The sequence below is a fragment of the Mytilus californianus genome, unplaced genomic scaffold (assembly GCF_021869535.1).
Source record: "Mytilus californianus isolate M0D057914Y unplaced genomic scaffold, xbMytCali1.0.p SCAF_2, whole genome shotgun sequence".
Taxonomy (NCBI): domain Eukaryota; kingdom Metazoa; phylum Mollusca; class Bivalvia; order Mytilida; family Mytilidae; genus Mytilus; species Mytilus californianus.
This window is the reverse complement of record NW_026262668.1, coordinates 24,488,831-24,560,919: the sequence shown is the minus strand read 5'-3', so window position 1 is coordinate 24,560,919 and position 72,089 is coordinate 24,488,831. Positions and strand designations below refer to the sequence as shown.

At 31.7% G+C, this 72,089-nt stretch overlaps 1 protein-coding gene across 1 annotated transcript; it reads right to left on the bottom strand.

The window, feature by feature from the left end:
* Positions 1-14,765: 14,765 nt before the first annotated feature.
* On the bottom strand, positions 14,766-64,512 carry LOC127729515 (homeobox protein Hox-D3-like). The gene is made up of 4 exons (XM_052237349.1): positions 64,390-64,512; positions 43,260-43,290; positions 20,770-21,346; positions 14,766-18,617 (listed from the first exon to the last, which is right to left on the bottom strand). Exons 3-4 carry the CDS (start codon positions 21,287-21,289, stop codon positions 17,869-17,871), a joined length of 1,269 nt encoding a protein of 422 aa, XP_052093309.1. The 5' UTR covers positions 21,290-21,346; positions 43,260-43,290; positions 64,390-64,512; the 3' UTR covers positions 14,766-17,868.
* Positions 64,513-72,089: the final 7,577 nt, after the last annotated feature.

Sequence of the window (72,089 nt, the reverse complement as noted above, 5' to 3'; positions counted from 1 at the left end):
TGAAAGTTTGACGTAAACATTTGAATCGACTATCTTGTTACTTTTTGTATGCTCACTTGTAGAGAACTAATAGAATCGTTCGAAGGAGTGACCTAACCAATGCAAGCCATGACCAACTGGACCCAATCATGACAAAAACGCTGTACTAAACACGTCTCTGTATGAAGACTTTACTACCTGTGATGATAATTTATATCCAATGTCAACTCATCAAATACGAAAACATAACCAATATTCCTCTAATTTTGTAAAATATAATTAGAGAATTTGAGAAATTAAAAAGTGGTAGTATAAATTGATAAGGTTTCAGATGACACAGGATAAAAAGTAATTGTAGAACAAAATTGTTCGAAAAAGTTATTGTTATGTTTAGTAATCATTACCTGTCGTGTACGTGTTGCGTGGCTATTACCTTCACAATATAAGAATTAACCAAAAGGTGCAATAAGAATTATACGTATACGAAGAATAAAACAATGCCCAACAACAAAAGAAACCAAAACGAAACCGAAAAGACAAAGAGGGGTCAAGAAAACTTGCACCGACGACAAAAGCATGAGCAAGACATATATACATCAATGAAATCCCGAGGTGAAAGCGGATATTCAGGCTTGGAAGCAATTTCTGTCCTATCTATAGATAGTATTGCTGTTCTATCTGATAAAAAACCATAACGATATCCTGGAGAATGTAGTGGTATTGCTAACATGTACTGCAAATAATGAAGTTATTTATATATATACATATATCAGATGGTCAACAACATGCCAAATGGAGAAAACAATCTTGAAAAGTTGAAACTTTTAGATATAAAAGAAGAACCTATACCGCATAATCAGCTATAAAAGGCCCCATAATGATGTATATTTTCTGGAGTGAAATTGCAAATAATACTTCTTAAGTTCATAAAACTGAACAGCCCATCAATTCTTAAGGTATGCATTTGTGTTAAAGCCATGTTTTATAAGCTACAAACGATATATGGGTGAACATTCATTTTCCAGTAAGCACACGCAGTAAATATTGAGATACGCTAAGTCTACCATTTAGTGACACACATTTAAAAACATTGCGGACAATTACAAGTCTGAAATAGAAACTATGCAATGAGATATGTTTTGTTTACATTTTCTTAAGAAATTGCATAACATTCTTCGCATTTCACATGTATTTTCATTCAATTATTAGATTACGTTTTGTCGTCTCGTGTTAATTGAACATAGTATTTTAATTTTTATAATATTCCCCGCAGATAATTATAAAGAGGACTATGCATTTTGAATAAAGATTTATCTTTATAGTAATACATTAAAAAAAAAGCGACTTAATGTATTTTCTTTACACAGTATACTAATAAAGATATCATGCTGTCAAAAAAGCACATAAAAACAATAAAAAATGAAATATGATCACGTGTCTAGTGTGTATGAATACTGAAAAAGACATGGACCAACGGAAATGTTTAGTTGTTGTCCATTTACACTGAATTGATTAAAATGCGAGATTATAAGCATTAACGGAACGTTAACTAAAAATGTAACCTCAAAGGAGGTCATTCCTTATTTAAGAAATCTGATATGTAGTAAGCGTTTTGACAATGGTCACAATTTGTAACAAAAAAAAATCCAACACAATACCGTAAGAAATGCGTGCGTACAACACGTTTTTTTTAATAATCTTTATCAGTAAAATTAAAAAGACGTGGCTTATATCATTTGAACTCTGGTGTATAACTACCTCATTGGCAATCATACCACATCTCCTGTTTTATGTAAAAGGCCCCAACATGACAAAATGGGAAACAATTCAAACAAAAACAAACAAACAAAGTGAGTTTTTTTTGACAAAACAATTAACAAAAAACAAACAAACAAATACTAGTGTAACAGACAACCACTGAATTACAGGCTCTTAACATGGGACAGACACATATAGAATGTGGCGGGGTAAAACATGTCTGTGGGCGCCCAACCTTCCCTCTAACCCGGAGCACAACATAAGAACAAACTGTAAACATCAGTAGGAAATCGCTTTACTTATTAGATTGACTCGAAGGTATGCTCGTGACCAAAAGATTAGCAAGCCAAAACGTTTTTCGGGAATGAGAACAATAGGAGTTTAAACAGAATAGCCAAATCCTTCTTAGGACACCTTTGGTTGTGGAGGATGCAACCTTTGTTTAAATTGAATACATGTTTCAAATTTTCTATGACTTATTTTATAAAACAGTGTTTTAACCAGTCGAAACTCCAACTGCCAAAGTTCACCGTGGATTGCTTTGATAAAACATCTCTCCGTAACACTTCTTTGGTATTCCAAATATCTGGCTCTGACTGGTTCACGTCTGTTTCGGTAAAGGCAAATCGATTAAAGCGTTCCGATTGCTGCAGATTTATTCGTCATGTAGATATGTACTTTATTTGATAATGTCTCGTGAACACTCCTTGTCCCATTGTTTACCGTGTACCATGCATCAAAGGACTGTATGAAAACATAACCTATACCAAATGGAAAGTCTACTTGTATGTCAAATATAACTCAAAACAACCGAACAATGGAGACAAACAATCAAGCATTAGAATATGCAATCATTTTTTTGGCAAAGGTAAACTGTTTCGTCAATATTATGTAACAAATAACAGAATTTAAAACATTTTTGTTACCAGATTGGAGAGTAAGTAAACAATAATGTCGAGTGTGCAAGTCAGAAACAATTTATATATATATCTTACTCTAGTTGGTGTAAATTTTCTATTTCTTTTATAAAAACAAACATGACGTACGTATATTTTTTTAACTTTAGACTATGATTTCAGTATGAATTTATTAAGTGAAATTGGAGTGCATATTCATATTTAATTTTACATCCATACCTTTAAAATCACAATCTTGTCTGTTCAAATAGTACTGGACTGCAGACCATGTTTATTCTAACTTTCTGATATTAACATAGGGAAGTATTACAAATGTAATAAAAAGCACAAATCTGGTTAATGGATGTCTTTTTGCTCAAATAGCAAATCTTATTTTGCCCTTCACAAATTTCCATTTTCTAAGTAGCCATATAAGTAATTTGTCGCCTAATTTATATATTGCATTTATATTTCAAATTGTTAAAATTGGTTTGAATCAAACATTATATATCTTGTCTAAAAGAAATCACTGTCTGTATTATTCAGAATAATGAGTAAAAATATGTTAAGGCTGGCATCAAAATATGTTCCATTGTTACATAGATTGAAGACTGAAGAAGTTGCTGAATGTTTTTGTTACCATTAATAGGGACAAAATGTCCGCGATTATCAAAGGAACCTTCATTTTCCAGTGACAGATAAAATGTTCAGCCCTTCTTCCCGGTCGATACACTTTGCATAACCTACCTATTGGATTAATCAATCTTTTTTTCATGCTACAAATGCATGAAATATTTGGCACTGGACATTATTCAGTAAAGACAAAGTATTTAATCCAGTGTGTTGTATTGATTTCCTTATGAACTGAATTGTCTTTCAGTAGTATTGGTACATCCGCCTTCTTTTGGTGCGTCACTGAGTTTTTTTTTCTTGGGATGAATACCGCATCCTGTCAATTGAATATCTGTATGCACTTGTATTTTTCTTCCCTTCAAATGAATTCTCTATTCATATTTACACATCTAAAGATTTCTGTTCGATCGCATTAATGTATCATGTGAAATCAACAAGTTATTTCCTTTAATGTTGTGAATATGCTAGCAAAGATTGTTTCTGTTTATAGGGAAAACAGTAGTATCTATTTTTCCATAGGCGACAATACTAACATTTTCTAAATTTACAACTTTTTATAATAAAAACCTGGACATAACAGTTATGTGTGATATTAGTACTTTATTAATCTGTTTTAGAAATTGAAGTCAAATGGTAGCATGACCATCTTCCATCTGAACTTGTTTGTGGTATAAAAGCCCACCGTCATTTTACATTAAATTTATGAAAATTTGGAAGCCTTTTGGAATAATTCTCAAGAAAATATTTCAATGTGTTTCAAAATTTATATTGTAAATATACACACTGCAGTTATTCATAAATAAATTAAAAAATATATTATACCCTTACACCCAATCACATAGCTCCTAAGTTGACTTCCTTCACCTGCCTTCGGTACACAAAAGGCCAACCTAAAGCCGGGAAAATGTAATACTACTTTTTTCCCTATAACGATTTTTATGTATTGTGTATGTTATTTAGTTTTTATAGTAATATACTATAAGGTTATATCGAAAAGTACGTTATTGAAACATCGTCTTTTGTCTTGCAAAACGAAAGATTATTGGAATCTGATTTTGAATTTTCAAGAATCTTCTGATCTGGAAATGAAATCGTTAGAGCACTTTAACAACAAACTTTCGAGTGGCTATCTAACATAAAGAAATAAACTACTGAGAAAGGGAAAATTCACTATTTGAAAATTGAAATCATTATGTTTGTTATTAAGTCTTATAATATGTTGTCCTTAAGTGTCATTGACATGTACTTGTCCTTATGAAAGTAATTTACAACCAATAGTACAGATTACAATGCGTTTACATATTTACTTTATAACTTGTAGTATACTTTCAGTTGATTAAGCACTTTTATGGTCAATTTGATATACACTACGTGAAATAAAGCTTTTGATATTAATATGTTCATCTACTTGTTTTTGTATATTGGAAAATATGAGTTTGCTTTAAGTAGTATATCAAATACTAATCAACTTTTAATGCATCACATCTATTCGTTCATATGTGAATGTGTTATATTGGTGCATTTATGTCAAAGTTGAACAAAAACAATTGGAGAAAATAAAAGTAAATAAAAAAAAAAACCACAAAGACAATATTAAGTAAAATTAAATTCTATCAAAAGTTCCCTTTGTCTCAAATTGGCAGCTGGCAGTTCAACAACCACCTTCAAAACCTCCTTTGTTTCAAAAAGATAAGCCGTTTTTTAAGACATGCAAACCTAAATAAAAGGCAATACTCAAGACAATACATAAGACTAATCAACGGCACTCCAAGCAGTTGGAATGCCAAACCTACACAAAGTTGAAGACAGGTAAAACCGAACAAAACAGCAATCTATGCCTGGGAGTAGAAAAACCTTAGTGCTTTTTAATAATTCAACATTTTATAAACAGTAAACCTACAGCAAATGCACATATCAACTGGGCTGGTGAGACCCTCGGGACGAAAGGTCTACCAGCAGTAACATCGTAAAAAGTGGTTTTAAAAACTAAACAAAAAACCAGGCTACTAATGTGGTACACTAGACGTGCGTTTCTACTATATTATACTCATCAGTGAATCAAAACAGTTGGAAAGCCAAAGCAAATACGCAGACGAAACACATTTAAAACCGAAAATTCCGAAAAAGTTGTGCCAAATACGGCTTAATAAAATAAAGAGATGGGTACAATTGAAAATGAAACAACTATGACGTAGATGTTAGCAACTATAATTCACATGACGGCAATCAACACTGCAAAAAGACTCATACCGCAAAGAAAGCTATATAAGGCTCGACAACATGTAAAACAATTCAAACGACGAAAGCAACGACCTGATTTGGGTACTAAATAACAAACCTTTGTTAGTCTTGTGTGTTTTTAAAAATTTTGGTTCGTATATATGTTTCGGAGTGTGGCGTTCATTTCGCAGAACTAGTATACAATATTATTTTTGGGCCAGCTGAAGCCACCCTCCGGGTGCGGGATTTTTTCGCTGCGTTGAAGATCCATTGGTGACCTTGGCCTGTTTTCTGCTCTTTGGTCGGGTTGTTCTCTCTTTGACACATTCCACGTTTCCATTCTCAATTCTATGTTGTACAGCAACAAAAAACAACCACTGAAATTACAGGCTTCTGACTTGGGACAGACACATCATACGAAATGTAGCGGGGCTAATCATGTTTACCGGAGCCCAAACCTCCCCAATGACCTGCGAAGTGGTGTTATATCACAACATAAGAACAAAACAGTTGAAAAGGGTTTGACTCATTAAATCGAAACAAAGCACAAACGCAACTAACAAAAACCATAAAGACACAAAGTATCGATCTGAGAGTACTCGCCATTACTGAAAGCAAATTCAAGGCCAATAACAGCTAACAAAAACAAAATCATGTATCCAAAACAAATTATCAAACACATCCTACGAATGTAATTTAAAGACGTCTTAAACAATCTAGGAAAACATGACCTAGTGCAATGTTAAAATAAGTATCGACAAGATGTAGAACCGTAAGTGCGATTAACTGAATATCAATTCCTATTTAGCTATGTTTTAATTTATTTGTAACAAAATCAATGTTAGTACCGATAAAAACTATATTCAAAGATCTTATAACAGTGTTAAGGCAATCTATGTCTGGGAGTATAATACCTTAGTTTTTCGAATAATTCAACATTTTATAAACCAGTAAGTCTACCGAAATTGCATATCAATCATATTTCATGTCAACACAACAGTGCTGATTACTGGGCTGGTATTAACCGCGGAGATGAAATGTCCACCAGTAGTGAAGAGTCTTATGTGAAGACGAAATGCGTGGCTGGCGTACCAAATTATAAGCCTGGTATTTTTGATGAGATTTTACAACCACTGGATCAGACAAGAAGTATGTACAGCCATATGTTGGTAATGGTGAAGTTTGTGATCCTCAACAATAGCTAAAAAACTAAGGAGATATCCAAGGGCAGTAAAACATCTAAGAAAAACAGAAAACACACGTACAATAAAAAACAGTAAAGAAAGTATTACATAATAAACTTATGATAAAGCAAAAAACTTCAAAACTGGTGTAAAATCGTGTGCTGTCGAAGATTAATCGCTCCATCTTTTACTAGCGGTATATCTTCTTTTGTTCATAACAAACAAATACCCGGTTTTATGTCCAATCAAGAATTATTATAAGCAGCAATTTCGTATCCGGTAAAACTAATGGAAGCCCGGAAAATATTATCGACGGAGAAATATATACATGGGATGTTAAAATGTTGCTACATGAAAATAGACTTATTGCCATTTTTTATGTGTTAGTTAAGAAATCTATCTTTATCTCTGGTATTCGTTTTTTCACGTTCCATGTGATAGATGCGAACAACATTGCCACCCAACTTTGAATAACACCAGGAGAGTAGTGAACCGTAAGTTAAAAGAATCATCCTAGCTTCTTACCATTCATTTTGAAAAGTCCAAGCACGTCTGCCTCATACAATTAGTCTGTAACAAATAAAGGACCAAGCCGGGAGAATAAGGGCGCAGTTGGTTCCATTTGGTAAAGCCTCCTCACTGTTGGAGATAAAACAAAACATTTTTAACGTTTACCAAACGCATCTGATGCGTTGTCATCAAATAATCAAGTTTCCTGATTGTTAATGAGACAATGCTCTACAAGATTTATGTTTCAAAGATATTTCTGTTAAAATCAAATAGTTTCTTTTACAAAGTATGAGTCTTCCCTCCCTAAATCAATCTATCTTTATCTACAATTGCTCTTTTTTATGGAATAAAGTTGTGATACTTCTTATAAAAAGGAAAACAACACGTTACAAATTTCATGCGTCCGAAGCGTTTTTCTGGATTATCTACATCAGAAACCCTCAAAGCTGATATTTGAAAGCCAAGGATGTATAAGAACCAAAACAGTTGAATAGCTATATGACCAAAAAAGACCTAAAATATTCAGCCTAACTTTAAATTTAGAACGAATACTTGTGTAATGGGTGGAGATATCAAATGGAGAGAAGATACAAAAGGGGAAGTCAAAAACAAAAATCGAAGAAAACAGACAAAAACAGAAAATACCATGGCCAAAAACGGGAAAAAAGGAACACATACACAACATTTCGTAAAACACAACATAGAAAATTCTATAACAGTCATAAAAGTTATGAAGCAGACCATAAATCCTTTGAAGAGATGGTTTCGACTTTACCATCTAGAATGATTGGTTCTTGAAAGCAGATATGGAATGGTCACACTGATATTTTTGAAATCATCCCTTTCGTCGTAAATTCTTAGCTCGCAACCGACCCTCTGTTGTTTTAATATTTAAATATAATTCCTCAACGTTTGATTTACACAGCTTCTGAGAAGAAAAGTCCATTTTTATAATGATAATACAATAGAAGTAAGTTATGTTGAAATGGGTGTTCTAGGGCATTTGAGAGACCAAACAGCAAAATAACGTTAGTTGTAAGAAACATAATGTAATTTGGTTATCCAGTAGAGTGAAGGAAGATCCAGTCTTCATCTTTGACATATCAAAAGAACATAAAACACACCTATGATTGTCTATGATATGATATAGTTTAGGGCAGTAGAAGTATGTGTTTTTATTCCAAAAGGAATGTGTCAATACTAAAACAGAACAACAAAAAAATACCGAACTCCAAGGTAAATTCAAAAAGGGGAAGTCCATAAAAACTGACAAAATCAAACGTTAGACTTTATCAACTAACGGAACGATTGAAAAATACTGTCATATTCCTGACTTGAAACAGGCATTTTCGGAAGAAAATAGAGGATTAAACCTGGTTTTATAGCTAGTTAAATCTCCCCCTTGAATGGTAGTTGTTTATAGTTCCGTTATATTGACAAAAATGGGTGAGCAACCCAAACGAACATGATATTAGGTCAATGTGTCAGAAATTGGGACACAGCAGCCCCAACTATGTAAACATACATCACAGACATACAACACACTGACTACAAAATTCAAACAAACATACAAATAAATCTAGCAAAGACGATAACAAAAAAATTGTTACAGTTGATAGTAAATTTGACTAAGACGCCAACAAAACACACCTATAATTGTCCAGGATATATTTTTTATTTAGAAATGTGCCAATACTAAATCACTTTATCCAGCATTTACACATAAATATTATGTTGAGCTTTGTCTGAGGGGATATTACCTTTGTTATGGGGTCAAGCGACATTTAGTTTTTGAAAATAGAAGCACGAGTGTTCAGAGACCTGTAACGTTTTCAATTCCATTTTCATAAACGACATCACAAGCGTCTATACCTTATGTCAAGCTGTAAAGCTTAATTCTCGACCCTTAACGAGTTGGGAGAAAAACTAAACAAAGTTTCAAAATCTGTGACCCACATTAAATTCTATAAAATGTTAAAAAAAAAACCAATCGCTACGATATAAAAATTAACAAAGACAGTCAATTAAGAATTCCTGAATTGGGACATACACAATAACATATGGCTGTGTTAAACTTTTTATTTGGACAAATCAACCTTCTCAATATTTATCTCGATCAGCGAATTAACAAAGAGTTAATTAGAGGCAACAGTAACTTATCAATGTTCAAATCTAAATTATCAATTAAGAGGATACAACAGAAGGTGCAAAAAAATAACGAAAGGATATAAAAGCTGTGAGACCGGGTGTGTTGACAGGATAATCGTATTATTTTATGCATGCATCACGTGATTGAAAATGCAGTTAAAATGTCCCAATCGGAAATAGGACACAAGCGGTCAATTAACTGATTAGGAGACTATTCTAGTATCTCAAGATTTAAGACCACGAGCAGTTTTGGTGTCAAGGGCACACCTTGTTAATAAGGTAGGTATACGGTTTATATATACACACACGTGACGTATTAATTGAGATATATAAACGCCATGCGATGGGGCAGAGTGTATGTTATTGCTGAGAAATTAGAAGTTGAAATCGTTATGTTGGTTATAGATTTTAGTTGAAGTCGTTCGTCAGTTTCCAGGAAAGAGCAAGATATGAAGCATATCTTCTAATTTCTGTAGTGTTCTTTCATCTCGCTGTGATAAAGGAGAGTAAAGCACTCAATGAAATATGGGTTATTGAGTGACAAGAAATCATCAATATACCTGACAATTAAAAAAACTTTGCAGGATGCTTTTTCTTTTTCTTTTTTCATTTTCTTTGCAAAGACGCTATGAATTCTGCTTCATTTGAGTAGTACCCATTAGAATACCGACCGACTTTCCCTTGAAATACATATTTACCAAACTCAACAAATATCTTGTAGTAAAAAGTCCCGTTTTTTTTTTATATAATATTCGGTGTCATTGTTTGTAGAATAGTGTGGTTTTTTCACAATGTAAGCTTTTCTTGCCCTAAAACAGGGAACTTTTTATCCACGATTCCCAAATTTTGTAGAAAAAAAAACATTGTTTAATGAGAAGATGTGGGCAATATTTCAATTGAGCATGGGGAATACTTTTAGAGCGTAGAAAATTTAAATGTTTTGGAGAAGATCTTAATGTTTTTTTTATAATCCACATATGATTTACACCGCCAGTTGAATATACCTCAACACAATATTTCTGAAGGTCATCCTTACTATAGAAATAATGGTAGTAATTACTTTAAAAAAATGTTTAGTCGAACGTCTTGGCTATTTATCGTTCTTTATAAGCATTTTGTGAAGTTTAGGTATTCAGTATAAAGAAAGTATAAATAGAGGGGAAAATGGAAAAGTAATACAGTTCAGGTTGAAGCCTATATCACTCTGATCAGTCTCAATGTGAAGCATTTTGAACTCGTTCGCTGCGCTCAATCGTTAAAAAGCTTCATATTGTGACTTGCAGCTGATTTTTTTTATCAATATGCAAAAAACTGATGATCAGCACTTTTTTTTCTATAATATCTGTATTACAGATTTTAAAAAAAGATACAAGTAAAGTAAATGGTAGGTTTAAAAAAACATGTTGGACAACAATGTAAAACTAACTATTATATATCGTATAGTGTTCCTTGTATCATATAACTACGTAATTTATCATTTTTATACAATTGGTAGTTAAAGTATTTCATTAATTGAATCTGAGAACACAGATTTATAGTACATAAATTGGCAGTCTGCAAACGACAGGTTTAGTATTTGTAGTTTCATATCCTTTTTCAAAATTTACAATGCCCATGTGGAGCAGGATCTGCCTACCCTTCCGGAACACCTGAGATCACCCCCGATTTTTTTGGGGGGATTCGTGTTGCTCAGTTATTGGTTTTCTATGTTGTGTTTTGTGTACTGTTGTTTGTCTGTTTGTCTTTTTCTTTTTTTAGCCATGGCGTTGTCCGTTTATTTTCGACTTATGAGATTGAATGCCCCTTTGGTATCGTATTTGAAATGACTTTACAACTGAAATTTGTTGTTTTTCCATGAAGTGCGCGGTATTAATGCGCAAAAAATGATAGCTCACATGTAAATGCGCAAAAAATGATAGCTCACATGTAAATGTATCCGCATAGGATAACATGATCTTGCAGATTGTGTCCGTGTTGGCTTACACATTAGCGTTTGGATGATGTCTATTGACCCAACATCTTGTTATTACAGCATTATCTTCGTGTCATTCGTCATATACACGGGTCCTTCCTTTCTGTATTCTTTAATTTCTATGTCATTTTTCTCTATTCTTTAATTTCTATGTCATTTTTCTCTATTCTTTATATATTTTGCCCATTATGCTCTAGTCTTTATATTCTAGCACCCTGTTATGCTCTATTCTTTATATTCTAGCATCCCATTATGCTCTATTCTTTATATTCTAGCACGCCATTATGCTCTATTCTTTATATTCTAGCACCCCATTATGCTCTATTCTTTATATTCCAGCACCCCATTATGCTCTATTCTTTATATTCTAGCACCCCATTATTTTCAATTCGTTATATTTAAGCACCCCATTATGCTCTATTATTTAAATTCCAGCACCCCATTATGCTCTTTTCTTTATATTCTAGCACCCCATTATGCTCTATTCCTTGTATTCTAGCACCCCATTATTCTCTATTATTTATATTCTAGCACCCCATTATGCTCTATTCTTTATATTCTAGCACCCCATTATGCTCTATTCTTTATATTCTAGCACCCCGTTATGCTCTATTCTTTATATTCTAGCACCCCATTATGCTCTATTCTTTATATTCTAGCATCCATTATGCTCTATTCTTTATATTCTAGCACCCCATTATTCTCTATTCTTTATATTCTAGCACCCCATTATGCTCTATTCTTTATATTCTAGCACCCCATTATGCTCTTTTCTTTATATTCCAGCACCCCATTATGCTCTATTCTTTATATTCTAGCACCCCATTATTTTCTATTCTTTATATTTAAGCACCCCATTATGGTCTATTTTTTATATTCCAGCACCCCATTATGCTCTTTTCTTTATATTCTAGCACCCCATTTTGCTCTATTCTTTATATTGTAGCACCCCATTATGCTCTATTCCTTATATTCTAGCACCCCATTATTCTCTATTCTTTATATTCTAGCACCTCATTATGCTCTATTTTTTATATTCCAGCACCCCATTATTCTCTATTCTTTATATTCTAGCACCCCATTATGCTCTATTCTATATATTCTAGCACCCCATTATGCTCTATTCTTTATATTCCAGCACCCCATTATTCTCTATTCTTTATATTCTAGCACACCATTATGCGCTGTTCTTTATATTCTAGCACCTCATTATGCTCTATTCTTTATATTCTAGCACCCCATTATGCTCTATTCTATATATTCTAGCACCCCATTATGCTCTATTTTTTTTTGTCCTATTTTTCTTTATTTCTTTAAATTTTGTTCCATTTTTCTGTAGATTTGGCCCATCATTTTCTACTGTAAACCCCATCCAGATCTTCATTTACGTTCGAGGCCAAACGATTAAAGCCAAAAACATAAAAGCATTCATGAGTAAGAATCATCCTCGAATTCAACTGTCAACAGTAGCAAAATCACTAGCGCCAAGAAAATAAGATGTCTTGCTATTACAACTAAATTGATATTACTGTTCATCATTATATGCATTTATACACATGTATATAAACCATTTATATTTGGGCGTTCAATGCTCTTCAACTTCATACTTTTTTACTTTTATATTCGAACGTCACTGATGAGCCTTTTGTGGACGAAACGCGCGTCTGCGCGTACAAAACTTTAATCGATGATGAGTTTATTGATGAAACATGTCTTAAATCAAGTCAGCAACATCAGTAAGAATTTACTTAGAAAAGAATTAATGTTTGAACTTGTGCAAAGAATAAACCTTCCACAATTAGTGTCAAGAAATGTTTGAAATTTGGTAGTCAACATAACATTTTTTTTTACATTTTCTGAACATTCATTCGTTCACATTTGTATATTGTCTAAGGAACAACATTAGTTGTGAATTAAACTATCATTTAGACCTAGTCTACCTTAAAATTATCTAATGGTATCAATACAAGGTGATTTATGTTATCCAATAAACTCCTACATCAAAATATTGTTCAGAGGTGGCTTTGCAAAAGACAAATTACAAAGAAAAAACATTACTACAAAAACTAGTCAATCTAGGGTATTCAATTATTCAAAGAGTTTTCAAAAACATTTGTGTAAATTTTTATTTATGGAAGCAGCGATCATGTATATTGATGAATTGTTGAAACTTTCGGCACCATTCTAAAATGAAGCAATCAAAGCACTAATTGGTCACATTTGTATGGTCTTTATATGATACATATCGGATGAATAAAGGTGTGTGTTTTACTTCTGATAACAGCAGTCATGTTAATTATCTCTGAGAACTATAATACTCTAAGGGTTGTTTAAACTTGGCGTAAGGATTTCAAAGGAAACTATTTTTGGAAGGAACAAATGGCGATCGACCAAGGACGCAATAAGGATTGATGGTGAAAACACAATGGCCGACACAAATGGATTTTGATAAAATTTTTAGTATGGTATTTATTAATTGGTCTGAAGTTTGTTTCTGGAATCAAGAGTTGCATTGTGGACGTACTGCAATGAAATATTGTCAATAACAATAGCGTTCACCACATCTAAAATATATCGAAGGTGATTTAGAGTTTGTCGTACTTTATAGATAAATGCATTTTATTGAAGACTATTTTGGTTGGGTTTTTTTTTGTGTTGTTGGTGTTGTTGGGAAACTGTCTCTTTAACGTTTATCTTACATCTCTTTTAATGTTAAGTCCGTCATTATTCGACAATTGTAGGATCTGCTTATCCTTCAGGAGCACCTGATTTCACCCCAGTTTTCGATGGGGTTCGTGTTGCTCAGTCTTTAGTTTTTTATGTTGTGTTTTGTATTCTGTTGTTTGTCTTTTTGGTCGTTTTTTCGTTTTTTCTGCCATGGCATTGTCGGCTCGTTTTCGACTTATAAGATTGATTATCCCATTGATATCTTTCGTCTCTCTTTTTTGTCACGGAAATACAAAACTTCAAGAAGCCAACTTTAATTTAATGCGCTGTATATTAATATTTCCAAAGTTTCTTTCTAGTCGACGTTGGATTTATTTAAACCAAATATAGAAATACGAACAGTTTTAGAAAAAAGGGAAGATACCAAATGTACTATCAGAAATCAAAAGTCGAAGAAAAACCTACAACACCATGACAACAAACAAAAACGACGAAAAGACATACAAAACACTGCATAGAAAACTAAAGAATGAGTTGCACACACACACAGTCATAAACCGGGAGTGATCTCGTGTGCTCTTGGAAGTAATAAATCTAATATAACAACAAAAAGGACACTCACTGTATTTGGAAAACCCGTGTAATTCCGTGAGGATATTCTTGCTTCTATTATTTAACACAGGTTACCTTTTGTGCCAACTAAAAATTTCTCAAGTATCCATTTCAATTCACAAAATATTAAATAGTGATAAAGTGAACTAGAATTTTACAAAGTAAAACAAAGAAGTGAACAATACAAGTATTTTATCATTTAATAAAACCATTGTTACATGCAATGAACTTTGAGCAAGTTCTCTTAAGTTATTAAAGATCTTGGGACAATATATGATACAATGTACACAAATGATGACTCAGCTGTAAATATAATGCATTTAACTGAAATCTTCAATTGAGAAAAAAACCTAAATAAACACAATGAAAAAATAATTTACCCTTTAAATAAGTTATTACCCTGATTAACCAAAATAATATAAGTTCATTCAGTTATACTAAAGCAAACACAATTATGCCATCTACATTAAAAGATAATTCGTCCGCTGGGATCTCTCTAAATCAATTTTCATTTTGCAATTTTCTGGAGAGATAGGTTGGTTTATCATTTTTCACACTCGCATCCATTCATTTAAACATAATATTGAAAAAACATTTATTCAAAAGTGCAAAAACAGTTAAGATTGGAAACTTGCATAAATAGGAAAATAGTCATTTATTTCTTAAAACTCGAAAAATGGAAAGTCGGGACTGCACAAATGTCCCCGCCTGTTGCCAAATAAAATTTTAATTGATTTTTTAAAATGTTTACATGTATACTGTTTTGATGAAAGACATCAGAATCGTGACACAATCTTGGTGTGACAGATCAGACTACAATACCCAAGCTACTGTGAGGCGCAGGCATATAAATATATGTAGCTTCAGGGTGAAGAAATTTCAACAATTTACAAAAATAAATATATTTGAGCAGGAAAAAGCAATGTAGAATAAAATCTTTGAAAGTTCACAATGTATTAAAATGTTCGGGCATCAAGGCGCAGTTTCACAAAACTGCTATCAAGTTAAACTAAAATACAAGCACTAAAATGATATGTAAATCTATTTTGTAGTTCAAAATTTGAACAATTGTTGTAATTGAATACAACTGCATTTCAATCAGACATAGTGCACCAACTACAACTCGAAGACCTTTGACCTCGGATTTGATTGGTAACATGACGTTTCAGGTCATGATCCAAAATCTTGAAGGTACAGTCAAGATATTTTGTAACCTAGATTTGAGATAAACAATGTTCCGTTTTAACATTAAGATAATTTGTACCAATTTAAAATAATTGGCATCCGTAAGATATTTTGTCTGTTTTAAAATAAATCATTGTACACCAAGGTCAATGATATATAGATACAAGTTATATACTTGAAACTATTTAAACATCTCGAAAGAAAAAAGTGAAATACATATCTAGTCTTTTTCAAGTTTTGACATTTATATAAAAAAAAAACATTTCAGATAACTATATTGATCATAATAACGATGAAAATAATTTGTTTAAGTAAAATTACTAAATTGTCAAATTACCGTCTTAAAATATTATTTTTGAATTTCGATAACAGTTTCCTCTTTAATCATACGCTTCGTGAATCAGGATAGAGACAGTTGGCTTGATGGCATAATAATTGGTCAATCCAAACGACATTCGAATCATTTTCTTTGATCTTCAACGCGTTATATAATGGCGTTCTACATTTTAGAAGTTGTCTTTCTTTTACGTCAATTGCATTATAAATACTTCAAAATTGGACAGATGTATATTTTTATTTAATGCTGATTTAAATTGCTCTTGGATATATTAAGCACTAATTACCACTCATGGGTATACAATGGTCATTCCACGCGCCAAGGTAATGGGTCATTAGATTATCAGTTTAAATTTATAAAATAATGGAATTTACAACCATCCTTCGGCAAAAACGCATGCGATACGATCTGAAATGTCTTTATACAAATATGTCCAACCTAACAAAATTATTAATGTTAAATTTTTCACACCTTTGTAATGAAATATTAAGTTTCAACTTAAGGCAATAATCGAATGCACAGCCACTAGAGGAAAAATACATTATGTTATCGATTAACCGTTGTGAATTTTACAGGGAAATATAAATCTATTTATTCTATATTTTACACAAATGTCCAATAAAATATTGAACTTCAAAAGCAGAATATTGTATTTACTATTTGAAAAGTACAATTCACCTGTGACCTAATTTAAAATGTGAATATAATTTGGTTGGCGTTGATGGTTTCAATTAGCTTTTCATGTTTTCTCCTACTGGGTCTTCTGAAAACATTCTCTCAATCAAAAACAATATGGAAATCGATTACCAAGCAATCACAATAATCACCTTGAAATTGACACATCCCGCTATGAAAGTGACATATCCTGCAGAGAACGTCAAGCTTAATTCCCATTCGTTTACAAATGTATATTTTTGAGACTGGCTAAGAACCGATTATTCGATGTATGGTTGTCAACCCATTCCCAAATCATAAAATAACTCTTTAATTGGTTTCAGTCGATAATGGCGATTGGTTATTGAAGCCAATACATTAATCGAACAAAGTCAATTCCAGGTGAAAAAAAAGTTATTATGACTAGTAGTTAAAAATGATCCGAAGCGATAAATTTCAAAGGCATGGTGCATGAAAACCTATGATCACAAAACGGTTTTGCATTTTTGTGTTTACAGACACGGTGAAAAACAAATACATAGACACCACAATGTCGAGATAAGGCACATGCATTGCTTTATGTAAATCTTAAATGTATTTTGAAGTCAGAATTTTGAAAAATAAGCTAACATTACAAGCAACAAATGGTCAGATGGTACTGATTAAAAAATATCACGATGAAAACAATAATTTACAATGCTTTAGGAAGACAGAAAACAATTTACTCTTTTCCAATCTTTGAGATAAGTCTTCATGAAATATTACAAATCTATTCAGTTTCAATTACTGTACCCACTTATCTGATTCCGGGGGCACGCAATTAAGACATTATCATCTCCTAGAACAGATAAATAAATGTCGCTAGTGTTGACTTTTCTTTTCTGACTGACTCATTCAGAAAAAAAACCTATTTGACAAATGTAAATAATATAAATCAGTTTTGTCATCATGTAGAAAATGTAAGTGTTGATTATTATATCATAGAATTTTACAAAAACACATTCAAAGCCATTCTTCACACTTGAGAAAACAATTATTGTCAAAATACACTTTTACCCGTAAATTACACTGTTTCATTTCTCGTTCCAGGGTAATAACAATTACTGTTACTCTTTATAGATGAGTTAATTTAGGTACGTAATCATACTGTCCCTGAGAATATGAGTTTATGCTATTAGAACACGGAATATGGGACGGATACATCTGTCCGTACGGGTCATCCATACTGGGCATTTCATGATATAATTGTCCATTGTTCATATAATGACCGTTGTAGCCACCTCCATGATTAGGTTGTTGTGCGCCCATTGTCATATACATTTGTGACGGATGTGAAGTCGCCATTGATGAGTTTGAATTAATTCCGGGTGACAAAGATGGCTTCATAGTCGGTGAATGAGTGTTGGATTGACCAAACTGCTGAAAATGATGTTCATTATCATTAAAATGACCTCTCATTTGATCCAAGTTCATTTGAGGACTAGGTCCTTGTGGTGACCTTTCGTGAGGTCGCTGTTGAGGGCCGAGATTAGTTAATTGTGCGGAATTGTGTGATAGACTGTCCGGTGTTAGTTTTCCTCCACAGTCGCTCCCCATTCCTTCTGGACCCATAGATCCCTGACTATCACTTTCTGATCCTGATATATTACCATCCTTTTTATCAGAACCTTTATGTCTCTGTTCCTTTTTGAATTTCATTCGTCTATTTTGAAACCAAATCTTAATTTGTCTTTCGGTCAAGTTTAACAAGGCAGCCATTTCTATCCTTCGTGGACGGCATAAGTAACGGTTAAAATGGAACTCCTTTTCCAGTTCAACAAGCTGGGCACTTGTGTAAGCTGTGCGTGCTCGTTTTGTAGGCTCTAAAATACAAATAATATAATTTTTGTATGCAAATTTTTATCATAATTTAAGGAGAACTAGTTGGAATTGTTATAGATAGAAACTTAAAACTAGTGAATACCTACATTTTGTTTTTTTAAGATTGTTTCTGAATTAATAGTTTATTTAGTTAGGTATTAAGAAATATGACTGTTTTGTTGTAAAGAGTTCTGATTGATTTCACAACCTACTTTTGTACATCTAACAAAATATAAAATAAAAGAATTTTCTTTAAGTCGCTAAGTTTATGAATTGAACTGGAAAAATATTTAACATGCATACAGATGCTCTTTTGATAAAAACGATTTTTAAAATGACGAATGAATAAATTTATTGTATTTACATTTACAGTTTTTGCAACAACAAAACATAAATTCCAACACATTTTTATGACTTTAAAACTTGTGAAATCTTTTGAGAGTATATCTGCCATTAATTACAATTAATAGAAGAAAGATTAAATAACAAGTGAATTTTCAAAAATTAAAAACATAAATTAATTGTAAATTTCCTATTTTTCGACAGGCGCGACTTGTATATTTTCATAAAGAAAATATAAATGAAAGGATTTTTAAATTGTATCATACACAGATGGCAAACAGATTAATTTTAGTTAGAAGGCATTAAAAGGGATATTTGTTTCGTTACTTTTTTACTTTTCAAGGCGAAGCAGTTGCACATTCAATAATCATATTGCATCATAATATTAACTTTCAATTATTTTAAACCTTACTGCATAGAGAAAATGAGACAACTATTTTACCCTTATATTTGAAATATTTTAAAACTAAAACTTAAAAACAATTCAGAATCAAGTCTAATAAGTGTTTTTCATTTCTTCGTTTTACATTTTTTCATATATATGTAATTATAAAAAAAAATGATTATTTCGAATAATACCTTATGATTTTAATGCTTGAATGAAACAAGAATTTTCTTATCTAACCTCTTCGAATATTAAAGATAAGAAAAAAAAATCAAGATATCGTAACAATAAGTGTATATCATCTTCACAGAGGAAAACGGCATAAAATTACACATATTTTTGCCAGAAAATAATAATAATTTCATTTAAGATCGTCGATAAACGAAATATACAAGATGGAAACCACAGAAGGAAATTAATAAGTTTAACAGTTTTAAAGTATAATAGTCTAATGAAAATTAAATTTATTAATAAAAAAAAATGTGTTTTTATACAATGTTAAGTACTTCTCCATATTGATTTTGAATCATTTAACTATAATAAATTCCAGGATAAACCCTGTCCTATTTGACATATTTATATACAAAACAAGGGATATAAAAACCTACTTATACCAACATTTCTTATATAAATATGATAACCGATGTTTACTGCGTGATTCGCAACTTAGAGGAAGCTGTTATTAATAAATTATAAAGACATGGACAAAAACGTCAAAAGTTCACAGAACACATTAGAATAAAGAATTCACAATAACAAATTATAACATTTTAACTTTTTCAAGAAGAAATAAAATCAAAAAAAGACTTATAAGTTGTTTAGGCTATTGTTAAAACTATTTGCAAAAATATATCGAATACACTTAATACAAATTATAATTATGAATTATTTTTTTTAATTTTTAAATTTACAAGTGTATCACAAATTTACAAAGCAAAATTTAATAGCATATGAAATCAGATAAAATGAAATAACGTATGTTAACACATTTATTTAGTTGTTTGGAAATGTCGAATTTTGAAAAAATAAGATGTTTCATGTTTACAACTTTTACCTGATTATAAGAAGCAAATTCCTGTACATTTTCCAAAATCTCTAGAAAGACTCGTTTACGGCTAATTGAATTAAATGAATTATAACAGTAATGAAAACGGCTCACCTTTCTTGTTAAAAATCAGACATGATGGAAAATTGAATTATCGCATCATGTAGTTGCAAAAATAAGCAAAAATTATCCCGATTCAATTCCCAAAAGTACAGTAAATTAATGATGAACTCATTGATTAGCTCTGCTTAATGTCTGTCAACAAACAAACGTAAATTGGTGAGTGTTTTATTCGAAACTGCACACATCATTACAAATTTGACGCAGATCTTTTTTTATGTTTGATGGGTCATTTATCACAGTAATCAAATAAAACACTTACCTGACATAGTCTGTTGGTTTGATGCAGTCGTCTGCTGGGTTTGAGCAGGTTGTGAGGGTGTCGGTTGCTGCTGTTGTTGCTGTTGCTGATGGTTCTGGCGTTGCTTAGAATTTTGCCTGCTTTCTGTCATCCAAGGAAATATTTTGCCCGGTTTTGAAGAGGAATGGTTCGCAGGTGAATTTCCTGGTGGAATATTCTGATTTTGATAATATAAGTTTCCATAATCCTCATTGCATGGTGGATTTTTGAATTCAGTTCCACTTGTCGGAATAAAGTCATTTTGGATTCCACACGATCCGGGTGGATAATATTCCCCACCGGTTGGGGATGGGGCAGTATGTCCAAACGATGGTTCGTATGCATATCCATTATCCCCAGGAAAATAATGTGGAAAATTTTGTGGCTGATTATAATAAGCTGTCTTATGCATCTCGGCGTTTGAGAAATTTATTGCATTGCCTCTAACCGACATGTTATGATACCACAAATCATTTCTACAATCATCTGTTTGATGAGTCATGTGACAACTAATCTGACCAATCAATTGTCAGCTTACTTCTCTGTTAAAATTGATGATCTGAAAAATAGAAATAAAAACATACTGGAAACTGAGTGTTATAGTATTGTTGTTTAAATTCAAGGCAATAAAATTTCAATCAATTGTTGACCTTCTCATATTTTTCACATAAATTATCTTTAGTTTGACAAACGATCAGGTTATGTTCATTCATACCTTTCAAGTGGGTATTCTACGCGATGTCCAAGATTATATAACTCACAACGTAAACATAGACTATTGGACCTAAACGGAGCCCAACATTTAAATAAGAACTCTACATCAAATCAACCGCTTTCTATATCAACAGGATATAGTTAGATAACTCTGATTTGTTTCTTTTAAATTAGAAAATTGGATTTCGATTAAACTTTGGTGTTTTGAGTTTTAACTATTTCAACATAGAAATTCATTTAAATTTAGAAAATAAGTCAGAATTTTTAAATGGTGAGTTTGTAAAAATTTAACTATAATACTTGACAGGAAAGGGCTTGATTCAGTGATCAAAGAAATTTTTTAAAAGTTTTCCTTTATACGTAAATAGTCTTTTATAAATGAATTTCGACTTATGCATTAAAATGACAGATTTTACCCTGGCACAATGAAATTAAACTTCGTTTGATGTTTCGTTTCACGAAATTAAAAAAGTTAACATTTGATACGGTAACTTTTATGTTTTCTTTTATTTGTATAAGTTGTATGCATGCATATAAATAATATATTTTCCAAGAATATACGTCGATTCATTTGTAAAAATTGTTAATATATCTTTGTCTCGCTGCTAAACAATCATAATTTAAATATTTAAAAGAATCTTTCGTCATAGTGCATTATAACTGAAAACTATTCAACGAAGTGAATTTGTTCTGTCAATTTAGCAATTACATGAAAAACCCATAAATAATTTTACAATTCCATTAGCTCATTGAAAGCATTTTCTCAGCAAGGCTCCATAGAGTGTGACAAAAGTCTATAGTACCACTGGGACTATACTTAGACTAAAAACATGTATACAAGAACTTTCAATCTATGGAAATGTGTTTTGGCTGCGGAAATGTCTCATATTCAAATTATAATCAACTGACCGATGACTAAGCCAAACAATAGACGTATCCATTTTACAAGCATTTCATAATTTCATCATAACCATAAAAATGTACGCTTTTAATTTTTCTGAGAAACATTTAAGAAAATATAGACGAGACACAATTTCCTCCTCCGAGATAATATTAACAAGTATATTCAAAATACACGAGATCAACGTCTTTCCTATAATTTGTGACATTATACTCAATGAGTTTTATGTGTTAAATTACTATTAAAACCTAATGCTTTTGTTGAAGAATTGTTTGTTACCAATTGAGCATGATCCGTCTCTGTTTCACGTATGTATATACCGAATAATTCAGTCGTAATATTACGCTGCTCTACGATGGCTACGTATAGGGGAGCGCCTAAATTATTCGGGTTACACCTGGTTTTAACGGTATTGTTTGAACATTAGAATGATTGCAATTAAAGTTTTGCCATAATATGATACTCATCATGTAATATGTTCTGTGTTTTATCTGTCAGCCGTTAGGTCCCTGTTTCATATGCTCTAAATGATTGGCTGTCTTTCACAACTACCGTAATACGTATATCCAATGTATACTTTTTTTTGTATACCTAAAAAGGTTTTATTACCTTTGAAATTTCTTTTTAAGTTAAAGATCAGTCCTAAAATTAAAAAAAAAAAATAGTCCTTTTTATATGCTCTAATTGGCTTTCCTTTCACAATCACCGTAACAGTTACAATTCAGTGTATACTTTTTTACATAAAAAGATTTTTTAAGCTTTGAAGTATATTTAAAGTTAAAGTGCCCAGCTAAATAAGCAGTCCTAAAATAAAATTAGAATGCCAGTAATTTGTGTGCTTCATTACATACAAAGATTTCAAAAAGATACACGGATATATACAAATATATTCCTGCAAATAAAACAAGTTCATTTAAATATATATATTTTTGACTTTCTTATTAGGTTAGCTAACAATGACCGACACGACCCAATAAAAACATTAATAAATTTTACATTAGTGTGTACTTTAAGAAGATTGTTGAGTAAGTCAATTTATTCTTATCAGCATTTAAACTAAAGTGACAATTCAACATTTTAAAAATAATGCTTGTTGCAAAAAACCCATAACGCAAAAGATGTATATTCTTTCAATTTAGAAAGAGGTCTCACGAATTTATTGAAGATTTTAAGTTAACAGTAAAACGTATTGCTGTTGTACTAAAATATAAATTGAATTATACCAATTACTTTTTGAAGACGAAGAATGTTATTTTTATTATATTTAATATAAGTACGTTAATTTAAATTCTTTAAACTAGAAAGCATAATTATTCTTCTGGCATAATGCTTAACACATAATGTTTGTATCCCTTAAAGTTGCAGACTGTACATACGTGAATCGCCAGTATAAGAATTCTAAAACATTCTAAATGCACATTTTAAAAACTTATTCCACATAAAACCTAAATTGACATCGACCTAGAAATACTAAAACATATTATTAAAGTTTTGAATTGATATCTAACTAGATTAATGCTCTAGATCAATATGCCAAAGGAGAAGGTCCGGTAAGGGCTAGTTTTGGCCTAAAATTCGAAGTACATCTAATGAAAGATTTTTGACATTTTTTAAACACCTAAGTGTCTACTTCAGTCGATTTAATTAGTTTGTGTAAAATATTTGAACTGATTTGGTCATAAAAGACGCTCAAATTCAAGCTTAAATATAAAAAATCTATCAAATATGCCATAAAACGTCACTTTTCAGATGGTTTTTGTCTAAAATGTAAGTGGCCGCATTCGTGTTCAGTCTCAACCTTTATATATGTTATGTATTATCATCTAATACAACATATATTTGAATATTAAGACTGAACACAAATGCGGCCACTTCCATTTTAGACAAAAACTGTCTTAAAATTAGCACAAATGCTAAAATTTTGAAGATTTCTGTAATATTGCATGAATTTATGATGCTAGTACCTGATGTATGTGCATTGTACAGTCAAAAACAACCCATATTTATGGAACAGAACTATTCTATACTTCCCAATAAATAGCTCAAAGTTTACATTTCAACAAATTTGTAAAAATGCTTTATTTTGGGGCCAAAATGGGGTCTTACCGGGCCTTCTCCTTTAGAAATAAGGAGATGTGGTATCATTGTCAATGAGACAACCCTCCAACATAGACCAAATGACATAGAAGTTGACACCTATGTGTTACCTACGTCCTTCAACTATGAGCAAAACCCATTACGCGTAGTTAGTTATAAAAGGCCCCGAAATTTAACGTGAAACTTTCCCTACTCTTCGATGTCAAACTTTGGTCGATGAATTGGTTTACTTAACGCCCAGTGGCAAATATTGCATTCATATTCAGGACGATAATACATCAACAATAAATCATTATAAAAAGTTTACATAAATTTATATACTAGTATAAAGTATTCTCTATAAAATGTGATATGACCGGGATTAAAGGTTAAACAATTATCACTTGAAAATGAGGGTATGAGGGTATGATGGATAGGGGGAATGTAATTGGAGTACAAAATATGTTCTAGAAACAGCAAATCCAATATTTTGATTGGTTGATTTCTGAATCTCCGTACGATACTTGTGCTCGAAATATTTATGACCGCAAGGCCAGTCTCAGACTTTTGGAAAAATGGATAATCGTAAGATAATTTTTCGTGAAATACTTGAAATAATCAAATATCCAACAAAAGCGCTTTTATTGCAGTTCTTGAGCTTGAGTATTTAAATTTTGGCATGTACAAAGCTGCTTCTGTCTTGTATGTTTTCAAAAACCTAGATTTCTCCAAAAATTCCATTTTGCAACACAAAGCAAGAAGTTTTCTTGATATAAACCACGTGAGCTGTTTACACACTCAAAGTCTAAAATTACTGAGATTACATAACTGTCTAATCAAAATATTTTTGTTTATAAATGTTTAAGATTTATTAAATGTACATGTATCTCAATTCCAGACGTGTATATACATGTATCTTGCTGTTCGCACTGAGCCAAGGCTCCGTGTTGAAGGCCGTACTTTGACCTATAATTGTTTACTTTTTACACATTGTGACTTGGATGGATAGTTGTCTCATTTGCACTCATACCACATCTTCTTATTTATATGTAAAACAAGACAGAAAACCCCATTTCATCCAGTAAACGAATATTCTTATCCTTGCGATATATTATACAGTCGCCTACATAAAAAAACATATTCCATCAGTTTTGAAACTAAGAAACCAGCGGAAGCGAATAATTCTAACTGTCAATGAAAACCTTTAATGGTTACAAATTTGTTCAGACGTTAAGCACAACTTACAATACCAATCTTCAATATATAACTATTACAAGAGATGTGTATATACCTATGCGACAGCAACCAAAGTATACAGAAAAGCAAGTTTTATAATGACGAGTTACGCTAGGACTGCAGAAATCCTAGTAGCTACCTGTATTCTTGCTATTGACATTTTATAAGGCTCCATTTGTGATTATTTACAATTTCTTAATACTTAAATCATTCTCGAATTTGTCGATCTGCGAAATAACACATTTTTAAGTACAAACTTATTTCTTCAGGGATAAGTTTCTGAATGTACATAGAACCAGTATAGTTAAACACACCACCACGTTTTCCAAAAGAAATCGTTCATGCAAAAATTTAATCTGCTAAATTACACCAGTATTTAATCAAATTAAAGATATCGTAAAGCATGTTACAAGACTGTATTTAACACAATATAGATGATTTGTAGCTTTTATCTGTCTGTGTCGATACATGAAGGTTACAAGGCAGTTTTGATCTTTCTTACAAATATACAATTCTACTTAATTGTAAAGATTGGTTAATTGATTGTTGTTTGCTTAATGTCCAGTGGCAACTATTCCGTGCATTTCAGGCCTAGAACAAATTAACAATAAATATAAAAGGTTGGTGCTGTGATAAGGGTCGACCGGGATGAAGGGAGGGAAATTTGGACTGCCACTGGAAAAGGAGTGTATATTGGATAGGGCAGACATTTAGACTTTTAACAGGCCACCTACGGACCCATAAAAGAGTTGTTCAGGCAAGTATTCTTAACGTATAGAGAGCGTGGCACTCACTTTCTACACGGAGACGTCGGATGTATCGTCCCCATTTCTGACCGGATTTGGCTGCGTATTTATACGTCCTGCACAGGCAACCGGCCACCCCACTTTGAAAAGGGTTCTACTGTAGGTCGAAAGAAGACCAACAGTGAACATATTTCTATTCCCCAGTCACCCTTGTGGTCTAATTTTGAAGACAGCTATCAACATAAAACTAGGAAAATAATCATCAGAACGTTTTTTTACCGAGTAAATATTATAAAAGACTCCATACAAAAACTTGCATTGCATATGCATAAAATAATTTCGACTGGACGTCAAGTAAACAGCAATCAATCAATCAATCAACTGATAAAAAATGTGTCATGTCCAAACAACACGTCGTAAAGGAAACGCTGAAAAGACTGGACAGGGCAAACTGTGGAAGGATAAGAGTCCTCTAGAAGGGTAGACATGTCCTCTTTCTAATTCGGAATACGTTGAGCATTCGAAACCAGTAAATTTTGGTATCTGGATTAGAGTTGAATTTGGTCATACTTCGGAACGCATTATGTCTTATGTCATTTTAGGACATAATATGATGGCAACGATTAATGTGTCAGTTGTACTATCTATCTACTCTAATATATGTCCAGTATTCAACTATTTCTAAGCCAGAAATTTCGTTCTGTCAAACTATTCACTCTGATTGAGCCCCTAAATACCGAATAAACTTTGAAACCATTGAGATACAATGAATGATACAACACAAAAAAGGGAAGTTCACTATCTTAAATTGAAATCATCTCTTTGTGTACAGTTTAGGTAGGAGGTTTATGCAAAGCGTGCTTGGTTGTCTTCGTGGAATCTGTGATTTCGATTATTAAGCAGGATATATAGGATGTTGATAATATTTAAATCTATGTTTATTTTAGCTCACGAACAATAATAGGTAAATGATACTTAAATTATTCAGTACACAAAGGTTAACATTCTAAATGCAGTTGATAAAACAAATACATATGTATAAGTTAAAGGTATCAAGTATAATCTATTTCAGCTGATATCTGCAATTCCGATCTTTCCAAAAACAAATAAAATGGTAGTTTGCTTTTTTGATTAACATTTGAAATTTCTCTCTTTATAGGATATAGTACACAAATATTTTCGAATGGCTTCTGAATGCAAACAGATTGTTTGATTGTGTTTTCCATTAAATCCTTTATCAAAATAGCAATAAAGTTTTCTTTTTTTCAAAGTCGAATGCTTGTTTTCATCGAACAAATTAAAAAAATATACGAATAGCAAATCATGTCGCATTTTTGAACCGTAAAACGCATGGCAATTTAGACAAGATTTTTGGTATACGTGTGTGTAGCTTTTGATTCAATGAACTTGAAGTAGGAAATTGCCAATCAAATGGAAATCCAAATTATATCATAGCGTTTGTATACCTTACGATCGATTTCACCTTTTGTTAATTGCTTTAAGGTATTACTGTCAAATTTGCATATTTTCTTTGTAACTTAGTCTTTTGTCCAAAGATAAAAGACAGAATACGTTTTACAGGAAGAACTAAACTCCCAACAATAAAACCGTTTTCTTGTCGGAAAGCATACCAGTGGCATTCAAAGTGATTAAATATAAATTAGCGACAGTAATTACCAAAATTCAAAAAACAATTTGAGGAAATTCTCAAATACGATTGAAGAATTATCAAAGTGGATACCTAACTAAACCAATATTCGTGCATATTCTCATGCACTTTAGTTTTTACATATAGATAGAAGGCGGCTGATTGAGGACACTCCTTAATGTGGGTTTTGTACTTGTGATGTTAAAAACTAATCGGCATACTTTTTCTGAAAAGTACAGACTGTGCTACATACATTTTTCAAACAGACCTTTGTGTTTCTTGTTCAAAAAGGATGGTGTTTACATATTTCGTCCATCTTGAAATCAATCGCCGTCAGGAAAGTGTTTGCAAACATGCACTTGACAACTTCAGAAGTAAGGATATGATTAATTTGAAAACAATTAGTCCTTTTAAATATGCTCACTGCATTAGCTTTTTCTCTAGAGGATGAGCTTCTAAATCTTGCTTTGATTTCATAATAGATTTACTTCTGCCACCATTTCCGCATACAGACTTGAAACATGTCAAAAAGTTCAACCCCGTCTCGTGGTTAGAAGGTGCAAATGAAAAAGCTTCAGTTCCTTTTTTAAAAATTCTATATTCAAAGCCTTCTATAATATATGCAGAAATCAAGTTCCTATAGAATCTATGAAATACTTACAAAATAAAATCTACTTCACAACAACAAAAGGTTCTTTAATACTTTGTTTGGAACTGAAGGGACGCTCGTCAAAGAAGGAATATGTTACAAAGTCGTAAATCATGTTTGACATTTTCTGGAAAATGTGGCTCTTCACGATAATAGACATGAGACAGTTCCGGACAATAGTGTATGACATCATAACAGTAACCGTGTATAATTTCTGAATTTGATCAATTCTCTACGGTTTCTCTAAATATCATCTTGAGAGATTGGCAGATTTGATAGTTTTATGACGTGCTCATGTTGGCATTGTTTCACTATCTGACAGCGAGGCTTCTCAAAGGTACATCTTTAATTTTTTTAGGTTTGCAGAAGTTTCAATAAGGAATCGAAAACATGACAACTACGTATAAGTTCAGAACCCTTAACTTTTTAGTCAGTATCGATAACGTCATAGAATAGAGACACCACGTTTTACTGATGTCAGGTCAATGAATCCACTTGTTCAGACAGATGTGGGATAAGTTCCCCCTAAATTTATTTCACACTATGGCCACTTTCATATTAAAAATGCCCATAGAATGCTCATTACTGCAATTTTAGCACATTAAAGATACATGTATATAAGGACATTTTTTACCAAAGCTAAAATTATAAATTGTCTTTCGGATACATATTAAATCAGCTTGGTTGACGATGTCCGTCGATGTAATTTTACATGTACATGTGTATCTCTTAACGCAAGATAATAATTGTGTCATAAAATGTATGAAACTATACATACAACTTAACCCAGATATTGAGTGAAGTATATACATATACTATAAATATAGCTTATGTTTTTGTATAATAAAATGTTTGTCAACAACAACATAGATTGATGCTCTTTATGGAATACACTATTTTCAAGATTTCTCGTGTCTCTTTATTAACTCCGCAACTTTATTTTACTTTATAAGTAAACGATGTTAAAGTAATTTTATTGCATCCTCTGAACCTTCACAAATAAAAGTGATTGTCTCCTTTGTATGCTTTTCCTCTTTATCCAGTACAAGTCCTAAAAGTGGATTACAAGACATGATAATTCATAATGAAAAGGACCGAGACATATCGAATTAGCGGAAACCCGAGGTCAGCTTTGTGAGAAAGATGTGTTTTCCTCATACGAACGGGTTAAAAGTTTTCAGTTGTGATATTACAAAGATAGTCACAGGGTTTTACCCTAAACAAAATCCAAATTATCAAAGAAAACCAAAGCTTTGCCTCAGATAAGTATAGACTGTTTTTGTAATCATTGGACTCAGATGGTTTAAGTTTGTTTTTGCTTTATGCTTTTTGTTACTATCCAAACTTGAAAAAGTATACAGAAAAAACACTTCAAACTCTTAGCGCTATCTGCTAAGCTGGTATTTCTTTAACTCGTTTCATGGCTACTGCGCGTAACGTCAATTTTGATATCATGCTATTCTTTTGGCTATATCAAAGACGGTAGCATGCTGTTGCAGGCACTCTTTTTCAATCTGGAAATATGTCATTTATGAAGTATAACGTTACATTGTAATCTTTAAAGTATGTTTTTCTGAGTATCTACCGATTCTTAAGCTTACAGAAACATCTGACTATAATGCGAATGCCGTCAGTTTGACAAATTGAATCTTACGAACGTAAAGCGAAATCATAAGATGAAATTTACAGCGTTTTTCATATTAGCAGACATGTAACTATATTTCAAGAGCCTCGATATGACAGGGGGTCATTTCTACACTTTGCTCTCTTCTTTTAACATTGTTACCCACTTCATTAAGGTAATTATGCGATAATCTGAAGTATTTTTGAACTATAAATATAACCAGAAGGTTTATTGACACAGTGTACTTTTACTTGAGAAGATCCTAGATCGTTTTTATTTTGCACAAATTACAAGTTTTCACTTAATATTTGATGGCTTCCACAGAATTAATAGTTACATTAACAGGTCACGTCAAATGATATTTTTCAAACAAATTTTCCTTCAAAATATCATCTTTATTTTTTTATTTTATTTTTCTTTCTTTCTTTCTTTTTTTTTTTGGGGGGGGGGGAGGGGGGTAGTTAATTAAATATATTGATGATTTTTTTGTAATTTTGAACGGAACAATTATATTGATGTTTTAAATGTTGAAAACATTAAAAAAAAGACGGAATAGTTACAGTTTTATAGGTTCATGACTCATTTAAAGTCGACAATGCAAATTATAAAATATAAAAATATTTCATTTTTTCGGCTATATTTGTTCCATATTGAATTCAGATTTTTACATAATTTTCACATTTACACATCCGCGTCTTTTAACCAATCACCCCATCAGTTGGGACATAGTTCCTTTTCAGTCTTCAGTTCGAAAATGAAATGTTTTATTCATGGAAAATTTAAAGTGAACCTCAATCACAAATATATAGAAATAGGCGTTGACCCTGGAGGTTCAGAAATCAAAAATGATTTTCTTTCATTATATTTGCCTGCCTTTTTATTTATTAATATTTGCATGAAGCCACATAATTTTTATATGATAGTCGGTTAAAGATCTCATCAGAGCTCATGTTTCTCTGTTTTTGTGTACATGTATGCCGACTTTAAATAAAATTTACTTATTTTCTATTAAATACCAATGGTATCAGAGTTATTGAGAATATTTACAATCATCTTTTATGCGTTACTCATTTTTAGTGCTATTCAGTACGACTCTGTACAATATTAACATATGTTTAATGTCTCAAAATAAAAATGTTGAAAAACAATCCTATGGCATAAAACTTCCAAAACTTAATAATTCTAGTTCAGCTGAGGACAAAGCTCTGCCAAACACTGACGTTAATAAGACAGCTCTGTAGAGACAATTTGTGTGTCGCATGTCCTAAGACAGCTGAATCCGTTCGGTAACAGCATTTAAAGCATATACAAGTCTCGGTTTTTATAAGATGAAAAACCCATCCATCATTGCCTTGCTTCAATAGTAGGCCTGAGACAATGAAGTTACATTGACAACTGCTACTTTCTACAATAAAGATACTGTCGGCTAATTATGACAAATAGTGAAATGATATAGGGACGTGCTGAAGAAAATCATAGCTCTCTTTGTCCAGTTGTTTTGAGGTCTGTAAATAGTGTTCAGAAATTAAGTTTCTTAATCTGAACTCCATATTGGATTAGGGTATTATATGACAAAAGGAAAGGCTCAAGAATCTGCTTTTTTGATTTGATAAGGTATTGAAAATTTGTGATGTGAAAAATGAAGATAAATGGAGTCTTTTTAAATCAAATATTGATTGGTGATTTAGTTAATGAATTAAATAAAGTCTAACTTTTGTGGAGGTTGTGTCTGACACTTCGAAACTGAAAACAAAAACAAAATCTTGGAGATCGGCATTGTACCGTATTGATGTTGACATTTTGTGCAAGATTGTTTGTCAACTAATTGTGAAAAGTAAGATCTTTTATGCGCTTTGCACATATGAAAATTTCGTTATTGTGAATATCAGGAGGACACTGCCCTCACCCTAGTTCTTGAAATGAATTAATTTTAAAAAAAAATAGGCTAGTTTTCTCAATTTTTGCTTTAAGATTTTGTTATAAATTGTAGTAAAAAAGTTCCTTTTTCATCTTTAAATAAAACTAATAAATATTTTTTAAGTCAGTAAGAAAGTAATAGATATTTTTTTATTGACAAAATCAACAGTTTCCTTTGAATACATTTTCTAATCATCATCTGATTGCTCCAATTTGTTAAAAAAAAAATTGAGAAAAAAAAATTAAACAGAAATTTTTTTTGTGATAAAATCTAATATTAAAAGTACAGGCAACTGTATATTTTGAAAAAGTAATAAGATCATGGACACGGTATCTGCTTCAACACCTTCTAACCAAAATAATCTCACATATTTTAATGAATATCAAGATATCATCTTTAACGGATCAACTCGTTGTCATATTAATGTCATTTTTTTACGCGTCAAAATGTTGTAGTCATCTTCAAGATACATTAATTCAGATTACAACGTATTTTATATTTTTGAAGAAAATACATCTACGTTTCAAATGCATTAGAAAACAAAATTAGGGGCCATTTTATGTGAAAATATCAAAAGTTTAATCGAGATTTTGTTTGTAACGGGTTGGATCATTTGTTATTTACAATTTATGGTTTCTATTTGGGGCGTACACTCGCAACATTTTCCCATAGTGAATTATTCAATGGAATTAAATGGTGAATATTTTGATACTTGAGAATAAAGTGAAGCATTATAAATGTTCCCGTACGGTACAAACTTTTCCTTATCATCCTTTAATCATTTTAAAATTCGATAAATGCACCCAACAGCTCCTTTAACAATACGTTTACATTTGAAAATAGAAACCGTTTTTGTTGTGATTTACGATCTCTTAAATCAAAGTTGCTGGTATCCTACCAACAAAAATTTACTAGTCTACAAAAGAGCAGTTAAATGAATATTTCTACTTAAATCGTAATAAAATAACACTTTACATGAAAGCATGTGAGAACTGAAACGATATAAAGCTCTCCCTGTCTGATTTATTATCCCATGAATTAAAACGCATCTGCAACATTCGGGGTGCATTCCTTATCGATGATTTAAAAGACCCGGATGGAAGAAGCAATAGGCACGTGGGGACTGTGATTTATGATTTTTCGCATGAAAAAGCTTGTTTTATGGGAAAGTTAATTGACAATAAAATCCAATCCGATTTAGTATAGTAAGCAGTGATGATATAAATAATCAGACAACCTGTTTGTACAATATATAAAGTAAAGAGTCTGAACAAAGATGTCATGTTATTAAAGCAAATTACATATTGATTTAAGATTAGTTTCAGAAAGTAGATTATAGCACAATGCTTGCGAGAAAGACACTGATGTGGACTAAAGGTCATAACCACGTGTTACACTGGTCTTTGTAGCAATGTATCAAAAAAGAAAAATGGCAAGTGGGTTGTTTTACTTCTTTATAATGGCTTTATGATGTGCACTGTTTTTTTCTTTTCTTCCTCTCCGACTAAATGAATAGAAATGTTCCACATTGCAACTAATTACCAGTAAAATAATATATACCATTAATATGTATATATGGTATATACGCAGGAAAAAAGCAAGTCTGTACTTTTGAACAGATGCTCAGCTCCTTTCATAAAAATATAAGCATTTTTCAGTGGTTGTCGTTTGTTGGTGTGGTTCATAAGTGTTTCTCGTTTCTCGTTTTTTATATAGATTATACCGTTGTTTTTTCTGTTTGAATTATTTTACACTAGTCCTTTTGGGGCCCTTTATAGCTTGCTGTTCGCTGTGAACAAAGCGCGGCTCCGTGTTGAAGGCTGTACTTTTTACACATTGTGACTTGGATGGATAGTTGTCTCATTGGCACTCATACCACATCTTCTTATTTATATTTTACAATTTTACGTTTAAATCGATTGTAAAATAGTCACAGGTTTTGAATGTTTTGAGGTCACATTCGTTCTATGCGAGACTTAAAGTAGTAAGATCAAATCGGCTCCTTACTGCATAAAAACTGGGATATTAAATTAATAAATGATCTCAGCCTTACGCCTAAACCTTTCTTCATTTATTTCTTAGTGTTTTATGGCACTTTCTCTGACATAGTTTTGGGAGTAAACTTTCAGTTATGCGTAAATTCGTTAATAATTTCAGGGGATAAAAAAATTGTTATTTGTGTCTGCAGATGCAATTTTTTGGAGTGTCAAAAATATTTAAAACTTTTTACATACTTTACTTGCTCAACTTTTGACCAGATGCACATCAACCAATTTTGACAGCCTTTATGCTAACTATATTATAATTAACGACAGCTAAGAAAATCTTGAGAAGTACAGCATGCAAAATATTAAAACTGAGTCTGTTCTTACTCGCTGCCAAAGTTCTTTGACCCGTTCAGTACGTCAACATAAATATTCTTCATCCATCAAGCTGCATACCTGTTTCGTTGCTAAAACTTGATTTTTACCTTGGAAAGATTTCCGAATACTGTAAATTACTCTGTCACTTCTCTTTAAGATCAGTTTCATGTCATTTTAAATGTCAGTTTCACTTCTTCCGGTTTAATTTACAGAAGGTTATTGGTAGACTAATCGTGAATGAAAAGGCATCAGTTTGTATTCCTTGGATTATCTTTGCTATAAAACAGCCACATAAAAAATATATGCTCTTTTTTATCTGAAAGTTTTACACCAAAAGGTTAATTTGGAGATATTTCATCTATCTTGTATGCATCTTTGCGGAAGCAGTGTTTGAAACGATATTTCTCCACGTGTAATTATCATCTGTAAACTCATTTGTTAAAAATCCTTCAATTCTTCGTTGTGGATTTATCATAATTTTTGACAGAGCAAATTGAGCGCCTTTCTCATCTAACGAAACGAAAAACTTCACAGAAATGATAAATATTTCACACTATGAGAATAATGTTTATCTTCAAAAACTCAAACGTTAATACAAATGTTTAGTTATATTAAAAGTACAACATTCCATCAGTGGGAAATCGCATTCAACCATAACGGTTAAAAATTGCACAAAAGAAATCGCTATGTCTGTTTCCTCGCCGAATTTTATCAAGCTGTTATAAGAATAGGAGTGGTATATTCATGATCGTGGTGAAGTTTATACATCCAGAAATTAAATAAAATGAATGAGAAAATATGAAACTTTCATTCTGTTTGATACCTTTTATCTCATTTTTTTGTTGTCAACAAGTGGGTGACAAGGACAAAGGGGAATAACTCAATGTCATATTTTAATTTTCCTTGTCCCAACTAAAATTGAACTATGATTGTAAATTTAAATCAAAGGCCAAAAAATCCCACAAAATAAATGTTCTGTAGTTATAAAACTAAGAAGATGTGGTATGATTGCCAATGAGATATAATATAATATGTAGTCAGACTCACAAGCCAAAAACCTTCACTGTAAGACTGACACATGCTGTATTATTGCCAGTTGAAAATAAACAGAAAACAGATATACCCGACAGCAACCAACTACAGGCTCCCCCTTCCCCTGAAAAATACTTTGAGAGACTTTAAAGTTGAGATTTAGATTGAAGTTTCAATATTAAAGTTAGAGAATCGTGGCACCAAACAACACCCCTCAGAGACAGATGTGTGATAGTCAGGATCGTTCAAGGCACTAGTTTTTAGAAGCTGGGTAATTTCAGGTACTGGTACGTCCTGACTTTGGACAGGCACATAAAGAATGTGGCGGAGTTAAACATTTTTTGAGCGCTTAACCCTCCCCTAACCTTCGACAATGATGTACATAAGAACAAGCTGTAAAAATCAGTAAGAAATAACTTGACTAATTAAATCGTCACGAAGACTGAATGTTAGAAACTTGTAATCGAGTAAGCAGTTTGACGATGTAAAGACGCGGCTGGTTGCATTTCAATCAGATTTAGATCTAGAACATACGGGACATTTTTTTTGCATTAAATTGGAAGTTTTCAATCCGATATGTGTTACTCAGCTTAAAGCCTGTATTTTTACTACCATTCTCTACAAATAATAACCAGCAGAAAAAAAAACTAATTTCAAATCTGTCGGGATCGACAAAATAACATGCTTCAGTTCTGTGAATTACCTTACAGTTAATTTTATATCACCATGACAGTCGTAAAAGATATTATATCATTGGGACAATCAAAAGCATCAATTCGAAGAAATCAGACAACAACATGACAAAAAAGAAAACCGACGGAAAGATAAACAACCAAATACCACTTCGAAAACTAAATATGGAATAACTGGAACTGCGCATTGTGCTCCTGTTGTGCTAGCAGTTGTTCATCCTCCACTAGTAACATCCGTCATGTTGCCACGTTGTATGTATAACAAAGTCACTGAATACTCTCTTTATGTCTTTTTAACTGTTTAATGTGAAGTGCTTATCCCATTCGTCACAACTCGGCCGATTCCGTACCTCGATAGATAGAGATAAGCGGAGTCACCCGAGGTTGGCCGATTGGTGCTTATTCGAGAACAGCTGCCTTTCACAGAATATATACCTGCAGTTACTTATCAGTTTAGGTATTTGTACTTTGTACTTGATGCAGAGCACTTTCAATGAGGTTCTATGCTACAGATCTTCCATAAAAATATTTCCTTTTTCTATTTGAAATCATTTCGAAAACACACGCGTTTAAGGCAGCATTTGAACAGCTGACAGTATTTGGCATCTTGTTATTAATGACCTGTCATTTAGCCTAAAGAAGTGACACCAAGGAAACTATAAGAAATTTGATTCAGCGAATAGGCTTGACTTATGCAACTGTACACCATATATATACAACTGCATTGGAACTGAAACTTTAATATCAATGTTCATTGTTCGTGCCTTGCAATCATTACATGGATACAAATGCAGTTATTATTTCATGGGCGGGCTAAGTAAAAGTTTTTTTTATATGATCACAAATGCAAATAAATATAAGTACGTAAACCTTTCAAACTGGAATATCTCTTATAACTTGAAATATTTAATTGTAAGTTACAGTATAAACTATTTGATAGAATAGAAAATGGAAAGGGGGAATGTGTCAAAGAGACAACAAACCGACCAAAGAGCAGGAAATAGGCCAAGACCACCAATGTGTCTTCAACGCAACAAGAAATTCTCGCAACCGGAGGCGGGCTTCAGCTGGCCCCTGAATAATAATGTTTACTAGTGCAGCGAAATGGATGCCACACAAAACTCCGAAACATACAAATGAACCTCTTTTTTTTTGCTATGTAACTAACATGATAGTTAATTAACGATGAACTATTTCTTTCATTAACATTTTGTTTTAGTTCTGGTGATAATCAATCTCCAGTGTTAGATATACGAGAGATAGGATGTATTTTTAGATACCATGCATGTGGTATTGTATCTGAAGGCAATGTAAATAAATGGCAAAAAAGCAACAAAACAACCTCACGTGACCAGATTCAGTATTAATCATTATATCCAAAATCAATGCGACGAACGATATAACCAAAGGAGAAAATTTAATTATATATTGCTTAATTTTGTTTAAATTTCAATCAAATCAAAGCAGGTGCATGGACTATGCAAACATACAGAATTTTGATTATCAAAGAACATAATTACAAAAAATATAATTATACGAAACAGCCAAATATATCTGGTGGAGAGTCGTTCATTGGCAAGCAAACCACATCTTATGTTTATATTTATGTTTACTTGTGTATTCATTTTTACTTGTAAACATGTATTTAAATTTATGTTTACTTGCATATTTTTGTTTATGGTTACTTGTATATTTTATATTGTTTATGTTTACTTGTTTATTTGGAAAAGCTACAAAGACTTAAAGTTTCAAATGTTCAAGAAAAAAATATGTCAATCTTTGTGAAAACCTTTGTAGCACACATTTTCCTCCTATTATATTGAAACCTATGGTATATAAACGGAAACTTGAACACAAACAATCATTAGCAAGATAAGATCTACAATAAGTCAATTGCCAAAATCGCAAGACATTCGCCCTGAAATGTCGTCTTTTACCAATTTGATTGCTTTAATATTCTTTTGCTGTCCTCTGGAAAACTATGACAGATAGAGAGAAACTCTTGAGATGCAACATTGATCAGCTGGTTGTTTTATTCAAATTTTTTTATGTATTCAAGTGTAAACACAAACATTTCAAATTTAGTGGGTTTAATTTTTGTATGTTAACAATTAAATGCGTTTTAGAAGTGATCCAGAACGTATTTAAATAAACAGATTTAAAAATTGGAATTTTGCAGTAAAAAAGGGGGTGGTTGTTTGTTATTCGGTACAGAAGATAAAAGCTGACTTAGAAATTGTAGAAAACAGTATGGAATGTTTCTAAAATGAAATAATTAAGATGTTTCTAAAACGCCGAAATCTACAAAAGTTGTGAATAATTCGATAAATTATGAAAGATCTGCTATCAACACCCAATTCCCAATGTTGACAGGACAACTTGACCAGTTAGGGAACGACCATTTAACTGTTACACAACAACAATCTAGCAGGACTATTTAAATTTCCGTACTGGTTTTTTTTCCGGATTGTTAACGATCATCGTCTAAAAAAATAAGGCTTATTTCCCCAGAAATGTTAGTCAGCATAGTTGAGTGTTTTGTTTGTTTGTTTTGTCTCTATTTTTGAGTGTTAAATATCAAAAAACGAGGACAAACCTGACAAGATACATGTCATTACAGAGCCAAATCATCATACAACTAAAAAAAATCGGCCTCCTACTTTTGCAAGCAATTATTCATGTACTAACTTGTTTTAAGAATAAACAGTAGACTAATACTGACAATAAAGAAACATGTAAGCATACAATTCAAGTCCTTGGCCAACACAAATCTGAGAAATAGCGGCAGTATATCGACATTTTATGTATCTTATTTTCAACGACTGTTGAGTGATTGACGTAATCGAAAGAGAAAATGACACATTTTATGCCAATCTATTATCTCAACATTTACATTTACAAAACAGCTGCAAATTATGATTAATAATGGTTTATTCAATACACAGTATCAAATGCAGGAGGATACTGGAGTCTTTTCTCGGGGAGAGTAAAGATAATATTCTTAACTCTGAAAAAAAATCCAGATATGTAAATTCAAAACACCGGCAGCATTAATAAAGCACTAACAATTGACCTAGAAGTAATGCAAAAACGAATATCGTCGTGTTCTTAAATCCCCAAGTAAAAATTGTGAGTTAAAGCTGTCAATGATACTGGAGTTTTTTCTCTGTGAGAGTAAAGATAATATTCTTAATTCTAAAAAAAAAATGCAGATATGTAAATTCCAAAACACCGGCAGCATTAATAAAGCACTCTAACAATTGACCTAGGAGTACTGCAAAAACAACCATCGTCGTGTTCTTAATTCCAAGGACAATGGCGAAAAACAGCTGTATTCCGGAACCAAACCAGTCATTTACTATGAAAGTCATCCGAATCAAGATCAAAATACGTAGCAACAACGCACAAATGTTAGACCCAAAAAAACCATAATTTTAACAACATGTCCTTGAAATCAAACAATACAAAGGCGAAGAATTTGATAAACAAAACTAACAGCCTGACCTACATCACATAATATCAGGAAAGAAGTCATTTACATGCACTTTATGCGGAAAATTATCATGTCGGTGTCTTCTGAACAAACTATGATAATCTAATAATCAGTTCCAGTCTTCACAAGGCCAATTTTTGTTGTAAGTGACTCATTCTTGCCATTTGATTTTTTTACAATTATATTTTTAACCTGTAAAATGAATACCTATTAAAGCAATTTTTTTTTACATAAATGGGAGACAACTCCCATTTGATGAAAATGAGAAACTTGTATGGCATCTATAATTTTTATTGTTAATCGCAAAAAGCAGTCCACAACTGATACTACTTAAAGTCTTGTATATCAGTAATAATGACATTCATATGTATCCATCAATTTCATATTTCATATTTCTCAAAGATTCTCACTTTAATGAATTCCATCATTTGAAATTTCTCATTTTTAAGATCCGGTATTTTTGTAGCTTACACAGACCATGTAGATTTTAGACATGATGTTTCCTTCACATATAACCGGAAGTAGCACAATTTAACGCACAAGCGGAAGCAGCACCAAATATCACAATATTTATTACAAAAAACCTGGAAGTATTCCTTTAAAATATGTTATAATAGTAAAGAAATTTCTATTTACTTATATATTGGCAACTGTTCCGGTGTATTCGATGAGACAAATTCCACAGACACTCGAATGAACCGAAACAAAACAAGACAAAGTGCACACTGAAGAAATCTAAAATACGTGTTCATTTGAATACTTTCTGTGTCGAGGGATACCATGATAGATAATAAATATTTATCCTAAAACTATTTTATATAATTTCCAAAGTGAATTTCATTTGAAACATCCTTATTCCTTAACAACCAACGTAGAACTGCGGGCAAATTTAATATGTAAAGAAAATTAATACAGATGTGAAGGATTACACATAGTATAGGGAAAAATATATCATGTTTTAGTATTAGGACGTTTAGTCAATTGTTCTAGACAGTAGGATAAGTCGTTTATATAGCTAAAACTGGTCATTACTTGGCCATTAAAAACCACTTAAGGCTATAAAATAATTATTTGCACACTATGATAAATTACTTTCGACTGAAAATTCTTGTAAATGAAGTTATTTTATGTTATTTTAATTTGAAATTGTAGATTAATGACCGATGAGAAGACCGTATTTTCTCAACCCTTCAGATAAGTCCGATGTATTCCGAATGATTTATAATCTGAAGAAAGACAACAATTTCAGCAGAGGTCGATACAACTCGATTTCTCGTTCATCATGTTTTCGTATGTAAATTAGACGATAATAAAAGTGGAAAATGATTACAATAAATGTGTTTAAACTCAGACTCCTAATTATATCTGTTTGCACAAGATACGATTTGTTCTTCCCGGGAATTTTTTATAGGGGGAATTGTTATTTTCGAATCTGTCAAGATGATAAATTATTATTATAAAAGGTCGTTTGTCATTTTGGAAGTCGAGTAGACTTAGAGATTCCCCATGGTTTATTTTGTTGTCGGATTTAGACGTTACTAGAGGTATAAAGTAAACTATTGCTAAAAATTTGTGATTCTTACAAGTATTCGCTTATGGTGATCTTTTTCTTTTAAAATGCCTTCAAGTCATATATGTATACATTCTTTTGGATTATTTTTTTCTCTGGCGAAAGGTAAGTTCAGTTCGTTCAAACATTTACATGAGAATAAACCGTCTCTAGGACAACCGCCCCTTGGCAGAACTTTTGCTAAAAATCGCTGTTGTGGAACATTACCATGTATATGACAACATTGGCGGTAAAATGGCTGCCACCAGTGGGAAATTGATGGAGTTCAGAAAATGAAATTTATTTCATAAATAAATGTCAATAAATTCTAAATATTTAACCTTGTTTTAACAAAAAAACATTTCAAAGACTTTACTTGGTATTATTTCCCAAGAATAGAGTATCTACCACAAATCTGCGCCTGCGTACAACAGCAGAATTTGATGCTACAGTTGGTATTAAATATTTAGCAAGAATAAAAGAATCAACAAATTAGTATAAACTGCAACTGTGTTTTCCTAAGCTTTTGTATCAATTATAAATCTATTCGATATTTGAATAAGTAAACGTACTTATAAAAGTAAGGAGATGTGGTATGATTGCCAATGAGACAACTTCATTCGTTTCTACAAATCTTCTGATAATCTTCCGAATGTTAATAAAATTAAATTCTTAAATGTTATAAATGGATAAAATTATTTATTATTTAAATTTTAAAATGATTTCAATTTTCAAGATAACGAAAAATATTTCTTTAATCATTCAGAACCGGAAGGGTCCTATAGATTCTGCATTCAAGTAATTGTTGCTGTGCTTTTTTTAATTCAAAGTGCAGTCCAATTTTACAAATCTACAATATAAATTCAATAAATTAAGATCTGCTTGCGGCTCAAAATAAAAGAAAGAAATATTGATAATATGTACATGCCTTCATCTTGGACCTCTGGCTTCAATTTCAGATTTTCCGGTTCAATTTGACATCAATACCTTGCTGTTTGGTTCAACCGTACTATCGGACGAGCAAAACAGCCTTTTATTTATTTTGGTACAGAAATATATAATAAAAAAACAAACGATTCAATCATTGATGCAAATGCTCGATCGTTTATAAAACCTTAGCATTTCATTCTGCACACAACACTCTATACTATATACCAGTATTTTTTTTTATGAAACTTCAATATCTTATTTTTTTTACAAACTGACTATTTTATAACATGCCATACTTAATGATAATGACCATATAAGAAATTTAAGTGTATATATACTAGGAGACAGATTAATAAAAGCAATTTTTATTTATTTCATGTATCAGAATTATATACTTTGTATTGATTTATTTGAATAGATTTGTTTAAACTATGTACATGCCTATTTTCTGTCTATGAAAAATTTGATGTTTTTAAATCTGTGTCAACAATAAGTAAGAAATTCCAAAACATTAACTTTTGTTTTAAAGGTACCCCTAAAATGAAGTTAAATAGTTCCGTATCAGACACAATACTTTTTAGCATACATCATTTGGTATCTGTTTCACAACTCTTTTATTAGAACAAAAATGGCAGTGGCCCAGATTTTAACCCGAACAAATGGAAAACAAACAACTATTTATTGATAGATAAAGCAATTGTAAAATAGAATTTGAAGCAACTTAGTTTACATGTATCATTTTATTATAAAAGTCAAGTTTTATCCAAATTATATCTTTTTCGCCAAAGACGTCACCTCAATACAATGAGGCGGTAACAAAATCTTTTTACATTTTTATTTTATAATACACAATGTTACTGTGTAAATGAATTTTTGAAAAGGTGGAGAAAGACATGCTTACCTAGTCTGGAAACAAGTCTTTAACTTTTACACTGAAAAGAAAAAGAAATCAATTAATTAATTTGTAAAATAAAAACATATCTTACGCGTATAAAATATTTTACAAATTCGCTGACGTCTTTATTCCATACTTATAAATATTTTGTTCTTACCGACTGAATATTCTTGTTAATATTTTTTAAAAAAAAAATTTCATTGTATGAACAGTACTCATTGTGAAGAAAATTTCCTAGATTTGAAAATATGAAATATACTTTTTTTAATTTATAGTGATTTATTTTTCATATGATTCAAAAAATATATACTTAACTTCATATATCCAATGTTCAAGATATTTCTATTGATTTCTAAAAATAACAATCATAAACAAAATGAAAATTTTTAAATATTTTTTCTATATATTTAGGTATACATTTATTTCGTGTTTTCTTCAAAACTCCAAAACTAATTTTATTATTAAACATTTTTGAATAGTCCGAAACCATTATTCGACAGTTTAAGATGAAACTTTTATTAAAAGAGATTGTTTTGTTTTTCTAAACAAGTTTAAATAATAAAAAGAAATATAAATGAATGAAAAAAAAAGAAATATGTTTTATTTTATATGTAGTTGTTTCAGTTTTTCACTGTCATTCAGACACGTAGAATTAACTTCACTCTAGTAAAGTTACAATATTACACTGTGGGAATTTTTTTCTTAAAATATCACAAATTTTAATAGACTATAAAATACATGAAATAGAGGTGGTGAAGAAGACAAATTTACACGGCGACGAACGCCTCTATAAACAGTAAAATATAAACCAGTCTTGTATCAAGTTAAAATAAATATCATCGTTACAAGAAAAATAACAAAGTGATTGTGTCGTCTGGTAATTCGTAAAAAGATCCCCCATCCGAACAATGTTCATGTCAATCAAATGTAAAAGGATATAAACTGCCGCAACGATCCAAGTGGTACTATCGCACAAAATAGCTCTATCAAAATACAACTCTATTTATGCAAGCCACCTTTTCAAATGTTGAAAAAATACGAAACTAATAAGTCAGAATTGTTTGTTGGAGTATTTAGACGTTCAAAGAGCAATTTTTCCACAGGGGACTATTAAATGACATTTGAACTTTATACCCTTTTAATGTCAATCTTAAGTGCGAAACAGTTCACAAGTTTTGCATATATATGGTTACTAGAAAATTTGAGCAACGGCTACTGCTGTGACATCAAAGATCACAAAATAATTAGAATTGACCGAGTTAATTAAAATAATGATTCTAAGTAGGTTTTTGCTTTCAAACTCTTTTCATTAAGGGTAATAGTATTAAGCCCTTAAAACTATTAAGGTCTATAAAACAAGACAAAAATAAAGAAAAAGGAACTTTAATTGACAGAATGTCTGTGTTCCGTGAAAACAGTTTTGGTTCATTTTAATACCAAACGATTAGGAACAAAAATCAACGCACAGAGAAACTTAAAGAAATTTCCTTCAGAAGTAGCCAGCTTATTTTTTTAAGTTAATTATTAAATGTTCTAATTATAAAACTTTGATCTGCGAATATACAAACATATAAAAGAAACTTGATTCTACAAGTCAAATTTTTTTTATCATTTTTTTTATCCTAAAAAATCTTGACAAGTTTCGATTTCCTGTCTCTTAACAATTTTTTTGTCATCAACATTTGCGGTTATTTGATCACAAATAAACAGCAGGATTCGGGTTCCTTCTGCGTTTTTGAATATTTGTTTTTCCATTTTAGACAGGTAAAACAGTTGATATTGATGAATACGACATTAATTTGACCTGAACCCATCTCAAACTGCCGAACCTTTTCAAAACATGACAAAGATTTAAATAAAAGACCATCTTTCTCATTTTGTTTAATGTAAATTTCTCCACCCTTTTCAAATCATTTTAACTGGAGACAAACATTTTTTTAACGAAGATCATTGATATGTCACTCTCTTGTATAAAGAGGTTCGAAAAGTGTATATTATCTACAAGTCTGAAGATGACACGCGTACTTCTGTCAAATAACCACATTTCAGAAGATTTTTGAAAGCTATCATTGAATGTTTTGAAAATGTAATGCAGATTTGAAGGAGATGGAATATTCAATTAAATTGTTTGGGGTATTTTCAACCGTGTTTGACATGTCAATGAAAAGATATGTAAAACTCCTGTCCTGAAAAGCTGAAGTGTAATCATAAAATTTCAATTTGGCCTTAAGTGGCCTGTCCTTTAAACAAAATTGCACCTAGTTACACTGCACCTGAAAATAAGGTGATGCGTTCTCTTGCTTAAAGTGCAAAAACCTGCATGGTAGTCATTTAAACCATTAAGATTAACCTACTTAATCTGGATCATACTTTTCATTCCTGATGCAACTTATCTTTTTAATATCTACTTTTGGCAAATGCAAAATAAACTGACTTTAAATCCCAAAAGGAAGAAATTTCGTTACGGAATACGCCTATTTTGTCCATATTTCATTTTAACAGAAGAGTACATGTTAACAGAATGATGTACTACTGTACATATACAAGAATGAGATGTAGCAAAGGTACATTGCTCCAGTAGGTCTCACAAAAAATCTTTATTATAACTGAAATCATCCGACAAAGCAACCGATCTATAAAAAATGGTTCTTACATATGAAAATAAGAAGATGTGGTATAATTGCCAATGAGACAACTCTCCAACAGAGACCAAACGACGTAGAAGTTATAACCACTATAGATGACCGTGCTGCCTTCAACAATGTATGTTTACACTTTTGGACTTACTAAAGGGGTTTATTGGTTAAGTGACAGATTGAAAACGATTTTACGGTGTAAAAAGACCTAAATCTAAAACAAGAACATCCAAAATTATCAACCAAACCTACAGAATCAAATAAGATCAGGTTAAAGTTCAAAATCAATAAATAGCAGATGCAGATAAGATATAGGTTTACTCTGTATGTAGGAACTTGATATATACATTATGGGACAGTTCAAACTGTTCAAAAATGTCGTGTTTGTGAGCGTGTGTGTTAGTTTGCGTCTGGGTTGGTTGTTTTGCTTTTTGTTTCTGTCATTAGAGTTATCTTGTCCAGATACTGTCCTATACATTTTCATATTTGATTCCTCTTATAGCTTTGACCAGTATCTTCTACCCTTTATTCCACAAGTAAGAAATATAGCTTTCCAGGAACTGCTGATCCGTCCAGAGCACCTGAGTTCATTCCTAGTTTTTGGTGGGGTTCGTGTAGATCATTCTTTAGTTTTCTATATAATGTTGTTTGTCTTTTCATGGTTTTTCTTTTTGTCTGAGTGTTTTCTATCTTTCTTCGACTTTAGGCTTTTGATTGTCACCGTTGCGCCTTCTCTCATTTTTATTTTTGTTTTGCAGTGTTCCTTAATAGTTCATTTATTCATGGATTTCTCTGTCGGGATAGATAGTTTTATTTATCTGTTTATCAATAGCAATTGACATCGACGTTTTAAAGCAACTGCAATGTGCACTGAAGATTGTCCTATGTTCAGCTGGTTCTTGAAAAAATAAATTCTTTAAATTAGAATTTTTAAAGTTTATACGATAATGACATATGCTATAAACAGACTTAATCGATCGTGCTAGTGCAGAGAGTTCATGGAATCGTATCCCGTTATTAATCTCAAATGATTCACAACATATTATATATATAGGACAACATTCTCGTTATAAGCAGATGCTTGTGCAATACAAAGGGAAAGCTAGATCCGAAGTATATATTAATTATGAAAAACGATAACTTAAAACAAAAAAAAAAGATATTGCTGCACAAATAACGCATCCAACCAAATATAACAGCAACACCCCTCTTCATACTATTGTTTGTAGATATTCAAAATGTACTCTGTTAAACGAGTATACTTAAATAGCGTTACATGTCGATTTATTTTTGAATTGTTCTTTTTCGGAATAATAATCGTCTATGTAACCTTATATGAAAAAGCTGTAATTAGATTTTGCATACTACCAGATTGATGTCATAACTATAAGCACGTCAGAAAGCTTCGTACTTCTAAAGACTTTTTTCTGAAAACTCATCTAGACATGTAATATATAAAATTACAGTCAAGTGTATCGTTAATTAATTTCTTTTATCTGGATATAGTTGTCTAATCGACAGTTACAATAGCATCTGTTGAATAATTTAAACAACAATATTACTGAAGACATGCAAGGTAAACACGCCTATAAGTATTCATAATACGAAACTACGGCAATAAAGAAGCGCCTAATTGTTTTAGTACGAAAGTGGAAAAAATTTAATACACATAATAAAATATGCATACCCAGAGACATATGAGACTGTATATGTCTCTGTTGTACCATATCTTAAACGGGAATAAGTGACTATTGAATGCAAGTAATAAAAAACAGCATCCGATGCGGATTTCGACATGCGTTGAAATCGATATGGTTGGATACCGGTATTGTATATGGGACTTAGTGGAAATATGAGTAAACATCAAACTAGTTAATTTGCCAACCAATATATATTTGGACATAGGATCTTATTTTGACTAAAAATATTCAGTGTAGAGATTTCTCTTTAATGCAGTATATAAATTTTACAGTTAAAACCAAAACATTCAGACCAGACCTGACAAATATCATTTTACGAAAAAAATACCCCCCCCCCCCTCTTTTCCGGTTAAGCCCTTATTTCATTTATCATCGGTTAATATTCATAAACATCGAATAATCTTCTTCATCGAGGCTATTCGACAAAATGTTACAATAGTATGATTCCATTTCATTGAGGGAGAAAAACAGCATACCATTGTATTGATGTTTACTAATCTTGAACTTAATCCAATAAAATGATTTCATTGATGCGTGTCATTTATTGAATTTGAGAATTGGAATAGTACATCCGATCTTACATTTATGTGAAATTGACATACCTTGAAAGCAATATAAAATGGTTTCATCATTGGAAAAACCACTTTATTCTGACATGTACAATTATGAACTACTTGAATTATTTTAGTGGTTGATTAGAACAAGCTGATATTGATGTTAAAAATATCAAAGAGTTCGTTCTGCGCATGATAATGTACATATTCGCTGTAATGCAGTAAATATGTCATACTGAGCTATCATTTTACAATTTCCTTAAAGTACAATATATATACTTTGGAGCGTAGATTATGTCGTGCTGTATTCTATATAATATGTTATATTGTGAAACATCAACACAATAAAGTACTTTTACGGTCTTTAAAATGGATACATGTTTGCCACAGGGACTGATCAACCAATCAGAGTTCTTATTATTTCTTTTCATATTTCAAGTTTCGTTAAACTTGAACTATTTTCTCTTTAGACAAGCCATTTTGTGTACTTTTCTAAAACATTTACTACAACCTTGTCGCCCCTTATTTTTTGCAGCTTATTTTGTTGGGACTATTTTCATTTTTGTTAAAAGAACATTGTTCTGGGACCTTTGTTCCAACTAGTTGAATAAACAGCTTGGCCATAAGCGCATGACACGCTTTATAAATAAGTATACTCAAGTTAGCACCTGGTGCAGTAAATTGTGAACCGTTTAATATTATTATAGTGCGCGACAAGTGGAACAATTGGTCCGAGGACACAGTAATCGTCCTTTGGTTTTCGTTGTCTTACGAATATAGTCCCTAGTGTGAACAGTGTATAACTTGCAAATTTTTTTCATACACTTTCCCAATTTATTTCTTGATATTTTATGCATGAAATATTAAGTAAGGGAATGAAATTACATGTTAAAAAAATTTGGGGGATGAATCTTTATGTTTAGTAGTGATTTGGTCCAGTTAAAAAAGGTCAAAAATTAGTATGTCTGAAGCTGTCAAACTGAATTTCAGACCACCTTAACATAGAATTGTCCATAGTTTGAGTTAGAGCTGGTAGACTTTTCTATAATTTTGATATTATTTGTCCCAATAGTAGTACACTACACTGTAAAAATCTTTTTGAGATAGAGCAGGTGCGATTTTTTTAATTTGAGTTCATTGTCTAAAAGAAATGCACTACGAAATAACTGTGTTCTCGTGTCAATTGCCTTAAATCTAGTAGTTAAAGTCCCATAACTCTGGAATGACAAAAGAAAGTCGAAACATAGATTACATTACGACAATCTGGTTGAAATACATATCCTGTGTAATAGCTTCGCTCACAAAGACAAGCGTGGACACAGGATCTGTATATTTAATCAGATTGCATATACAAATCACAGTAAGTGTGTGAAGCTTCAAGCCTTCCGGAGCACATGAGATCACCCCCAGTTTTTTGTGGGGTTCGTGTTGCTCAGTCTTTAGTTTTCCATGTTGTGTTTTGTGTACTATTGTTTGTCTGTTTGTCTTTTTCTTTTTTAGCCATGGCGTTGTCAGTTTATTTTTGACTTATGAGTTTGAATGCCCTTTGGTATCTTTCGCCCCTCTTTTTCAAGCAATTTGGTCTGAGAATACTAGACATAGTTCGCGACATGTGAAAATTGACATAAAAAGAAGAACGGGTTGTTGTCAGATCCTTGTAAACAAAGAGTGGACTCTGTCCTTTAATCGGATTAATTATTTGATAGCTTTAGCTTAACCACGAGATATCTGTGAATGTCATACAATATAACCATCCAATATGTTATATTCATGTTTTATTTCTTAAAGGAAATTAAGTTGAAAGTGATTGGTCTAAAATCCCCTTTTGGTTTGATATTTACAGTTATAAAATTATGGGCAAGGAAGGTATCCGCTTAGCAAAGTAGGGAACCAGACGAACTTCAAACAAACAAACCAAAAACAATACCACCAGTATGCATGATAGAATTACATGCATTTTAGCACTTCATGCAAAATGTAATGGTCACTTGTTTTCATTTCGTATATATGTAAAAAAAAACTATCACCATTCAATTCTTATAAATATGTTATTCCTTTTTTGTGATCAATCTTTAGTTTTCTATACTGAGTTTGAATATCCCTTTGGTATCTTCCGCCTTTCTATTTGAATCTGAAATTAAACTTTAAACGCAAATCTTCGACTTAAATTGTCAAATGAGATAAAAGCAGCCCCATTCCACTTAAAATCAATCATAATACGAAATATATATACAGCTGAAATTTGCACATGAAAATGACGATTTCAAAGTATAGATAGCTCGTAAAACATTCATTAAATTTCAACCATTATTTTACATGTTTATCATAGGATAATAACTCTTGTTAAATATTTATATCAATTATTCATTTACACTTATATTGGTCCGAGAACACAGTTATTTCGTAGTGCATTTCTTGTAGACATTAAACGCATATTAAAAAGATCGCACCTGCTCTATTCAAATAAGATTTTTACAATGTAGTTTACCACTTTTGGGACGTGTTATATCAAAATTATGGACTACTCAGGTCAGCTTTAACTCAAAATATGGACAATTTTACATTAAAGGGGTCTGTAATTCAGTTTGACAGTTTCAGACATACTAATTTATGATCTTTTCAAACTAGAAAAAAATAACTAATTTACCAAAAAGTTCATGCCTCAAAGTTTTTTGTTCCATGTAATTTTATCCCCTTTCTTGTTATTTTATGCAAAAAATATAAAGAAATAAATCAACGAATGCATGAAAAAAATGCAAGTTATACACTGTCCACACTAGGGATTATATATACATTGAAAATCAAAGGACGAGAACTTTGTTCCCGGACCTATTGTCAACTACTTTTTTTAAATGAATAAAATTCGGGATTTTAAAAGCATAATCGTTTGTTAAATGCTTTTTAGGACTTCCACTTGTTTTCATTTCGTTAAATAGAAAGAAAAAAATCTCAGCATTCAATTCTTTTATTTACTTTTTTGATAAAAAAAATCATGTTATTCACTTTTGCAAAAGAATGAAATTCGCGATTTTAAAAGCATAATCGTTTGTTAAATGCTTTTTAGAACTGCACGATGTACACGAACAATGTGAAAGAAATGTGTTTATTAACTAGGCTGCTGACGGAGCTTATAATTCTAGTATAATCGTTAGTTGCTTTCATACGGCATATGTTGCTTTCATGAATCCGAAATGAAAAAGAAAATGATGGAATCATATTATTCGTCTTTCAGCAAATAAAAGATCAGCATTTGTATAACTTAAATGCTATATTACCTAATAGTGCAACGTTGCAGTGGCTATAGCAACTTGTGTTTTCTTGAACTAATGCCATTGCGAAAATTCTGTTCCAAAGTATTTAAGCAATATCTCATACAATTAGACCAATTCAATGAACCCAAGCATAAATATAGTATTCTAATAGAAAAAAATGTATTCCTAAAGAATTTTAAAATGTTTCTATCGTAAAATTGTACATGTGCGTTTCGGACTTACATCGAACAATTACTAAGTAAAGGCGACAGTAGTTTACCGATGTGCCGATCGCGTAAATCGATTAGGATTGACCAATCGATGTAATACAAAAACAAAGGTAATCACACGAACTTATAAACCAGTATTCGACACCCTTGTTACTTCATCTTGCACCTGCGGGCAGAGTAGGTTCTATACATGGATAAAATGTATAATTGTCTTATTTCTAAATCCATGCTACCTTATATGGTCAGGCTGGTAAAATATCATCCAATTCAATATCTGATTTAATATCTGGTCCAATTATTCTAATACCTTATATATTTCGGCAGATGCACTGTATCAAACCAAAAATTACGTCAGACGCACTAATCAATAACTGTACTATATACATTTTATGCTCTTTATGAATATTAAGAACTAAACAATATCATATGAGTGCAAAACTTTTTTGAACTTGCAAAATTTCAATTGATTGTTGCCGATATTATCTAGTTCTATCGATATATACTGGCATGTTGAGTTCGGGAATTATATATACTATACATCATCAAGATATACTAACGAATTAAAACAATAAAAAACTTTTAAGGCACGCATCATTAATGGTAATTTATCAGCATCATTTGCAAACAACCGTTACGCTAGGGATCTTTGTCTGTTGGGATGTATAAATACTCATCTAACATCTATTCCATCCTCTACTCATTTAGAAAGAGTTATGCATCGTAAAACCAGGTCGCGTCGTGAATATTCATGAAATATTTGTCCCTGGAAATTTAACATTAAACTAATGATTCTAGGTCGCCACGATTTAATTTATGTTGTTTAATCCTGCTTAATGCTATAATCATCGTTTCATATATTCAATTCACCATAGTATATTTTGTTGGGTCAGTGAAGTATGCGCAAGACATGATGTTGTTTCGATATCGGTATAGACGATATCGTATCGATATCAACATACATATGTTTTCCAGCAAACACAACATCAGCCGTCGATATTGGTTCGAGCTATAAGACATGTTTAAATCCTGAAACGTTTCTTATTAAATTGTTAAAGTTGTTGATATCGTGTCGATATCGACAATTTATCTTCCAAATGTTTATCTGGTACAGTTTTTCATAACAATTTAGTTTCTCCTTGTTTATCTGTTCAAACTGTCGATATCGATGATATCGATTACATATCGACATTTAAAACATCTCTTTATCTTGTTCTCTGTTTATTTCATATAATTTAGTTTGTGTTCTTCATTAAATTTGGTAATTTAGCAATGTAAAAACACACGTCTTGTTTGTTCTTTCAATGAGTATACACTATATTCATTTGATAATGTTGTCGATATCGACGACAACTAACCGATATATACAAATCATGTTTCAAATTCTATCTGCTACAGTTACCTATAAAGACAAATTAGTTTCTCCTGGTTTGTCTGTTAAAGGTGTTTTAATCATATCGACGATATCGACAATATCAATTCCTTGTCAACATTTAAAATTTTCTTCATAATCGTCCCCGCAAATAAAGCCCAAAACAACATCTTTTTGTGTGTAAATCACATTAAATAAACTGCTTGATAAAGGAATTCGGTATTCCAAGTGGTAAACGAAACCTCTTTCTAAATTGTTAACATCAATTTTATCAGCAATCAAATCCGTGCTTCAAAGTTATTGTGAAACTACCTATTCTAGAGGTGGCGTAAATCATATGTGGATACTAAAAAAATCCAAAGATCTTTTATAGAGAACAAACAATCTAGACTCTTTCATCTTGCAATAGTATTAAAACATTTGACTTTTCTACACTTAACACAAGTATTTCCAAAATAGTTGGACCTGCTTTGTTTCATAAAAAAAAATGGCCAACGTAGATACAAGTATCTTGTCTTAGGGAGGGATAAATCGTTCTTTATAAAAAAATCACTCTGATTTAAACAAGAAATTCTCTGAAACTGACCTTATCAAGATGCTTGATTTCTTGATTGACAACATTTTTGTTACGTTTGGAGGACGTGTTTTTCAACAAACAATCGGCATTCCCATGGGAACCAACTGTGCTCCTCTTCTTGCCGACTTGTTCCTTTATCTATATGAGGCTGACTTCATACAGCAACTTTTTAGGAAGAAAGAAAAAAGTTAGCATTATCCTTTAACTTTATTTTCCGATGATGATGATGATGACCTCTAACTAAATAATTCAAAATTTGGTGACTATGTTGAACGCATCTATCCAATCGAACTTGAGATCAAGGATACAACAGATACAGTTAAGTCTGCCTCATATCTTGACTTTCATTTAGAAATTGACAATGAAAGTCGGTTGAAAACAATACTTTACGACAAAAGTGATGATTTCAGCTTCCCAATTGTGAACTTTCCATTTCTATGTCGCAACATTCCAGCAGTGCCTGCATACAGAGTATATATATCCCAGTTGATATGATATACCAGGGGTTGTATTTCCTATTATGATTTCCTTGATAGAGGGTTGCTGCTCACAAGGAAGCTATCAAACCAAGAGTTCCAAGTGGTGAAGTTGAAATCATCCCTTCGTAAATTTTACGGACGCCATCACGAGTTGGTTGCCCGTTATGGAATATCCGTTTCACAGATGATATCGGATATGTTCAAATTGTCATAGCTACAATCCCGTCCCCTTTTCCCCGTCTTTCAAATATAAACTTGTTAGTGTCGTTTGTTGGTATGGTTCATAAGTGTTTCTCGTTTTTTATATAGATTATAGACTGTTGGTTTTCCTGTTTGAATTGTTTTACACTAGTCTTTTTGGGGCCCTTTATAGCTTGCTGTTCGGTGTGAGCCAAGGCTCCGTGTTGAAGGCCGTACTTTGACCTATCATTGTTTACTTTTTACACATTGTGACTTAGGTGGATAGTTGTCTCGTTGGCACTCATACCACATCTTCTTATTTATATTGTTAGTGTCTTGATAAAAAGGTTTAACCATTCTTTCAACACAAAAGGACCACGTTTAAATTGTTTTAATGATATTAAACACTACTGTTATCATGTTTAATCAAAGATAAGTTAATATTGCCCGAAATTTTGGTTCGCCAACTATGTTTCAATATCTTTAGGTAGTCCAGGTTAGCCGATGAAGATTTGTAGTTAGTCTAAGGCAAACCGACAACGCCAAGTCTTGCTCTTTATTTCGGTAAACCCTACATGGTGTCTTTATCGTCCCGTGGTCCAGTTTGTTCAGTAAATATTTAATATTATTTAAGTATTAATTCCTATTTTTTGTTCTCTTTTTGTCCAACAGGCATGTGTGCCCTCTAAAAATTTACAGCGTAATAAAATTTATTCGAAGGATTCACATTTACTTCGGTTTGTTATAGGATTTTAGCCATTATATGACTAGATGACCAAACCATATAATATAGTTTACTTCAATCAGAAAACTTCAGTAACGAGCACTTTAATGAGCCGGTTTACAGTAAATATGGCTTGTGGCATTAAGAATTGATTTCACATTCCAAGGTTTATTATTTCAACTGATGTCGGTTTACTGTTAACTGGTTTTATTAACTGAATATACCACAAGATAGATTAAAGGTTTGAAATATGGTCACCTTAACTTCTCTTGTCAGTCGTGCCGACAGTATATGAACTTAGTGCATTAAAGCATGTCCGTTTGGATTTAGGGAGCCAGGTTAAGTCGGAATCTTGACTTACCAATGCTTGGAGAGTTTTGACTTGTTTCGGTCCGTACCCACAATACCATTGGGCAGTATATTTGTCTTTCTTCATATCACACGGTCCACATTGCAGTATATAAAAAAATAATTAAGTGCTTAAATTCTTTCATCCTGATTTTGCATATTTGTACATAGATGGTGAGAAAACAACAATGAATTAATAGTTACTGAATATATTAAGTTTTCCTAACACATTAGCTGTTTTCCAAGAGGTATTTCAGTGCTTTCATGGTGCGATAAAATTTTCAGTTTAGTGTTTTTCTTAAACAACTTTATTTTGTACATTATTTTATGTTCCTGGTGTAATTGTACTGCTCAAGATAACATAATAAGAGAGGGTTTATATCTCTGAGGAACCTCGTCAAGTCTCTCTCTTTCTCTCTCTCTCTCTCCCTCATAAAGGAGATACAAGGATAAGCGTTGTTTCTTTAAAAAGATAACATGAACCAGAAGTGTATTTTGAATACGTATACAACGTCCATTGTACGCGGGGACGTGTGCAGCAAATAGTGCATGTTTGAAGAGCACGATGCTCCCTGTAGATAATCTTTATGATATCTCTTTAGATAAGGAGTCCTTAAATTAATTCTTTTAGTTCCAAATTTGATCATCCACTCAATATGTATTTTTTTAATTTCATATTGCAATCCAAAATTATACATTATTTATCTGTGCAATTACTACAAACTGTTACTTGACACCAAAATAGAATTGAAAACGCAACACTTATTGATAGCGTTTGATTTTATGGACTTTCCTTTTTTGAATTTGCCTTGGAGTTCGGTATTTTTGTTATACTTTTTAATGCAGGGTAAATTTGCTCTTTGGTCAATATGAAAAGAAAAAAATGACTATTTTGAGAGATAAAACGTAGATCACGTCCGATGTATGAGTCGTAATTAACAGTTTCCTGTTCATAATCACTCGAGAATTCGGAACACTTCATCTAGATTCACAACACTCTAGAGTGTTCTTAAGCTATAGGTGCAAAGCAACACCCAACAGTTTCATAACACTACCTTCATAAATACTGTAAAATAAATAGCTAGTTTATAATATAATCAAAGCATACGTTCTTGTGTGCAAATTGATCTTGAAAGATATGTTGCACCTCTTTTTGCATTAATTACCATAATTAAACAACCCGCTATTTCCCTTTGGAATCTTCCGCCCTTCATTTAGAACCATAATTTAATTAAATGTTTTAAGAAACTTCTGAAATTTTGTTAACATGCAGTATTACGTTATCATGGCACATTATTCACTGGTCTTTTCTGCCAAAATATCGAAAAGCATTTAAGACGCAGACGTTTGAACTTTGATCTATAATTTTGAGGAATTTGCTACACCTGTCTGGCTTGGGACTTTACATGTAATACATATCTGTGGAACTATGTCAAACTTTCAGCATGTAGAAGAGACATTACAAAAAATATTGCTTAGAGTGCCTGTTTGGCTATGAAGGATGTATAAATACAAACACACGTCTAGCATTTGTTGTCTAAAATACAGATAAAACTGTAGGTTCGTGTGTGCACAAAGTGCATGACAAAATCAAACGCGCGTGTGGGATTGTGTCATGCACTATGGGTGCACGCAAGAACCGAACAGTTTTTGGTGCGGAGCGTCGCTTTAGGTGTGTGAATTTATAACTATACATTAATTAAGATCCGAAATATGCGACTAAGTACATTAAATAAAGTGAAAATTTGGAACTTTCCTACATGAAGGATCGTTTGGCGTGTTGTGAAAGCCTGGTGTTTCTTAAGCACGGTGCTTAAACCAATTCACGAATGTTGATATTATTACCATCATATCCCCAATTGTTCCCGTGATTATCTATTGCAAAAATATTCCGAAAAATTGCCAGTATATTTATGGACTTTATAAACTAGAGTCCAGGCCCAACTTCTACTTCACATCTACTGTCGAGTATCCCAGGCGAATGGATTCCAATTTTTGGAATAGATCATTGTTCTTTATTCATTTTTCCTGATTTAGAAAAAGGGTAAACCTGTTCTTGTCGTCTTGATATTTGTAAAACTATGTAAAACCGGGATGATTTGTAGGTAAAATCCAGTTCATTTACTAATAAAAAATGAACAGCTCTCCCTTAAAAGTTACCTTCTTTGGTCAGATCACAGATTACTTTCGTTTGTGAATCAATCTTTATTTTTTGTGTATTTCGCAAGAAAAAAATGCTTAAGAATAAGATAAAACTTGCAAACAATTATCTTTCAACGATGTAAACAGAAAACATTTCCATCATTACTTTAGTTATAGTCACGGTTTGCGGATTTAAAAAAGAAAGGTATGAAACCGACCAATAAAATAATCAAAAAATTCAAGGTTTGGTCCCGTATATGCTCAATAAATTCACCGTTTTAACAGCTTCCTTCACTGTATGAAATTAAAATGTTATAAAGAAAAACTTGTGTTTCTTTCATTATAGTTAATTGCGCGTTAAACGTTCTGCAATGAATAAACTTAATCGTTATAATTAAATTATTGTATCTCTATCATACTATATTTGTGTCGCAGTATTAAAACATTCTATGGGCACAGCTAAACCGTCAAATACGAATGATTAGCATATCATTTTCTCTGTCTTCGAGAAAAGGATTGTAGTTCCATAATCCCTAAAAACTGGGGAAATGATGGCATATTTTTAAGGTTCTTTTAAATTGATTAAAAGTTCTTAAACGCACGCAAAAATGTAATTGCATGTCCAGATTGCTTTTTCTTCCAGTGGTAAGAAAACAAAGAATGCAGACAAGATAAAGCACCTTAATATAAAAAAAAGAATCTGTGGTGTTTTTTTTTCCATCAAGATTTAATGTTTACCCTTTCTTGATTCTACTTTACAGGTCTGCAAGAGAAGAATCATTAATAAAAATGTCAAAGAAACACCAACACAGAGATAAACGAAAGGCAATAATATTCAGTAAAATTTGAAAAATAAAAATAAAGAGCTTTGTTATTATTGTAAGTGATACAACTATATTCATTAACCACTGTACAGTCTCCAACATTTGGTAAAACCTGTCACAGTACCGTATGCTTAACATTACAGAAAAATGGTAAACAGAACGAGACAAATCATATATAAAAATAAAAAGATGTGGTATGATTGCCAATGAGACAACTCTCCACAAGAGACCAAATGACACAGAAATTAACAACTATAGGTCACTGTACGGCCTTCAACAATGAGCAAAGCCCATATGTATATATTTTTAAAACATCATTTCAGAAAGCTTTATGTTCAGGAAATATTGAAATTGTTTGAATTATACGGTAACATTCTGAGATGTCTGTGAATCTCAACAAAGGGCTTAAGAGAAATTGATCTTCTATAACAATCAATACGGGTAAACGTAAAAATCTGGTAGGATCATTAATCATTCCCCTTCAAACTGACAAATATATAGAAAACCATATTTCCGATTGATTCTTTTTGACGGCTTTTCAAAAGAGCGAAAATTCCACAGAAATCACTGACATATCCAAATTTGAAAAGTCTCCAAACAGAAACAGTAGATCGATCTGATATGATGCAGATTAAATTTCATAGAGTTGAAGATTAATTCTTTTAGGTTTGTATAAGGCGTGAGATAGAATTGGAGGGAGTTCAAGATTAATACTCTCCATGTAGGTTTCGTTAAATTTGTTACAAAGTTAGATAAAGATATATTAGGAAAGTGTAAACAAAGTATGTTAAATTAAGAAGATATAAGAATATTTTCCTTTTTTTACTATTTGGCAAGGAAAGAATCTTTTTTGGTTTGTTTTGATATTGGCAGTTTGATTAAATATAGATTTCCTTGTTATTTGTTGTATCGCCTCAACATCTTAACTTTTATGCTTACTTTATTTCATTATTTTTTTGTAGGTTTTATTTTCAGTTTTTCCTTCCTAAATGAAAAGCAATGCACAAATATCTTGCAGTTGATTTCTCAATTATTTTTATAGAAATATACAAGATAGAAACTTTATGTATATTTTCACTATTAAAAAAATGAAAATAAAACACTTTGTAATTTGTATGCGTTCGAAGATGTTTTCTGGATTTACCTTCATCAGTAGCGCTCAAAGCCAAGGATGTATATGTACTGAAACTAGAGCTACATGTATATGACCAAAAGAGAACTAAAAATAAAAGACAAATCCATCTAAGGTCAACTTTGCAAACTATCTAAAATTGCACGTTTATAAATTTTGAAATTATACAGAAACTAAAGTTTCACCTCCCTCAGACAAAATTGGTTTTATATGGATTTGGCTATTTTTTTGGTTCTTTTTGGTTTATAGCACTTCAACTTTTTCTGTCCTTAAAACATCTTTGGCTTTCAAATATTCGGCTTTGAGCATTCCTGATGAAGGTAGATCCAGAAAAGCGCTTCGGACGCATGAAATTTACAACGTGTTGTTTTCATTTTTTGCAAGGTGAAAAACGAGACATTGGTAATTTGTCAATGTTACAAAAACTAAATGTTCATTTCAATGGCTTAAAAAAAGCTGTTATAGTATTCTTCATCTTAAAACCAATACTTAAAGGTAGATAACACAAATATTCACAACATGCGTGTATTATATAAAAAGTAATAAAAAAACATCGAACACATGTTTGAAATTTATGTAATCTACATAAAGTTGTACCTTTCGGGAAACCCGTATGTTTCATTTTAAATGTATGTTTATTGGAACAGAATTATAGAATCAGAATCAAAAATGTTATCATGATTATCATATATAAAGTCTCTGATTGATTGTATGATAAAAACTATAACACAAGTTTCCATACGTTTCGGCTTTTACGGCCTTCTTCATTGGAATTAAATTACAACATTGTAGTATTGTTATAATTTAATTCCAATGAAGAAGGCCGTAATAGCCGAAATTGTATTATTGTTGTAATTAAATTCCAATGAAGAAGGCCAGCCGAAACGTATGGAAACTTGTGTTGTAGTTTTTTATATATTATTTATCTACTGTATCGTAACGATCCGACGCCCTCGTATAAGAGTGTTTGTTGACTACTATCTTGACGTGCTATATATGTATGTTATTGTGTTTGGTTTTAGTAACAAAAAGATTTGTTACTATGAATAAAGAAAATCAAATACAATGAATGCATAAGAACATTTTTAATTCATTTTTATTTCAGCCACGTGCAATGATTATTGGTGCGTTCGAAGCGCTTTTCTAGATTCACGTTCCCAAGGAATGCTCAAGTCAAGGATATATAAAAACTTGAATGCGCAAGGAACATATGACCAAAAGGGACATAAAAAGAATACTAGTAGCCAAATACGTCCACTTTGCTTGAGGGAGTTGGACCCTTAAATTCTTAATTACATTGTATTTCTTATTTGCCAATTTTTATAAGAATCATGTTAGTAACGACGCCATTTCTACAGTCAATAATAGAATAAAATAATATGAAAAGGTAATGGCCTCATCAATAATTCTTATCGTACAATCTTATTTGATTTTCTAGTAAACAAAAACTTTGAGAAGCTGTATCAACAGAGATCCATGATATGTGATACACGTGGTGAAACCGCTACTCAAGGCCAAGATTTTACAGAAACTTTTAGGAGCTGTTTCAATAGGGACCTAGGGTGTGTTGTTCCGGTTTCGCAAAGGTCACATGATCATATTAAATCCTTTCTTGTCTGATACAGTTCAACTATAATACGACAGTTATTCGCAGTACATCAACCTTTTCCTGGGGCCATTAGATATGTATTAGTCCCAGCCTCTTTAGATGTAAATTAAAGTTTAAATTTATTTTCATCACTTATTTCTTCAAAATAGCTCTTTACTTGTTCTTCCTAATAAAGTCCGATTGCGACAGATTATGGTGAAGTGAAATTCATCTCCTACATTTATTTTACATATTTGACAAATTCTGTTTCCTAATAACATTCTTCTATAGATAACGACCCTAGTTAATACATAGTTTACCGTATGTTGCTTTTATTTTTACCCAAAAATAAGAAGATGTGGTATGATTGCCAATGAAACAGCTCTCCTCCAAATTTAAATTTTTTTAATTGAAATCTTATGAACATTTATTTTCGAATTTGTGATATTCCTTAAATTCTCTATATTTTCTCAGTTTCCTTGACCAGAGTTGCAAAACATTTGTATGTACCTATAGATCATCTTTCCAACAAGGAGTACGTTTCTCTTCTAGCTTTTTGTATAATGCTTACAATAAGCGTCACTTAGAAATTGTGTTTTGAATTTCCGAAACATGTGAAAAAAATAAGCTAAGTTATAAAGTCGATTTATGCAAATCCATATGGCAGTTGCAGTAAAGATAATTGGGAACCATGCAGAAGAGAATTCATTGAATCAAAAACGTGTTGTCAGAAACTCTACTACATATTTTGAGGCTTGTATATTTTATCAAGGGTGTATTCCAAGTTCAGCTTATACAGCTATTTACAGACACTTTATTAACACCAAGTTCAGCTTGTACAGCTAAATTACAGACACTTTATTAACACCAAGTTCAGCTTGTACAGCTAAATTACAGACACTTTATTAACACCAAGTTCAGCTTATACAGCTAAATTTACAGACACTTTATTAACACCAAGTTCAGCTTGTACAGCTTAATTTACAGACACTTTATTAACACCAAGTTCAGCTTGTACAGCTAAATTTACAGACACTTTATTAACACCAAGTTCAGCTTATACAGCTAAATTTACAGACACTTTATTAACACCAAGTTCAGCTTATACAGCTAAATTTATAGACACTTTATTAACACCAAGTTCAGCTTGTACAGCTAAATTTATAGACACTTTATTAACACCACCATACAAATAAAGAGTTGTGGTATAATTGCCAATGAAACAACTACCCACCAAAGGTTCAACATTGAGCAAAACCCATACCGTAAAGTCAGCTATAGAGGGCCCCATCATGACAAAATATGAAACAAAACAATATACTAAAAACGACTTTGACAAATGGATAACCACTGAATTACAGGCTCCTGACTTGGGACAGGCCCATGAAGAATGTGGCGGTGTTAAACATGTTCTTAGTAAATTGTACTTGCATTTTCACTGCTCACAGTGAAAAATGTTTAGATTCTAGACTATAGAAATTGAATTCTTTAAAATACTAACAGACAAAACCTCTCTACAATAAAGGAGAATTAATTTTACATAAAAAAAAAATGTATATGAGGATTTGCTTTCAATATTTTCGTTTTTATACAAAACAAAATACCTTTGAAGCTTTTTACATGATAAATTTAGAGCACTGATGATTGTGAAAACACTTGAAGGCTTGAAAATAATAGTGCCAAAAAATATTTTTTTGAATAATGTCCAAATATTTATGTTTTGAATAATACCCAAATACTTATATTATAAGATCTGATTCTAACCATTGTCCTATGTAACCTTTATATTTTTGACAAATTTGTCTTTTGCCACTTCCTTCCCAGCTTTCCACGTTTTACACGTGAATAACAAAAACAAATCTATTTGAAAACTAACGGGTATTGCATGTTATGATTTTATTTTAACTTTATAAAAAAATGACCAAGATTAAATTTTTGTAAATTTTCAGCTAAAATGGAATATAGATTGCAAAATCAATAGTCAAACTTATGATTGTTCTTCTTTTGTGTGTTCTTTTTATATCAAAACTTCGAATCCTATTTTCACATCTTTGGTTCTCTTAACATTTGAATATGAGGGTAATTCAAGAAATGCGCCTAAAATGGTCAGTTTTTTGTCTTTTGAATACTACGGGTAGGAGTTGTTGGATTCTTAATGTTTTATCAAAAGTTAAAAAATAAATCTTAAAAGAGGAATTTTACACCTGTGCTCTCAACAAAAGACATACAAATTTGTGTTGTATGTAGAAAAATCAGTGAATAAACTTGTAATATCATTTGAAAAAGACTTTGATAAAAATTCATTATTGCAAATGCATAATATTATTTTAATATGTGAATAAATTTTAGCTATTTATATTTCCACAAAATTTGTCATAAATTTATTTTAATGTTACAAATTTCTTAGGAAAATGACATTTCATTGTTAAATTCGAGCTATAATAGTTTTATCCAAAAGCATAGTTATTATATTAAATATATTACCAGAAATAAAGATATCCTTTTGGTTTACCAATAAATGAAGCATTACTATATTAAATGTTACAAAAGTCATTTTATTTAAGATTGAAAAGAAATAGTTTTGAGTCAGACTCATTTGTGAATTGTTTGCATCTAATTCGATTTTCATGCAAAAGAAAATTTAATGCATTTAAAAGATTTAAAAGAAGCTTTAGCAATGAATCAGACCTGCAAATATACGTATTTTTTTCCATACAAAATTCCAAACATGAATGATGACATTTGTTATAGTTTAGTGTTTTGAAGACAACACTATTGAATTAAAAAAAAATGATGACTAAAGGACATCCTTCATAGAATAGACTGAAAAATAATTTATAAAAACAGATATAAACGTATAGATTGTTTTTTTTTTTCAAAGATAAATTTGTTTAATTTTATTGTATTATGTTCTATTGATAAATTAATGAATGGCTATATTACGTTTTTAGTAACCCCTGTTTTCAGTATATATCTTTTTATTTTTTTCTCCTAAAATTAATAATTCACGTTAAAAATATAAATATTGCCTGAGGATATACACCAACGTGTTGAAAAGACCTAAAGATTATGTTGTACTTTTACAACTAAATTGAAAGCCCCTTCCAGCTGTTTCCTTTTTTTAATAATTTTATTTCGTGTTTTCCACAATCAATAATCTTACTTCTTTTAAGGTGAACTTGCCCTTTTTACAAAAGAAATAATGGCATACATTATTTTTATGAGAATAGTATGCAAATGAGATGAAAATTTCATTCCTAATTAGTTATTGTCAGTTTATATACAGTTACAATTATGATGCGAGATGCAAAATATTGGTTACATTTTATTATCTTTATTTCTATTATTCTAACTTGAAAATAAACAAAAAGTGAATAATTGCGATGTAATATTAATACTTACATTTTTGTTGAAGGTCGGTCGATAATCAGACGTCTTTGGTAAAGTTATGAAAACCGCAAAAATACATTAATCAGAAGTATCGTAACCTAATATATTGATATTTTTGCATTAACATCAAAATAGAATTTTTTACACATCAACATAAAAGATAGGTATATACATAAAATGGATTTCTTTAATTAAACATCATTTTGATTTTACCGTTTTGAAATTTTAGACTTTTCCGATAAGTCAATGTCAAAGATGAAGGTAGGCGTGGCTTAGTTTATATTGTAATCCAATCAAAAAACTACCGTTGCAATAATACTTTTCAGTTGTAACGCTCTGACAGTCAAAGGAAATGTTTAAATTTTCAAACTTATAGTGAAATGAATCCGCAAAATTGTATTCAACGAAGTGAGAAATAAATTAAAAGCCTAGTTATTATCTACATTTCAGAGTAAAACTTGTATAATTTTGTTGAGATGTGATAGATTCATCGTAACGATTTTAAAATGTAGCTTTTATCTACATTTAACATTTGTTAAAGTTTATTCAGCCAAAACTTGGATCAAATTTCAAACGCCCCTTTCAAATTCGAGATGTATTTGAACTTAAAATTTGTAATTATAGGGTATAGGGTAAAATTTTTATTTATTTGATTGCGTTCAAAGAGAACGAAAGTGACCACTTAACAGATAGAAGAAATTCGCAAAAGACAACTGTGTTCTATTTCATATATAGTGCACGTAAAAATTAAAAAGATACCCATCTGCAGGTTACATTTTATGTTTCATTATTATTCTTCCTATTAGTTACGGAAAACGTCAGAAAAATGTAAATAGTTACAGATAAATATTTTCAAATTCAACGAACAGTATCGACCGCAAAGATTTTAATTTTGTATGTGCAACAGTGAATTGAACGTTTCTTAAACTTAAACATTACCTTTCAATTCTCTTTTCATGGACACACGGCATTAACAAAAAATGTTGGTAAAAATAGGACAACACATGTATAGAAAAAAAATAACCCCAAAAATATATGTTAATTTCCTACTACTGCACAATGAAAACTGCCTTTTTGTCTTTCCCCTGAATTAATTCGTGGCAGAATGATGAATGGGGGAACACCATAGGGTTTCTTTGAAAACATCTCATGGCAAATTTATTTATCAGGACAAGATTTGATACAAGTTACTGGTCAATAAGTCAGATAAAACATGATTAATTATTCAAAATAGTCTTGACATCTTTCTGAATAATAGCCATGGTATCGGATAAATCGGGATCTGAAGAATGTCTCTTTCAGATTTGTTCAGATATAAACTGTTAAGTAATCACTATTATGTAAGAAAAACAACAGATAAGCCAGCTCTCGACGCGTCCTTATGGTACACTATTACTCTAAGTCATCTTCAAGATTTTGATAAATCTAGCTCGGTCACCGAACAAAACTTTGACCCAACAATTGTTGAGAATCATTTTAGGGTTCGGAGAGACCTGCGTATTTAACATGAGCCAAACACAAATTGGCACACTATTACTCTAAGCCATCTTCAGGATTTTGATAAATCTAGCTCGCTCGCCGAACAAGTTTGACTCAACTACGGTTTAGAATAGGGTTTGGATCTATACCTATACGTGTTTAACATGAACAAAGGCCGAAACACTGACATGGAGAGGCGCACGATTTGGCCTCTGCTTAACATCATGCCAAATCTAGATTGGATTCGATTTCTCTCGGCCAGACTGACAGTTTGGATCGACTTAAAAAGAGCCGTATTTTATATTTCCATTTACATGTTTGATTCATATGAACAGGAATTCATATTAAGCGAACAAGCTATTGAAAGTTCCAAGCAAGGTTAAACAGTTGTTTAAAAGAAAACGTACTGTCGTCATTCCATTCGTCCGATTTTCAACCCATCCTCCTATAATAGGTACATGACTGAACATACGTTTTTAAGGTAAGAAACCTTAGTAAAATGAAATTGTGCAGCTTATAATTTTCTTATTTCGAATTAAATGTTGTTGGCTTCAATATAAGATACGTAAGCATGTGTTTCGTATTTCTAATGTTTGGATAGAACTTTCCCCCATAGCTCTTAAGCGGACGAATAAATGATGGACAATACAAATTTCAGGGAATTGCCAAACACTTTCCATTACAAATGTGTAGTGAGATATTGACTGAATTATGTAAATACACATCTCTAATTAGATATATTGAGGAGTATTTACTCATTACTTTGTTGTACAATTTCTATTAGGTGGTACTGCATGCAATGCCATGCATTGTGTAAGAAGAAAAAAGTAAAATAACAAAAATACCGAACTCCAAGGGAAATTCAAAACGGAAAAGCTCAAATACATCTAACGAATGGAAAACAACTGTCATATTCCTTACTTGGTACAGACATTTCCTTATGTAGAAAAGTGTGATTTCAATATAAGCAGATGCAGTATGTTCAACTACCTTTCAGTAAATGCAAGCTTTTTTGGCAAGATAAATGTATAAAGGGAGCGAATGGATATGTGATTTGATTCATGACACAAAGCTCCTTCACGCATTTGGAACAGGTACCAAATTGACATGATACAAGTCCAGTGCAAATGTAGTACCTTTATAAATCTACCATTTTTTTAAAATTAGACATTGTTCAGAGATAAAATTGTATACACGTGCTCAATCTGTAGTATTTTAAGGGGTATTCATCAAATTTTCAACATCAATGACATTTTGTGTGAATCTGAACTGTATATGGTGGAAATGGATCTGAGTAAAAATTCCAAATTTTATTTTCGATTTTAACCAAAAAGTCAAAAAAAAAATAGACTATTCATACTCAAAAAAAGTATTTCTCTCTTAAAAGCTTGTATTGTTATGTGATTATGCATCTTAGCGTTTCGTCCTAATGGGACTTTGAAGTTGATGGGAAAATGTGGGTATAGTATCGGAAATGAATCTGATTCAAATCGTCTCTAGAATCTTGGCGATTTAGAATTTGACATATCATTTCAAGTTATAAACTCTTGTTTATTACTAAAAATGCATTTGAATTGTAGATGTGCTCATTTGTGTTTGGATAAGTGTCTCATTAATGTCTTCACTTTTTAATATTGATAAAATATTTTTTTGTTATATTATTATGATTAAATTGGAGTTTGACGACCTTTATGCATTTGTCATTCCTTTCATATGAAAACTGGTGGGTTTGAATGAAACTTTGAAACATTTGTGGAAACTTTCTGCTATTTTACATTTTCCCAAGTGATGTTTTTTTAAAGATTGATTTAAAGATTTACATAGATATATCAAATAACTGCAGTGTACCATTCCTTCTCATTGTGGATATATAAAAAAGCCAACGAGTTTGAATTATGTTTTCATTACATGTCAACCTAAAAATAAAATAATAAGTGCACGTTAATATGTCCTTTGATTGAGTTAAGCCATTTCTATGTTGTGATGTTACACTATTGTTTCAGATATGGGTGAGGGTTTGGTACCATTAAAACGTTTAAACCCGCTGCAATTGTTTGCACCTGTCCTAAGTCAGGAATCTGATGTTCAGTAGTTGTCGTTTGTTGATGCGGTTCATAAGTGTTTCTCTTTTTTTTATATAGATTAGACCGTTGGTTTTCCCGTTTGAATGGTTTTAAACGAATAATTGTTGGGGCCCTTTATAGCTTGCTGTTCGGTGTGAGCCAAGGCTCCGTGTTTCAGACCGTACTTTGACCTATAATGGTTTACTTTTATAAATTTTGACTTGGATGGAGAGTTGTCTCATTGGCACTCATACCACATCTTCTTATATCTACGTATATACACTATGATAGAAAATACAGTTGAAAACTTCAGAATGAACGATTCAAGAGTCACAAAGAACAGAAGGTGCTCTGTAAGGGTAAGCCTATCCTGTTCGTTTGAAGTACAAACTGCTGCGAAACAACAGAAAGGGAGTATGACACGCTATTTCTTTACTCTTTTGAATATGTAAAACTTTCGGCAAGCCTCGCAAAATAAATTTGAAAATTCAACTGTCTCGAATGGAGAAATATTGTATAACACTCGATGTAATGATATAATCTACATTTATAAAGGTGGTCAAGACCAAATATCAATTCATTCCATAATATAAAGATAAAAGTAACACGCAACGAACATTTCAATTGGGAAAACTGACGGACAATGCGAATGCAGTATTTCACCGACTCTGTGAGAGAGGTATAATAAAAATAAGATAAGATAAGATGGCACAATACAATGAGACATCAACCTAACAACATAACCAAAAACATTTAAAAGTCAACATACTTTCTTTACAATATGCAAACTTCATCATCGTCCAACCAACCGCCTCGGTTGTCTCAAAGTAGTGTGTTCGCCTCGTGTGCGGGAAGTCGAGATTCAAACCCCGGCCGGATCAAACCAAAGACTTAACAATTGATATTTGCTGCTTCTCCGCTAAGCACGCGGCATGTAGGAGTAAATACAAAGAACGGCCAGCTCATAGTCAGAATGATGTGTCCAGGTACGGTGACATATCTTCCAGTAGACTGTTACCTTGTAAACTAGCATGTAAAAAATCCGGCTTAGCATGTCGGTCTAGTAGAAAGCAGGGGTTATATTCATATTACATTATCATGTTCGTGGCCTCCTGAATATGCATTTAACTTGCCACTGGACGTTAAACGGACATCTCATCATTGAAGGCCGTACGGTTGCCTATAATTGCTTACATCCGATTTATTTGAACTTTGGTGGATAGTTGTCTCGTTGGCAATCATACCTTATTTTTATATCTATTCATCTATAATTATCGTCCAGAGTCAAAACTAACAGATAAGTTTTAAGATGCCAAATTCCCAAAATTACAAACAATATTAAGATAAAACAAAAGAAAGCTCTTGACCAAATTCCATACAAGTGACAAACAAATATTATGTCAATTACGATTTTGTTACAATGTTAAATCTATTTCTCTACCAAAGTTATGTATCCTATCCACTTATAAGTACTTCTCTTTCAAATGTATGTTCAAAGTATAAACAGGGGGTCGAATTATTAATGGCTTCATTTTTTTTCTATTGTGACTTTAGTCTTTTTATAGCAGAATATGTGGTAGAGATACTCTGCAGAGAATAAAAAACATCAAAAGCGACTCCTGCAGTAGGGGTAAGACGTTTCTTTTGAACAAGTTAGCATGCATCTTCAAGATGAATTTATATTATGTAAACTTTCAAGACCTGTTTTCCTAATCTATGTCTTCAAATGAATTAGCAGAATGGTTATCAATTCTCTTCTATATGTTCATCTGGGCAGCAAAAACACTTCAAAGATACTTGAGAAATGGTATAAATATATCATCTCTGTCAATACTATTGAGAATTTAGTATTGAGCAGCGTGGTTTTATTAAAACCCCTCCAGAAACAGTTACAGAGCCAAAAATCAAAATGTGATACAGATGCGAAACTAAAGGTGCAGGAAAACATCAAACGTTTTCATGATCCTGATCTTGAAAAGAGATCATTGTCATTTTTAGTCATTACGCACATTCATCAAAATATTCAAACGCCGTTTGAATAATTTTCTTAATCTATCATACACGCGCTGGCCAGAAATGGATATAGGTATCGGATCGTGATAGTTTATTTTCCTCAAGAGATTTAAGGGTTTTGTCAGACATGACAAGTTTGTATATACAAGTTGGAAATCAATTCTTTCAAGTAATTTTATTTTTTAGAAAAGAGATTCGATTTTTGATAAATAGGTTCATGTTTATTATGTCTGATATGACAAGAAATCATTTACAATGATGTTAACATGATTACATTTACAGACCAAAAAAGTAATACAATGCCCTATATTTAATTCTAAAACTCTAAAGTAATGCCAATTTTTAATATTACGTATTACATTGAGTTTACTTTTAGATTTATGTATTTCTCTGTGCTGACTGTTGGCTAGCCATAAAACCAGGTTCAAATTCACCATTTTCTCTTAAAATGTCCTGTACCAAGTCAGGAATATGGCAGTTGTTATCACACAGTCTGTTTCTATGTATGTTGGCGTTTGCTTTTGTTGTTGTTCAGTGTTTCTGTTGTTCCGTTGTTTTCTTCTTACAGTTGATGTGTTTCCCTCGGTTTTAGTTTGTTATCCGGATTTGGTTTTGCTTAATCGAATTATGACTATTGAACAGCGATATACTATTGTTGCCTTTATTTAAGATTAAGTTATCAGGGGCCGAGCCTTCTATACAGTTGGGATCAGTTCTAACCTTTCTTTATAGAACTGTCAGTTTAATCTGTCATAGAACTATTCTAAACAATTTTTGGGTAGAACTGCCAGAATTGTTTTTTAAGATAAAGCTGTCCAAATCTTTTCTAGTGTAGAACTTTCAGAATCTGTTATAATGTAGAACAGATTGATTGACGTAAATAAGAGCACCTCTCTAATCTTGATTTGGAACTAGGGCATGCAGTTAGTTGGATTTCCCCTGAAAGCTAGATATCATTAAAAATTAAATAAAAAACACCCTTTAGTTTTCCAACCTCAAAACCGTCACTTTTAAGCATTATCAAAAGGAACAATTGGATTGCGCTTTGTTTCACCCTAATTGTATGTAATTACAATGTTATAAAATATCTAATCATTACCACTAATACGCAATGCAATTAAATTATGAAATGATCCCGATAATTGTAACAATCAAAACGACGCCGTCATATTCTGTCAATCAAAGGTACAGAAGCGTTTGTCAAAGGCTGAACTTGAGCTAATAGTAACGACTTCTATCAGACCTAGAAATGATACTAGAAATGAACATTGTCAATACGGATAAGATGGTATCATCACAAGTGTTAAAACTAAGCATTTGAGGTACAAATGCAACATGAATTCATAATTTTCAATATCTGTATAAAGCTTCCGACTTAACGTTTATATTTTTGATTAATGAATTTCCGTTTTCTTTCGCTAAAAATGATACACCTGCTTAATTATTTGTAACAGTGAAAGAGAGAAAATGGAGATTCTTTGTTTTCTAAGAATGATAAATGGGATCGCTAAACCAAAATCTAGACGTTATCCTAATCATATGTTTGTAAACAAAGAATCGAATTCTACCATTTTGTTTAACAATAGTGAAAGAGTGACGTAAAACGCACGTGTCACCCAAATATATATTCTCGTTATTATTCATATGATGAAACAAATAAATATGAAAAAAGTTGCATTGATATAAAAGTACGATGTGCAGGTAATACCACTGTGGCGATCAATCGACAAAGCTGATGTGGGAAAAGATATTTGTCTAAGGGTGGGAACAGACGATTTAGTAAATTCTACATGTTAATACTAAAGTTCCTGATACATAATGTATTGATGCCAATCAGATTGAAATCCTATTTATACAACTAAGCCAAACACTCGTTAACTTTTTCTGTATTTGTGTAATCACAAAATTTTAATCTTGGGTTTATCAAATAAAATGGGTAGCCTAGAAACACTTGCCACTGGCAGAAAATATCAAAGGAACAATCAAAAATGAAAAGTCGAAGAAAAACCGAAAATACCATGGTAAAAAACATGACAAAAAGACAAACACCGTCTACAAAAAAAAAACTATATATAAACTAAATACTGGGCAAGACGTGCCCCATCAACAGTGGAATGATCCGAATCTAAGGTGCTCTGGAAGGGTTAAAACTATGAT

Excerpts from the sequence above, each read along its gene's own strand:
- LOC127729515 (XM_052237349.1), bottom strand. The coding sequence starts at position 21,289 with ATGACTCATCAAACAGATGATTGTAGAAATGATTTGTGGTATCATAAC. Across the intron at positions 18,618-20,769 it reads AAACCAACAGACTATGTCAG|AGCCTACAAAACGAGCACGC; the intron begins GTAAGTGTTTTA and ends TTTGTATTTTAG.